This window comes from Cupressus sempervirens, chromosome 7, assembly GCF_028749045.1.
Source record: "Cupressus sempervirens isolate cs-2001-9-10 chromosome 7, ASM2874904v1, whole genome shotgun sequence".
Taxonomy (NCBI): domain Eukaryota; kingdom Viridiplantae; phylum Streptophyta; class Pinopsida; order Cupressales; family Cupressaceae; genus Cupressus; species Cupressus sempervirens.
The window spans coordinates 295,645,678-295,717,766 of NC_143124.1; the positions used below are offsets into that span (position 1 = coordinate 295,645,678).

Sequence of the window (72,089 nt, forward strand, 5' to 3'; positions counted from 1 at the left end):
TGGTTATGAGGTTAGTGGGCATGAAAAAAAGGTATATAAACCAAACAAGGCACTTTATGGTTTGAAACAAGCTACTAGGGCTTGGTATAAGAGGAAAAAACCCATCTCACCCTTCCTATTTATCATTGTGATGGAAACCTTATGGATAATGATAAATAATTTCAACACTGAAAGTAGAATTTTTGGATTCAAAGTCACAAGTAAGGTTTATAATATTACTCATCAACAATCTGCAGACAATATGATCCTTCCTACCAAAGTTTTTGAGGAAAAAACACTTAACCACAAATAAATTCTAAAATTATACATGAAAGTATTAGGAAATAGGTAAATAATTAAAGAAAACCTAAATATTTTTTATGAACACTAAACTTAATGACAAAAAGGATAAATGTAATATTTTGGGTTTCAAAAAAGGTTCATTCCCTTGCAAATATCTAGGTATCCCAATTGATAAAAATAATAGATCATACAAATTTTGGGATCTCTACGAGAGAAAATATTATAAAATTATGGATAACTAAAAATGTAAATGACTATCTGATGTCAATCATATCAATATAATTAAAGTAGCCCTTTCTACATTACCATCTTATCAAATATATTTTCTCCCCTTCTCTTCCAAAGCCAAACCTTATAGTAAGAAAGAGATGATAAACTCCTTTCTCCAAGGAGTCACCAACAATTAAAAAAAATGGTATTACTTAGTTGTCAAAATTTTAAAACAAATGTAAAAAGTAGATCTTGGCATCACGATAATAGATTTGCAAAATAAGTCCATGGGAGCCAAACTTAGTTGGTGAATACATTAAAATATCATCAGTAAATGAGCTAAAATTCTATTTTGCAAATACTTGGATCCAACTAAAATAATTAACTTATTTAGAACTACTAGCCTACTCAAAGGTTCTAAAGCATAGCATATTATGCTTGATTGTAGAGATATAATTTTTGATAGACTTTCTTATGACATCACATATTGAAATAAAGGATTTTTTTTTTCTAGATGACTCATAGTGTTTATATTCTCAAATTTTTGACAATAGTCATCCCAATATCTAGGACACAATGATAAATTTATGGGGTGACAAACATGATAAATATATCAAATTCCCAAAAAATGACCACAGTATATCCTAGAAATAGAAATCCTTTAATGGGAACCCTCTCTAACATGTTGAAAGGTTAGAAATTGCTTATATCCTTTCTTTTACAGATATCAACCCCAAAAACATAGATGATCCCCTCATATGGTTCTGATCTAAGTTAGGGACATATAAGGTCAAAGATGGTTACCAATCTTTAATAGATAAAGCCAGTATGTTTTATTGGGTCACTCGTTAAAAATGCATCTATACTATTGGTTGGTTTAAGAAAATTGGCTTTAAGGGGCCTTCCTATTGTGTTATTTACATGAATAATTTTTAGATTGCATCTATTTCATATACCTTGAATCTCTTGTAAGTTGCATATGCCAATAGAGTTCTATCTCCTTTCAATCTAGCTACAAGTATGAAGGTCTCTCCATAACAAATTTCTTCTTCTTTGGCACAACCTTTACAAACAAGTTTGTATTTGTTCCTTACTACATCTCCTTTCTCATTTGGTTTGTTCCTTAAAATCCACTTGGTTCCAATCACATTCTTTTCTTTAGGTCTTACTAGAAGTGTCCATTTATTGTTCTTCTTAATTTGATCTATTTCTTTATTTATTGCATTGATCCAATCATTATTATCAAGTGTAAATTTCCTAGTTCACCTTATTCAATCATTTGCAATTCTTTCTTCCAACTGAGTAACCTATGGATATACCTTCATCACCTTTGGAATCAAATTTCCCATTCATTGAACCTTAATGAATATAATACCTACTTCTAAATATTTTTAAATAACATACATATTTTGTAGGACCATAATTGGTTTCATATGGTGTCTTGTTTGTTCCCTTCTTTAACAAAACTCAGTTGAGAGTATATACAATAGTTCTTATGGCTTCTCTCTAAAGCATTTTGGCAACTTATTTTTCAATCAATAGTCTTCTAACATGATCAAAAATTGATTTGTTTCTTCTTTCTACAATCTCATTTTCTTGTGGTGTACATGCAGATAGTTGTCTCTTAATTATATTCTTAGTGTAAAAGTTAGTTATTTCATTAGACATATGCTCTTCACCTCTATCATATCTTAGGAATTTCAAAAATTTACCCATTTCCTTTTGAACTATATCTTTATACCATTTGAATATATCAAATAGATAACATTTGTTCTTTAGAAACATTGCATTCATCATTCTAGAATAATCATCAACAAATAAAATCAACTATTTTCCTCCATAATATCTCTTATCCTTCATAGGTCCAAACAAATTGATTTTTACCAATTATAGAATGTTAATAATCAAATGTGTCTTAAAAAACTAGACTTAGTCATCTTACCAAGTTGACATTGTTTGCACATAGCATTGTCAAGTTTATGAAAAAAATTTAAGCCTCTCACTCTCTTCTTTCTACTCAATTGGACCATATCGTCAAAGTTAACATGATAAATTCTCTTATACCATAACCATACCTCTTCAAATTTTGAAAATAGACATGTACTAATTGAAAGATCTAGGTAGAATATATTATCTCTCATTTTTTGTCCAATTCCTAACAAATTTTCATTATCATCATAGATATTTACCTTTATATTCTAAAACTCCAACTTTTTACCTATTTTATTCAACTGAGAAATACTCACCAAATTATATTTTATTTCTTTAGCCAAATATGCATCATCACATTTTATTCTATCATTAAGCATCAATGATCCTCCACCTTACACTAGAAATGGTACATCATTTCCAAGTTTAATAGTTCTACCATCATATTCTATAAGCTTATCAAACTTATTAATATCATGAGTCATGTGATGTGAACTTACACTATCAATAATCCATGTGTCATTATTACTAACATGAGAAATAAGGGCCTTTTCTTGTGCATACCTTTTGTTATTAAGATCTTCTTTAACAAAAACATATACAACTTCTAGCCCTTGATTTTCATCTTCTATATTTGACTCAATGTGCTTCTCTTTTGGGATGTAGCATAAATTATTTCCTTAGTCCTTTTAGTCCTTATGATCCTTGCTCTTTCTTTATTTTTTATCCTTAGGTTGTATTTCATGTCACTCCTATATTTTTTTTGGCATCTAGCATCAAAGAGACCAACTTCATTACATTTAAAACATATTAGAGGTAGTTTACCTTTGAATCTCCCTTTATCTCTTAGTAGCCTCATTATTTCTCTTCTCTTTCTTTTAAATTCCAATTATTAGTGAAGACGTAAAAGCTTCTCAATCTTGGGCATACTATTATCATAGTTAGTTAACTAAAATGCAGTCAATATACCAACTAAACTATCAAAAGTAAGTTCATTAATAGGCATAGCCTTGACTTCTTGAATGGAAGACACTCTTATAGAATAGATCAGAAATAATGTTTGAAGAACTTTAATTATAAATTTTGTATCACTAATGACTCCTCCAATAGCTTTGGTGGAACTCACAACTTCGTTGATTCAATTAACATATTGAACAATAGTTTCTATACCTTTGATCGTCATATCATCATATTTGTCTCTCAAACCTTCTTTCTTTATCTCTGAACACATTTTGATATTCACCATGTACTTGTATCAACTTTTTCAACATTGCTTTAGAAGTAGCATAGTTTTATACATCATCAAATTCAACATCATTAAGTCCAAAGGTAATATAAATCATCACATTGTTATGTTATTTCTTTTGGTTCATCTCATCAACTATCATAGGAAAGTTTAGTTGTGTATCATTTCTTTAAAAAGTGTAATGCATGGTCTCAAATTCCATACAGATGCAAGTTCATCCTTCTTAGCTATGATGAAAAGTTCTTGTTTACCTTTTCTACCTTTCTCTTATACATCTTCAAATATTTAGCTTAAGTCCCTTTAAACTTTTCCTTCAAACAATTAGCTTTGATATTAATTGTTAGATAACTTAGAGGTAGAGGTCATTCAAGTATCACCAATTATCCTACAAACCTTAAACTTTTGTTTTTTATGAACTTAAAAAATTCAATATTTTAAATCAATTACTTGATATTTAGATCAAACACCATGATTCCAACTAAGTTCGTCTTTGCTTCAAATTAGTAACTTAATATACCTTATTGTTCCTTAATATACTAAGTATATGAGTTAGTTTTCAGCTTATACTTAGTTGCAAGAATAATAATAAAAATACTTAAAATAAATATGCAACATTGTAAAAATTCACACAAGTTTTACGTAAGTATTTAATGTGGAAACTATATAAAGGGAAAAATACCTAGGACCAAAAACCCAAATATTTTTACTCTTGTGAAGTGAGATCAGATATGGGCCAACCTCGTAAAAGGATACATATATATTGCTAATGTAAACTTGTTATGAGATTTTAACCAGAGATCATCTAGACCTTATCACTCCTTGTAATTTCTAAAGAGTGACCCTCTCTAAAGGAATTACAACACACTACTATTGACTATTACCATATAGGATTTAACAAGAATGTTAGGTTTAAGATATTTTCTACTACAGTTTTTTGAAAGTAATAGAGAAATTTTTCTATTAGGTTTAAGCACTACCTTTCTTAATTAGATCTTTCCTCCACTCAATATCTTCCTTTTGATCACTTTTTGGATGATTTAAATGCTTCACACATCAATTTTGGACTTTCTTTTTGTTATGTTCACAATGGACCTGTACTCAATTTCTTCAAAATATCACTTTCTTCTTCCTTGATCAATAAAATAGAACTTCGTAGTCATTTCTTAAATTGTATTTTTTTTCTTTTACTCATATTGTGATCCATTTATTTTTTCACTTAGTTATAATCATCAGAGCTTCATCAAGTTTGCATTTATTGACTCTAAATGCTTGGTATACAACATATTTATCTTGAAACTTTTTCTCTATTTGAAAATATCCAACCTTGTTCGTTAGATCTTCATTGACTTTCTTGAGTCATTGATCTCATAGCTAACTCCATACTTATCTTCAAATCTTCTCGAATATTCTTTATTTACATTACATGTCAACCTCATATTAATTATATTCTAAACTTCCTCTTGTTTTTCATGCTTGGTCAAAATTACATCTTGCTTGATAAACAATATGCTCGGTTAACTCTAAACTTGCTTGGTTGGCACTAAACTTCATCACATTCTTGGCGACAACTATACTATCTTAGTTAATAGTTTGTTCCTTCATTTACCAACTAAACTATCTTTCTTATACATGATTCCAACACTTTGTGTATAATAATAATACCAACATTATACTATCATATTCTAACTCACTCTAGTGTCCACTAAATACCATACTCTTACCAACACTTACATTATCCTACTTTTTTCAAATCCTCTCCCATAATTAAAGGATATGGAACTCCACTGAATTAGCATAATATCTAACCAATTAAGGCTTTGAAATCAATGACATCATAACAACTAATATGGTTCTTTTGCATACATTAAGAATATTATCATTTGGTGCTAATAGGATGTTTCGATAGGAAAGTCTTCACAAAGGATGAGAAGGTGTTATTTAACAATGTACCTAAGGAAGGAATCATATCCATCCTTCCTTATTTTCTTATGAAGCACTTTGTAGAAGGAGATAACATCTGCAGCGATAATATGTATCATTATGGTCATCTACACATTTGTCAAGGGGATCTTTGTGAAATATATGACAAAAATTGCACAATTTTCCAACTCAGTTATTGCATGCAAAATAAATTAACTTTATTAGGATAAAGTGCAGGTTGGTTTGGGAGTAAGAGCTCTTGATTTTGTGTAGGCCGAGGGAGGAAAGAAGCCAAAAAATCTCAATGTGAAGACAATCTGAAGAAAATGAAGGGGAAGACAAAAACCAACACTATTTTACAACCTTCAAATAACACATCAAGAAATATGTTGTTAATGAATGAAAGGGGAATGTTGGGTAAATATAATATAGAAGAATAATAAGCAATAACAAACAAGGAATAACAAGCAAGGATAACTATAATGAGGGAATGATGGCTATAAATAAAATAGAAACTTAGCAACTAATTGATAAAATTTATACACATGCTTTAGAGTCTCTCTTATGTACACCTTGTTAATCCTTGTATAGTTGAATGTATGTTATGCCTTGAGGACCTGTAGTGTATAGAACCTAGAGAGTGTAGGGTTGCAATGGATCCTCATCTTAAGTTCCAATAATTAATGAAAGTAGATTTTATTGGGAACTCCTTTATTGGTAACCCTTGTAGTAAATAGAAAACTATAATTTTTAAAAAATTATTGTCACCCATTTATTATCTTCAAGTTGGCACATTTTGGTGAAATCAATTTTATACTAATATCTGAAGAAAAAAGGTGTAGTTCTTGACACGAAGAAGTTTAAATCCTCCTCAACAAAATCTGACATGAGTGTGAGTTTCAAATATTTATTACCAAATAATATGACATCTATAGAATTCCAACTCTAAAGTTTCATCAAAATTACAATTATTAATACTAAATTTGAACACTCTGAGAAAACTATCAAATGAGCTTCTATTCTACCTAATTTTATGAATTTAATAACATCTTATGAATTCATTGTATACAATTGTAGCTTCCTATTTTTATGTATAACATCCTATTAATCTCTAATAAGATTTTTTTAATGCTATTTTAGGTTTAAAGAGCATAATTTTAATTTTAATTAAATTGAATTAAATAATTTTAAGTCAAAAATATACAAATGAGATAGCATTAAGGTATTTATCTCTTTAAATTGACTAAATGCCTAAATGAGTTAGTGGTTTTTCGATGTAACTTAACTTTTATTATTAAAATTTGTAGATTAGTCTTAAATGTGGAAGGTATGCAGACTGTTTGATTAAATATCACAAAAAAATGTGATGTCCTGGAATGCTTTGATCACAGGATACTCGTTAAAAACACAAACTTAGCAACATTTGTCTGTATTATCCATTTATCTATTGAAGTGGGGCTTTTTTACATGGCATGGTAATTCATCAAATTATGAAGAAGATGAATTTTATCAAAAATTTTAGTTACCAATACTTTGGTAGACATGTATACCTAAAATTGATCATTATAGGTGTATGGTCAACTTTCTTGAGAATATGAAGATCAAACATGAATATAAGCCTAGGAGTATTTACAACTTATATTCTTCTCTCAAAAGTCAATGGGGATATTGGCCATAGTGGAATTAAAATTCCATTTTGATGTAGTTAGGGTGGAGACCATGATGGTTTAGAAGTCCAAATATGGTGCATGCTTATTTTGTAGGAGAGAAATCACATATAAAAAGTAGGAGATATATAGAAAGTTGGAGAACACAATGTCTAGAACAACACTTAGAGTTGTTGATAACCTTTAGGTGTGAGGTGCAAACCGTTTGCATTATTGTTCTTGTTGAGATTATTGTTGGTGCTAAATGAAGGAGTCTAGAAAAATAAGATTTTAGCAATATAATGACATTATTTAAATTATATAACACATCACCATAATCCTTTCACCCTTCAAAGGTACAAGTACTAGTTCATTATTACTTATTTGGATGATAATACATCATTTATATGTTATGTTGTAAAACTTAGTTTTCATTTTTTGTTTTGTTAAAACAAATGTCGCCTAGAGACCTTTCATTGAGTCGTGGGAGATGCATGAATTTAGGCATCTTCAACTTCTTCGGTGGCAGGAGATGCGCGTGATTCAGGATTCAACGTCATTGTTTGAACTTTTCTTAATCGATCATAATAAACAAATAATTTGTTAATTGTTACTATTTTCTCACTGCCGGCCAAAACAATGGTTACCAACCCCACCCGTCCTATTCGTTTGGGAAATAGCACTGGGCATTTCTCCTTTATTGTGTCAGTCATCAAATTGATTACTGGGTGTTATAACTTCCACCTAATATGATTCTAAACCAGTAAACACCGAAATAAATGCTTTCACGAGAGTAACAATCGTCTACAGTAGTTGCAGCGTTCATTTAAGAAAAAGCTTCAACCCTCAAGAATTGCGTTCCTAGATCCAATATCGTTACCATATTCAATGGATCAAGATGTTTCTAAATCCACCCTTTATTGAGCGTACGTAGTTGTTGAGATTTTGATCATCCGCATTAGTACTTTAATGTAATGTAATTTGAAAGCAGGAAACATTAACTAAATAAAACAATAAGTGGAGTCTGTCTTCTGCTAGGCACGTGAACGGTCCCACCTATATATAATTGCCTCTCAAAAGGCAGGTCCAATTTGCAGCACGTTAGGTAGCGAAAAGAAAAATGCATCGCTGAAAATCAGCAAATTATGTCACCATATTAGAAGGGTAAAATGGTTAGTGCTTTTATTTTATCGCTCCATGGCCCAGGCCCCAGATGATGCCCGAAGGATTTTAATTTCACGTCTTTTTCGTGTCGCTTTTGATAAATTGGAGTCTGGACTTCTTGTGGAATTTGAGGATTCATGATAATAAAAGCATGACGTAATGTGGTGTGAAAGATTGCACGAAACAAACGTGGTATAGCCTTATAGAATGGCCCTAGACGATGATCAACTATGTGCCGGAGTTGAGAGTTGAGGACATTGAATTGTGCTCGCGATGTCTGAAATGCCAGAATTCCGCAAGCGCAAAAGAAATGAAATATTATCATCCGATAGGTGGCTAGACTGGCGTTTGGCTTCTGTAGATGAAGTGAATCCAATTCTTACAAAGATTAGAAAAGAGGGCATCCTAAATTCGTCGGATACGGTACGCCTTTTGGATGGATATGTGAGAAGTAAATCTACTGCTGTCAAACAGTACAAGTCCAATATGGAGGACATGCTATTAATTAGAGATAAACGAAGGCCTGCAGGTATGTATGTTACGTTAGTTTACAGCGTTGTTTAAAATAATTATATTTTGCTGATCAGAAAGATTTTAAGACTTCAATTCTCAATTGAATCTGAGCAGATGGTTCCTTCAGCGAGGATATCTACTCTGGAGTTAAGTGGACCTCTCAAGGAGGAAAAGCCGCTGTCTTGTTATCCTGTGACGATAAAATCACTGAAGTTATATGCTTTGTCTTGCATGGTATCGTTCATGAGAAGATGGAGAAAGGAAAGCGTGTAGAAGAGCTCAACAAATTGATGAAAAGCATCCAAGAGAATTTCCATAACGGCAGAACCGTACTGCATTATGCAGTAGATCAGCCACACAATCCGAAACATGGAAAATACGTTGCTGAGTGTTTAAAGGATAAATTTTCTCAAGCTGGAAAAGATTTTATAGATGCCGCAGATATTTACGAAAGGACTGCTCTTCATTTTGCAGCTTTCCATGGTAATACTGAGCTAGTCGAGATGCTTATTCAAGATTGCGAGATGAAAGCTGATAAAACAGATATAAACAAAGAAAATGCGGTGCACTTTGCTATAAAGGGTGTAAAAAGAGATGTATTGGATTATTTGTATACATTGCCTAAAAAGAGTACAATTATTGTCTCACCGGACGCCCAGGGGAGGACAGCTCTGCATAAAGCAGCTCTTCAGGGTGACACAGATATCATCAAAACTTTACTCGGGCAGTCAGAAGGAGATCTTGATTTCATCCGGCAACCTGATTTGTTCGGTCAAACAGCTCTTCTGGAAGCGGCAAGAGGAGGTCATGTAGAAGCCGTGAGGCTCCTTTTGCAGAGTGGATCTCGGCCTCTTCAGGAACGCAACTCTGATGGCAGAACTGCTCTTCATTATGCTGTGCAACTCCCCGATGATGACAAGGCTAAAGAGATGGCTGAGTTAGTGCTGAGTCATCGCCGACCTGGCGATGGCAGATATTACGAACAAGAGAGATCCCTTCTGCTCTGGGCCTCGGCAATGGGTAGCGGTACAGCAGAAGAGGCAAGTCCAAAGTCGTCATTGGTTAGAAAGTATCTTGAAGGCGAGAGAGAACGCATCCGTGAAAGCTCGATGGACTTGCTATCTACCGCTATTGAGTTGCAGCATGAGAAGATGGCATGGGAACTTGTCACCAGATGCGCAGATACAGAGCGCATAGCCAAACTTGATAGTTGCCGTGAAGAAAAAAAGTACGCCGATAATGGTACGCTTTAAATCAAATTCCTTATTGCGTGCTCGCAGGCATTCTTTATTAACAGCCTATCATAGACATGCTTGCTTATTAAGATTAAAATTGAATTTGTAATTCATGATTCTACCGTGTGCCCTTGGATGATTGTGATTTATTATTTGCTTTCTAATATATAACCATGTAATTTTGTATTATGTAGAGGCTAGTCCATATATTGATGCTAATGGTTCTCTACTAATGTAATAGTGATTCACGAGATGGATAAGATAGAGAAGATGCCAGAACAAGGCCGAGATCAACCAGCCATCAACGATATGCTTGGTAATACTGAGCTTCTCACATATGTCGCATCAGTATCTTTGTATTAGTTTTTAAAATCAATTTGGTCTGTAATATTAAGTGTTTATTTCTTATGAAGAAAAAATAGTTTCTCGGGTGGTAGGGACATTTCTACTCTATATATATTAGATAACATGCAATTATAGGTATAGTGTGTTGTTTAAACGTGAGATGTAATATAACGGGACATGCAGGAAGAAAGGAATTCGCAGAAGGGCTCGCAGAATTGTTTTTAAACCCATACGTGAAATCCCCAATAACTGTCGGCATCTCAGGTGACTGGGGAATAGGAAAGTCCAGTTTAATGATTCAGGTACGATTAAATCATCTTCTCTTCTAAAACCATATTTTAACCGAACTTTTAAAGTTGGAAATGGCAAATCACTAACGAGGTAATGCAACAGACGGAAGCTATTCTACTGAAAAAGGCAGCTCAGCTAGCATTTCCAGGTTTATTAGCGACAGAGCAGTTTCCAGGGTGCAGACCGATCGAGGAGAGTAGCGAAGGTCAAAGGAAATGCGACGAGTTGAATGAAGCGATGAAGAAATCATCCCATTTCGTGAGTACACGTTTGATTTTATATTGTGTTCAATTTAACAACAATGGTATGAAATGATCAAGCTTCAGTCGTCTTTGTTAGCAGAAAAAGATTCGCAAGCATGAGAAAGATTATCTTCTGCTACAATTTCTCAATAGCAATTATCTAGAGGAGCACCGCGATGTATATAAATCATTAGCTGTCATGGACCGCAAAAGGATGGTGAGTTTTTCCCTAGTTGTCTACTTCGCGTATTTTATAAGGGCTTGAAAAGATTCCTTAGTTTTGTGATTGTGTTCTGTTAACTTAGATGAAATGTAAAGGTGAAGAAGGGGATTCACCCAGCAACGAATATCCCCTAAGGAAGATCCCCAGTATTCTGACAGTTCGTTACAATGCATGGCATTACCAAAATGAGTCAGAGGCGTGGGCAGGTCTCGCAGTTGAGACAACAAAGGCGATCGAAGAGTCAATGACCACTGCTCAGAGAGTGAGGTGTCACTGCACTTACGCGTGGAGGAATCACAGACAAGCAATCTGGATGGAATTGGTTCTGCCATGTCTCCTCGCATTATTTCTTTCCGGTTGGCTTGCGTGGGTGCTCTGGAAAATATTTAGTAAATCCAAGAACAACGACCTTGTGCAGCTAACATATGGCTCCATTCCTATAACCATACTGTTAGCTATATGGACTGTAATGAGACAATTCCTTTCTGTTATTAAGCCAGTAAGTGCTCAGATCATGGGATATTTCAGCAAACCAGACCATACAACAAAACTGGGTTATCAGCATCAAGTTATATCTGACATTAAGTTTTTAAAGGAAGAGATTGGCATAAAACCGTCGTGGATATGGAAATTTATTGGGCGGTTATGCAATTTAGTAAATCTCTATCCTGACTATTCCGACAACATCAAGGGCACCTCCGTATCGAGGTTACCCGCGCCAAGCGAAGACGGTATTCGCATGATCGTCTTTGTTGACGATTTGGATAGGTGTGTGGAGACTGTTATTTTGAAGGTATACGTACGTCTCTTAAATACTCCAATTCTGCCTTAAGGATTTCGCGATGACTAAATATGATGATGTGCTAACGAAAAGTTTCTGGTAATCAGGTACTGTCTGCAGTTAATTTGGTGTTGGCAGCTTGTGCTATCGACGTCGTTCTTGGAATGGACGAGAAAATGATCGCAAAAGCAATGAAACGCCAGTTTCCAGACAGTAGCGATGATCGGGAAGAATTGAAAGAATTGACAAAGAAATATTTAAGCAAAATAGTTCAGCTGCCGCTGGCGTTACCAGATACTAGCGAAGAAGAAACAAAGAGATTCCTGCGTGAGCAGCGAGGAGAGACATTTCGAAGCTGGTCTCAGAATGCTGAAGCTAAAGTTCCGCAACAAGCTTCATCGGACGAGACTGGCTGCGACAAAAAATCCAAACCAGGTAATGCAGAGTTGATTTTAACGCTTTGATAATTATACCACCTTATTTATGTGCCGAGCTTTTTAAAAAATTTAACACAGGTCAAACCCCAGGTGATGTGTGCCTGGAGATTTTCGGGATTGGTACAGAGAATGGTAAAAATTTCCTATCAAAACTTTCCGGAATATGTAAGCCATTCTCCATGTTCAAACTCTGGCCACAGCCGGGTAATGATTCTTATTCCTACTCGATCGTATGCTTGTTTATTACAATTTTTGTATCGTAAACATCTACGCATTATTCAAATTGCAAAGGTATTTTCGGCATTTATCAGATCGGAGAGACAAAAATGAGATAGTGAAGAAGAGACGGGTAACAGTATCATTAAATTTCCAGAGGCTGATGACGAATTACAGCGAGGAGGAAAGTCAAGCATTAGATGATTTGAGCGAAGCGGCAACGGGTGAGAGAAGGCTCCCGCGGGAATGGAAACGATTCCTCATCTACCATCGCGTGGCGTGGAACATCCTTTCCCAAAGCGAGACAGTGAAAAAGACTCCAGGCTGGCAGATGCAGCTGGTTGTATGGTTATTTTGTTGCTGGCAATGGGAAGACCACATTAACGACATAATTAAGGTACCTAGTTTAGCTACCCATATTTCTTTCTTGAGCTACTTTTTATGTCTTAAATCAATCGGTCCTTTTAATACGACATGGCTTGTGTGGTAATTTGTAGGATTGGAAGAACCTTGTGCCTGTAAATGGTTTCTCTAAGGACGGTAGCGATGGTCTCGAGTCAACCAAGCCATCACTGAATTATTTGATTGAATACTACCGGCCACCTCAGGAGGATGACGAAAATGGTTCGGCGCAGGAGACGGAGGTCCAGACGCCGCATACTCCACAAACCAGGAGTCAAGCAAAGCAGAAGCAAGAGCCAAGCAGCGAGACGCCGAATACTCAAAGCAGAAGGAAGAGCAAAACAAAGCAGAAGCAAGAGCCAGGCAGCGAGACGCCGAATACTCCACTAAAGAAGAAGCAAGAGCCAGACCACCAGACAAAGACCGGGAATCAGCTGGAGAAGAAGCGAGAGCCAGACCACCAGAATGAGATGGAGATGAAGAAGGAGAAGGAAAAAAGGAAGAACTGGTTCTCCTTAAAAGAGATGCTGGACAAAGAGAGGAAAGGGAAACATAGATATGACGTCTCCTTGGATTGTGTAGTATCTTTTCAGAAATTTAGACTACACTGCGACATTGGGCATCTCTCTTCGCCTAAAAACACTGACAGCAGGAAAGAATGAGCCTCCGTCTACGACATGCCACGTCCCCAAGATGAAACGCAACGTTAAACACTACTACCGTTTGTTATTTCGTATTTGTTATTCTTGTATTTTTATTCCAGGTTTGTTATTTTAGATCAGTTTGGTTCACCTCCAACTTGATGGGAATATGTTTGTCTTATATTTGGTTGTATAAAATTGAAATTGGAATAAGACATTGAACTCTTTGCATTTGTTATCTGTGGCGACATAGAAACTCATAATTGTATGAAGACCTCTTCTCAAGACAAAAAGCTTTGCTAGATTCGATTATAGTCTCATAATTTCACAAGATTCAGACATCACTATTGCATTGGAAGGTTGTTTCGATTAAAATAGACTATAAAGATGCCCATATTCGGTGTTTTGTTGTGGATGAATATCACTACAACTTAGTATTTAAGTCTCACCCATTGTTTTGGCCTTAAAGGCAATCTCCAACCGCTTTGCATTTTTAAAATCTTCTCATGTTTGCATATAAAACTTATTATGATAACTATATTTCCACATATGTGGAACTGAATCCCCTCGACAAGTACTCATGAATCTCATCCTTGTGCAGCCTTTGTCTAAGCAGATTCTTCCCTCGGCTCCAATATGGAACCACATCCACAACATGCCCTCCTACGGCTCACATGCATCTTCCACATGACCTTTGGTGTTCAGTTCACAAAGCTCGCTCTCTAGATCTATAACATTCCACAACAGACTAGCCACGTAGGGTACAAATATAAAGAGGGGCAATCATATTTTTTTATAATCACACACTGCAAGAAAACGTCAACATGGTTGAGAGAAAAAAAACCCATGAAAATTTCCTTGCCTGGATGCAAAAGAAAATGATAGACAAAAATAATGCATGAAAACATAAGCAGAAGTACAAATATTTCACAAACCCTAAAAATATTATGTTTTTTGAGAAAGTAAAATTGGAATAGGAATACATGTTCCAATTCCAACTATTTTAGTGGAATCGAAAATGCTTGTTTTTTGGCCAAAATTGGAATACTTATTCCTTTTCTCAATTTCAATTTGGCACACCCAAACAAAGGATTTGAGAATTTGATTAGACATTGCTTGAACAATAATTTAATCAATTGATTTTTGAATTCTATGATTTTTGGTTTTATATATGTATTTAAATATTTTTAAATAGTTGAATTAAAATTAAATAGCAAAATTAAAGTTAACGTTGATTAATGTAACTTGATAATGTAATTAAACAATGAACTTAAGACTATAATAAACTCATGAAATTAGGACAAATTTAGGCAAACATTATAAATGAAGTGTAACTTTATAAACTCGTTCAAAACTTTAAAGCTAAAATTAAAACAAAGTTTATAAGTAAAGTCAAACTTTAAATGTTATGATAGAGATTTGAAAAGAAGTTTGAGTTTACATATAAGACTGAGTGTAATAAAAAAATTAAAAACATATGCATGTATTTAAATTTCAAAAAGTAAGAAGGGGGGGAGATTAGGTAAAGATAAGATGGAGACTGTGTGTGTGTGTGTGTGTGTGTGTGTGTGTGTGTGTGTGAGAGAGAGAGAGAGAGAGAGAGAGAGAGAGAGAGAGAGAGTTACATTAGATAGTGAGATTAAGCTATAATAATAGGATGGTACATGGTAGAGAAAGAAAGTGAGACAAGAGAGAGAGGGTTAGAAACATGAGATACACATAGAGAGAGAATTTGATGGATAAAGAGACATGAGGAAGGGGACATGCATGACATATAGTGAGACAAAAATATATAGGATAAGAAATATGAGGCTAACATTAAGAGAGATTGTAAGAGATAAAGAGAAATGTGTGTGTGTGTGTGTGTTTGTGTGTGTGTGTGTGTGTGTGTGTGGGAGAGAGAGAGAGAGAGAGAGAGAGAGAGGGTAAATATGGGGATTGTATTATGAGAGGAGGAATGAGAGAGAGTGATATAAAATATAATGGGTTCAAGAGAAATTTAAAATAGATTGGGAGAAAGAAAGAGTAATAGAAGAGGGAGAGGATCGATGACATGATGTACAGATAAATAGAAGTATAGTGGGAGAGATAGGGAGAGTGGGCTAGTAGAGAGTGAAATATAATAATGTGGTTGAGAAAAATGTGTGTGTGAGAGAGAGAGGGAGAGAGAGAGAGTAATAGAAGATGGAGAGGGTGAGAGACAAGGTGTAGAGATAAATAATAATTAGGTCGAGGAAATGGTGATAGGGTCTTAAAGATAGGAGAAAGGGAGAAGGCAAGAAGATGTGAGGTAGAGATAGATAACATGGAGAGGTTTTAAATGAGTTGGGGAGAAAGAGAATGATTAGAGCATTGAATGGAAAGAGAAAGAGAGAAAGTAGAGAATTGAATGGATGGACACACACACACACACACAAGTGGGCGATGGAGGAAGAGCGAGAGAGAGAGAGAGAGAGAGAGAGAGAGAGAGAGAGAGAGAGAGAGAGAGAGAGAGAGAGAGATGTTGGAAGTTTAATATAACTATTCATCACATCCATAAGCTTAAAAATAAACACATAACACAAAAGATTCTGGTTACCTAGAAACCCTCCCAGGTGAAGGTAAAAGTGGGGTGGGGATGACACCTACAAATCTTAACTACTATAGTAATAGAGTTTGCCAGATAGGGCTTCAAATGTGATCACTTTTAATGATCTACCCTATGAGGGGTCTGTATGGTAAGAGCTTAATAAAACTATTAGATCTACCTTGATTAAAGGATTTAAAACTTACAATGAAGTACGCACTATGTTCAAAGATTTTCTTAGGCTTGTTAGTACCAATCTATTAAGAGATTTACCTTGATTCCCTTGCCAAAATATATCAATACTTGATCCTTTAGTTTGCACTTACAATGTTGTTTACAGATCTTCTCTTTCCACTCAATGATTTGATCTCCTATTTGATGTATATTTTCTCTACTCTTAATTGCTTCACTCAATCACTATACTCTTTCACTTTGAAACTTCACATATGTATTCACAAAATTTTTTTATCCTTATAGAATAGGGTTTGGATCTCTCGTAAAATAGACATCTACAAAGTTTTTTAGAATATAATCAACAATTTGGAAGCTTCCCTTTTAGCCTCTTAAACTAATTGGCTAACTTTCCTTCATAAGAATTGGTGAATCATGTCAAAATGCATAACAAACTTTGTAACAAACTCTATGTTCATTAAATTCCATGTACATGTCATCCCAAAATGGTTTACCTCAAAGTTTGTGCCATTTGAGACATTCTTGTTCAAATTTTGTTACATGGCACTATATCTAACACTCGGTCCTTACTATTCTACCTACTAATGCTTGGCCTTAACTAGCTTGGTTCCTCCTATATGACTCAGCACATATTCAGTCTGTTTTACTCAGCATTCCTTGAACTTGGCTTCCATAGGGATACTCGATGACCATAGACTTGCTCGGCTCTTATACAGCTTGACATAAACAAGATTATTTATTGGTCTAAAAAATACATAACTCGACCTATATAGAGTGACTTGATCATACTAATGATCGACCAACTCTTCCTTCTATATGACTAAGTGTTTGACACTAATAGATAATAAAATTAAATAGATCAGCAATCTCCCCCTTTGATATTAGTGGTAAAAATTTTCATGATTACATCATTACAATACTAAACAAAAATGATAGAACTCCCCCTATGGCTATGAATTAGTACATATAGGACTACAAATAACTTTTACAACATACTAGTATACACAATACATATGTTTCATGACTCAAATAGCCTAATGTAGCTTTGCCATACCTTTGATATGTCCTTAGTTGGTCATATATTCTCTAAATTATATCATTTTTTTGTTTCTTCTTTCATATCTTCTTCTATCCCTTCTAATTTTGTTAGACATGTCTATTATTGGGGTTGAGAGGATGAAACCAAACCATATTTATTTATAAATGGCTTGTGAGTTTGTATGGTCATGGCAAGAGCATGATCCCATGTGGTTCTAATTGATTCCAAGACTTGAATCTTGATCTCCAAATTTGCAACCAAGTCAATCAAGTTATCAGCAGTAGAAAGACTATGATTTTATTGTACTAGATCCTTTTTTGAATCTAACTCATGTTACATTAAGTCCAATTGAGATATCAACATAGATTGTATGGAGATGACTTTAGCCCTCATTCGGCTGTCTACTATGTGTAGCTTAGTAAGACTCCCTTTTACAAACAATACTCTATTGTAATGCATTGAACATGATCTAGCATATTGGTAAATATAGTTTCCTGAAGATTTTAAATCATCCTCAATCTTCTAAACATTGGTTTTAAATTCATTAGTAAATTTGTGAACATCACAAAGAATATTGCACAGATCTTGAAGTTTCTTCACGAGTTCTTCTAGATCTCAATAACATTAGACACCTTTTCAAGTATCTTCATTTCAAACTAGGCCAACAATTTTTCATTTGTATCTATATCCTCAATTTTAATTTTTCAACAATTTTCACTAACTGAGAGATAATAGGAGCTTGTTCAATAATATAATTAATTTTAAATGCATCAATAGATATATCTTTGATATGATGCAACACTTGTTTTTGTTGTTTCTCTCCTATCATTTCTTCTTTTCTTTTCTTTCTTGTGAAGATGACTATCTACTCAAATGAGAGATTCTTCAAATCTAAGTCTAGTAATTCAATCACTTCATCCAAGGTAACAAATTTAGGGGGAGAACTTATCTATGTCTTCTTCCTTTTTCTCTTTTTGGGTGTGTTGCAACACAACATGACTAAGGTTAGAGTGGGTGAAGGGATTTCACCACTTATTCTATCTTTTGCATCAATGCCAAATGCAGTAACAATAGAACTTGGTACATGTTTTGTACTATAGGGACTTGCACCTATTGTGCAAATGTAAAATCTGAAGTAGTTGGGGTTGGATTTTAAACTATCACTCTCATCTCTATCTATGATATATTAATTTTATTCTCTTCTATCTCCTTTTCTTTGGGCTCGGCCTCATTGTTTCTCTCTAACCTAGGTATTGATACTTGTGGTCCATGTTGACATGTAGTAAACCAATCCACCTTTGGTTCTTTTTCTTACTCTTTCTTTTCCTCTAATGCCTTAGTTGATTCATTTTCCTTCATTGGATCCTCAGCATCTATTATTAATGTTTCAGTCTATGATGATGGTTGAAGGTATTGCTGAATCTATTCAATTTGTATATTAAAACCAACGACTTGAATTAGTGTATCTCCTATCTTAAGATAGTCCTTTATTTGCTATAATACAGGAGTTTTAAATGTGCTTGAATAAGTATGGCATACATTACCCTATTCTAGTGTGAACATCCTCTATTGTTACAGTATTGTTTTCACTTTCCTTGACCTTTTTCTTGATACCTTCTTCAAGTGTATCCATGTCATTATATACATCATGTTCAGTGACTTGTTGAGCTTCCTAAGTACTCTTACCTTTATCATCCTTGTTAGCCTCTTTCTAGTGGTCAATCCAAAGTACTCTTCCATAATAATTCATTTTCTTTTATAATAGCGTCAATTTTGAGTTGCAAGACCAAAAATACTCTATAATTTGGAACACATCTATTTCTATACTTCTCTAAAAGAATTTTGATTTTCTTATTTCTTAACTCAGGCATTATATTTGGTAACGTTCATTCTCTAATCTGCCTCTCATTCTTTATTTTATGTTGCCACTTGGTATCAGTTCTATTGTGCAACTCATTAGGAGTGGTATTACCTATTTCTATAGGTGGTTGTGAAGAACCTCCTTATAGCAATATCGTGAGAATGCTCGAAATAACAGAATACAAAGTGATAGCAGAACTCAGAATGAATCTACTGATCGCAGGCCACTTCGAGGGGGTAACCTCCTTTGAGCAAGCTCAATACAATAAATTCGTCCGTGCCCATCAAGGGCCTCAACCTATTCTTATATACTGAGTACGATCTAGAAAAGTAATACTACCTATGCATGTGGGATAATAAAATATACTCACGGGACGACTTACAAAGCATATGCGTCCAACAACACTACTCTAACAAAATAAACAGAAGGAACACACAGGTTCCTAACATCCCCTCTCCCTTAGAAAAAAGCTTTGTCCTCAAAGCTTAAGGTGTGGAAATTGTTGTTGAATCTGAAGAAGGGGTTCCCAGGTAGCATCCTCTGGTACCAGATGTGAAGAACCTCCTTATAGCAATATCGTGAGAATGCTCGAAATAACAGAATACAAAGTGATAGCAGAACTCAGAATGAATCTACTGATCGCAGGCCACTTCGAGGGGGTAACCTCCTTTGAGCAAGCTCAATACAATAAATTCGTCCGTGCCCATCAAGGGCCTCAACCTATTCTTATATACTGAGTACGATCTAGAAAAGTAATACTACCTATGCATGTGGGATAATAAAATATACTCACGGGACGACTTACAAAGCATATGCGTCCAACAACACTACTCTAACAAAATAAACAGAAGGAACACACAGGTTCCTAATAGTGGTCTTAAACTTAGGCATCATATCTAACATTGTGTCTTCTACTTTAGTCCTATCTTCTGCACTCAATGTACCACCACACTTTCTAAACTTAACGTGAGATAATCCTATAGAGTTCCTAATATTGTCACATAACTCATCAAATGATTTAGGCTTTGTATGTACAACTACTTGATAGTGACTACGTGCATCAAATTCTATCTTCTCTACATCTTCCTTGTCATCATCCTTTTGTGTAATAAGTTTTCTTCATCTTTTTTTACCTTTAGTGACTAGAAATTTTCTCTTTGCTCCACTTGTGCTACTAGAACCTTCAATGGGTTTAGTAATTCTTGCAACACCCTTCTTCAATAGTGGCTCAACACTTACTATTGTAGCTTCCTTGGTTCTCAATCTAATTGCTGTAGGAGGAGAGAGGGGTTTAGGTATATGTCTTAATTGATTTATTCACCTTAGGCTCTATAATTGTGACTTTCTAAGCCTTCTTTCCTTGTGGTGAGACAAGTCCTAGGGCTTTACCCTTCTTCTCTATACTTTCTTCCTCTTCCTCTGCATCGTCATTGCTTTCTTTATCTTCTCTAAGACCTTGTGTAATAATTAATTGTCCTTCATCTTCATCCTATTTTCATAGTTTCTTTTCTAGGTATTTAATCATCTTCTTCCTTTCCTTGTTAGATAATGCAATCTTAACATTAATAGTCATCATTTCTTTTGCTTCCTTGTGTTTCCCAAAAGGCTCAACATTTGCATCAATCTCCTTGGCAAGCAATGTAGTGATTGTTGCACTCATATCATCAATGTCAATTTCATATGGAAATGGTTCAAGCTAGGGTGCACTCATCTTAACTACCTAAATATATATATTTTTAGTGTCTACTATAAAATGCACATCATTATAGTACTTCTCTACTAAGGATGTAGGAATCCTTTATCTTCATCTCATCTTTTGTTTAAACTCATCAAAATATCCATTTAGTACACTCTCAAAATTGTCTCCCAGATTTGCAATATTTTCACTTATCTATCTGATAATAGGTTTCCCTTGCTCTTAAACAATAGTTCAAGTAGTTGGAAAATAATTTTAAACAGAAAAGAAGATGCATATTATCAATGATCCAAACTTACACATTGAATTCTTTGCCTACCTAATTGATAGAAGATTATTTTCCAATTGCAACCATTGGACCTTGACAAGATCATACTCAAGATGTGTCAACATAATCTTCCAATCTTGATCTACTTCCATGTAGGATACATTGTTTAGTTGGTTTGATTGGTAAATATTTTGTGCAATCACACATTTAAAAAAGTCTATGAATGGATTGGTGATGCTTAAAATTGACATGCAACATCCATTTCACTTGACTTTTTTGTTTTCCTCAAAATTTTATTTTCTCTAGCATGTCATGGTGTTCTTCTTATCAAATGTGGGATACCTTGTGACTACATGTTTAGTCTTCTATGTGATTTTCGCTGGCTTGTTCTTTAGCCTTAACTCCATATCATGAATTTGACTCAACAGTGATTTAATCCATTCAATTTTGAAATTTCTTATAAAATTTAGGACAAATATGTTTTATGAAGTCTCAATGAGTCTCAATGGGTCGTTGGTCTACTCATGATCTATAGTGGTTCACAAAAATCCCATAATGGATCAAGTCTTGTTGAGTGAAAGACTCTGACATCATAAGGTTTGAGGTTAGGATTGTGTCTTGAGCAATTTTGATGATGTGGATGCCACTTAGTCCTTGGCTCTAGGTCAAAGAGGTTTCAGGCATGATTAGGCCCATATGATTTTCCTAAATCATTTCAATGGTGGCCTTCACTAGTTGGTGGCCCACAATTTTTATGCCTTCATTAGGTTTCTTCTTAAGTCTAAACCCTCCATAAACAAAAAAAAAGTTTCAATAAGAATTTCACATGTGATACTCTATCCTATGATTACATATATTCAATTTGTAAGGAAGTTTGAGTTGTCAAAAAATAATTGCTATCTAGATGAGTCAAAGTAGGAGTTCCACTGTACATGACTTACATGTACTCAAAATAAAAGTAGTTCATTAACTATTGAAACTATTGTTCCAAGAAGTTTAACTTCACAATCTCCACCATATGCTATGTAGAAGTAAGGAGAAGATTTGAGATAGGGTTTTATTAGCATAGTATTGTTATTTATTTTGCAAAGAATAATCAATGAAAAAAGGAATAATTTCTACTTATCTATTAAGAACAATTTGTCTATGTGCTAAAATTTGTGTTAAATTTTGTGTGCTTTTTATTTTCTATATTTTGCACCTCTTTCCTATTTCAAGTTCTTCACTTAGTAAATGCTAGATAATGGAAAATGCTCTATTCTTTAAAAACAAAATAACTATAATATAGAAATGTGGATGCTCCTACTATAAAAAACCATGCTCTTTGCACAAACAAAAGATGAAGCTCTAATTTTGTACATGCCTCTTGGTCCTATTTTCTTCTACAAAGTTTTTAATAAAACTATTTAATTTCCATTTACACTTGTGAGCTATTTTTCCTATAAGATCTGCATGATTCTCTAAAATTTGAGAAAATATTTTTTGACTCTAGAATTTCTTGAATTCAAAAATAGAAAACTTTGAATAAAATAAAATAAAATTTAACTAATGGTTTCCCTGACTAGATGAATTCTAATGGTGAATGATGTTTCTTGGAAATTGGGGGTTAACATCTGCTAATTGATATTGAGGAAATAAAATGTGAGCATCAAATGTGACACCCCTCAGATAATAATATGCCCTACCACTACTTGTATTCAAGGTTCAAACATAGAGATATGTTCCAAACATATTATTCAAGCTTCCAAAATGAAGCACTATGTAGGAAACGGAAGCTTCGATCAAATGTTTCATTAAAAAGCTATTAAACTTATTTGATTGTTAAAATGTTAAAAAATTTATATATGTTTTTCCAAAAAAATTGATTTTTAGCCGATAGACTATTTTTGGGAGCTTTGCTCTTTGAAAAAAATGGTTGGTATTTTGTAAGACTTTACCTTGTAATTTATTTTCCAATAATTTTATTTTGCAAATAGAAAATTTCTTTTGAGAAAGAAAAATAAAATAACACTTCATATTCCAATGCTAGCTAAAAATCAAAATGGAAATTAACTTTAGATTTTAAAATGGAAGTCAAAAGTTTCTTTTAATAAGGAAAAAGAACACTTCGTTTTCAAATGCTAGCTAGAAATTTAAATGGATTTTCTTTTTAAATAAAGAAAAAATTAACAATTCATATTTCCAAAAGTTACAAATATATAGTTTTAGGTTACTAGAATTTTCGTGTTTCAAAGTTGTAATTCTATTTGACTTCAAATGTTAAAATTTGTACACTGGCTCTGATCTATAAAAATAAAATTTTAAAAAAATTAATTTCATTTTATTTGGAATATTTCTTTCATTTGCATTATTGGAAGATTCTACTATCTTCATAGAATTTCACTCTTTGATTTCTTTAGAAAATCAATATATCTAATGGCTAAATTTAATTATTACAAGCAATTTGTCTCTTGATTATAAGGACATTTGAGGTTTTAATGCACTTTTGGCATGTATATTTTACATATGGACAACTAATTATTAGGATTGAGATCAATGACACAATATAGAACAACACGCATCAGAGAAATTTGATCATGCAACTTGAAAGAAGGACTCAAATGACAAGGAAAGAGGTTTGCAACCTCAAAAATTTAGGTTAAATCCTCTTGATTTTTTTTTTTCTCTATTACAAGGAAGAAGTAAATATTTTTAAATTAGAGTTGTAAAATATAGAATCTCCATTTCAATAGAAAAAATTATAGAAACTATATGTGACAAGTCGATTTGGTTGCACTTCAATCTTACCCTTATTTATCACATCCTTTCTAATCCATGTTAACTTAATAGATTGTTACTACAAGAAATATATGTAAGGCCTACTAACTATTACCTATATTAGTAGATATTTACTAAATAATAAAAAGAGAACCTACTTGAAATATTGGTATAAACTCGTCGATCATCTTGAAGAATTTGTTATATTGAGAGTTATTAATGAGGAAAGAATTTAGTTAATATTGACACTTATTTAATGAATACATTTTAAATAGATCTTTGTGAATCTACACTTCAATTTCATAAATTTTGTTAAAGTTTCTATATTTTGATTGCTAGATTTTTAATTTTTTAAAAAGTTTTTCTACAAATCTACATTTTAGTTTCATAAATTTTGGTAAGGTTTCTATATTTTGATTGCTACTTTAATTGAGGCAACATAATTTAATAATTTCTTAGAAATATCTCTTTCCTTCATGCGATGGCACAAGGTATAATTTTAGGGGGAATTAATCTGTCAGTTAGACATAAAAGTTTTAATGTTTGTATCTTACTTTTTACAACATAAAAAAATACTAAATATCAGCTAATGAAAAGACATAATTTTAATCACTACCATCACATTCTAATAATTGAGATTATTTGGAAGTGCATGAGATGGAAGTAAGCATTACATAGACGAAAAAATTAGTTAGCTTAGCAAGAAATATGTTATTTATAATTTTAGTTCTAGCACTCAAAACTTTCTATCTGACTTTTCAGTAAATGGACCAACTTTTTACACATAAGTAGAATTTTTGAGAATTTACAAAAATAAATTAGTTAGTTTAATTAAATTCAATAATATATTTTTATTGGGTAGAATTTATATTAAATTTATCATTTTTTGTTTCATATTTCTTATGCATAACAAGTTGTACTATATGCATTGTACACACATATTTTACTTCATGAAATATCTAATCTCCTATCAACTCATTCTTGCATGCACATAAGCATAGGACAACTAATAGATAACTCATTATTTTATATTATCCAAATAAATATTAATAATCAATTTTTTTTTTTTTATTGGTAAAAAACTAATTCTCTATTCTCATTGTTTAATGAAATAGTGAAAAAAAATTACAATAAAGAATTACATAAATATTGTGCCTATCACAAGACGTAATAAATATATTATTTTTCTTATAAATGTTGACACACAAGTTAAAAACATTAAGGCCCATTAAATACACCACCATTCCGAATATCATTGATTATTCTTTTATATTGGCATTGATCATTTGAAAATATAGAATATTTCTTTGTTTGGTAAATATTGTCTTCTACAACATTGAGGTGGCAAGATCTCACATCTCATAGTGTAGTCAAATTTTTGGAAAATGTTCTACACATTTCATAGAATCATCACAAAGAGTGAAATATCCATTAAAGAGATGTTCCTCTTTTAGTAACTTTACCTTCTCATTGCTATCCTTATTCTACCTATATTTCTCTACTAATTCTTTTAAATTATCCCTGTGTGGAAATTAACCATTGATTACCCTTTCAAGCATGTTCATATCCATTCTGAGAATGACATTTATATTACAGGTGGCCAACACCAAATTGACCACAACCAATGCCTGATAATGGATTAACCAGAAGTAGATCATTTGGGTTATGTTTTAATAGTGCCACACATTATAGCAAACTGTCAAAAGACTAGGAATTTTTCTTAGGGAGTGCTAATGGTTGCTTGAATCCGTCGCTTCATCACTATCTCTTCGTGGAAACTAGAAGTAAATAGCGACATAGTTGTGCATCACAACCAAGCCGTCAATGAGCACAAATGTACACCAATTTGAATAGAAATATAAAATTAAATAACTCTTATATTTATCTAATATAAAAGAAATATCGCATGTTAAAGAGAGTGGAATCTTTTTAAAAAAACAAACCTCTAGGATTTGTTCTCTTATTTTTGTGGCTACAATTTTGTTGTTGTCATATATTTGGTTTATTTATGGTAGCTTTTTTCAAGAGTGTTATGTTGTGAAAGGATTTGAAGCCCCTTCAAAATATATATATATTATAGACAAACATTTTCGAAACTATACATTCAATTCAAGAACATTTGGAGGCAATACCAAAATCTCAAAACTTTCCAATCTACTTATATGCAGCTTGAGAACATCTCAAGAAGTACTAAAATATTAAAATATTCTAATTTATTTAGTGAGAACATCTTGAAAAAATATATTAAATCCAAAGATATTACTAAAATTCTCTAAAATGTTGATCTCAAATAAACGTATGTATAGATTCTAATTAATATCATTATTCAAATTTATGTTAAATCTATATAAAGAATAATAGTAAAGTATAGTTTTTCAATATAAATGTTGTGTTATCAAATAAATGTCACATTTAACAATGATGATGCTCACTAAAAAATGTTGTTAAAGCTTACATAAAAGATCTGTAAATTTTATTTTTTATTATAAAAGCATCTGCAATGTAGATAAATAATTTCAACATATGTTAATTGATATTATTTTAAATTTTCAAATATTTGAATTATTATAAGTAATAGACACTAAGAATAATAATTAAAAAACAAACTATATATTATAAACTGAACCTTTCAAATATAGAACATCAAATATTAGGCCCTGGATACTTAATTACAGCATCAAATATCAAGCCTTGGGTGCTTTTGCAAGGTTTTTTCAAGTCCTTATATTTCATTTCCAGTCCAAAATACATAAAGATCTGCCTACATTTAATTTATATAATTTAAGCTAAGATAACGCAATGAACTATAATCTATATAAATGTAAACAACTAATTGAAATGTTCATCAAAAGTGTGCCCAACTATAATTTTGTAGCTTTGAGACACAAATTGGGACCCATCTACGTTTACGATCCATCTGAACGTAAAGGCTTACATTTATTTCATGTTCTCTGTCTACAATTTGTCGGCACGCGTGATCAGTACATACCTAAAATTTATCGTCTTCTTTTTATATTGGGCATAAATGACCAATAGATACCTATAAAATTAACCTCTAAAGAGATACGATAAATTATAATCAGAGATTAACCTTCATTGTTCAGCTTAGCTGCAAATCATTTAGTTTTTTTTTTTTTTGAATAAATAGTACCTATATTAAGAAGCAGAAATTCACCGCATTTCAAGAGAGAGTGAACAATTCTTAGGATTCTCCAGATTCTTCTTTCGGCAATGGGCATGGAAGATAGCCAGGTACGCAGTGAAACCTAAACCTCTGAAAAGCTTGTATACCCTCCATTGAAACATCATACCTTTTCAATGCTTTTTTCATTCTCTGCCATTTATTTTGCCTCATTTGCTCTTTCTCATTACTCTTGTTATTCATCTCAGTCTTTTGTTTCGTCTCTTTTAGGTCTCTGATTTCCTTTCTCAACTCTCCATGCTCTATTAATGCCCTTTCTATTTCATTTCTTAATGTTTTTACAACATCGTCCAGCTTTTCAAAAACGCCCTTGTGGTCATGTGTTGCTGAGATCATCTAGTCTTTGGCAACTTCATTCAGTTTATCTATTTCTGTTTTATTGTCCTGATCATCACTAGAAACATCCTTCTTCTCAGTTGCAACATCTCCATGATAATCTGGCATTGTTTCCAGTCCATTTTCTTCAGTTGCTTCCAATTGAACCGGTTCCTTGTTCCTACTTTCATGATTCTCCATATTCTCTGGGACGCCTTTACCTTTTGAGTCTTTCTGCGATTTGTCTACCTTGATATCCTCTGAGCACTTCTTATAAACATTTATCCCTTTCAAGTCTTCAGTTTTATGCTTATCATCGCCAGTATATGACACATTTTAATGCTCGTCCCCACCTTGCATATAACTCTTTACTATTGCTCTTAATGAAGGTACAGTTTTAGATTGAGAACTACGGGTCTTAAGAATGTCAATTCTGTCCCAGTTCTGCAGCACGAAAACATATGGTTATGATGTAACTTTCGCGAAAATAAAGATAGATGTAATTTGGTATCAAACTAACAAACCTGTATGAGAATGTTCATGTTTTCTTCCCATTCCCAACAAAGAAAAATCCAGGTGATCAATTGAAGCTGCCATCCATCTAAATATTTGGCATCGTTGCTCATGGAGAAGATATACCAGATCAATCGATGACAGTAAAGCAGGCATTTCCACTGTCAGGGCAGTTTTCGCCAATCCGTATCCATTGTCTCAAAGTACCGAAAGGCGTCTTGTTCTCCTTCGCTGTACCTCACAAACAACATCTTCCTTATCTCAATTGAGGGACTACAACTTTGGTCACTTGGGTAAAGATAAGTTTTGAGAAAGATTTTAAAAGCAGACCAAATATAAAATATTTACTTTGAAAGACGAAACTAGCTATTGGTATAAAATCAACTCTGTCAATTTTCTTTTAAAGTATTGGCATCATATGACGGTATATGTATTAATTCTACTTGACTCTCTTCCGCCGGGAGCTTTTTCTTCACTTTGAATAAGACGTCCATCTCCAGAGATATTAGCAACTTTAAATAAGGAGTCCAATGTCAGCGCTAAATATGAACGAGAATTTGTTGATATTTTATTACATTCTGTTAGCGATTAATATGGAACATTATTATATCTTTCTGATACTTGCATCATTTGGATTAGTCATATCTATGGCAACTTGGACGTTGCTCGCATCTGTTTGAGGATGATCTACTACTCCCATTTGAATGACTGCTTCTGTTTCTCTTGGTTCGCTAGCATCTACGAATAACATTTTCTATCCAGTTTATTAGTAAAATGGATATGAAATTTGTTGGCAGTAGTTGGCAGTATTAATTTTTGCCATTACTAGCAGACAGCCAGCCTCCGTCCAGCCCAACTCTGCTGTCCAGCACCGTCCACATTAAATTACATAGCAGACACTCTGCCGTTCCAGCCACCCACGTTTTTTAATATATGTAATATTATATTTAATGTAGTTTAACATGTGTAAAATATGTTGTGTGTAGAGAGTTCTCATACCCTCTATAAATAGAGGCCTTATGTAATGCATTTGGGCAAGGCAGTAAGGCAATAAAATCAGTTATTATCTCTGTGTATTTGTCTCTCTTTGCCTTCAAATTGGTATCAGAGCATGAAGAGCTGGGCCTAGGAGCAAAAGAATTATGTGTTGATATATATAACTGCTATAGCAGTGAATGAAGCTTCTAATGTTTTCTTGATTGCAGATAATTATCAGCTTCTAAAGTTGGAGGCTAGTGGCTGCCAAGATTGAGAGAAGAAAAGATCCCAGTTTAATGTTTGAAGAAGGTATGAGCTGATTTCTTGGAGTGAAGTCTAATGTTAAAAAAAATTGTTAAAAGAGGAAAATAAGCATTATAATGTTGTTTGTTTAAGCTATATGTCATTGGCTTAGACTTGTTTGGTGGATTTGCTTTGTAAAGCAAAGTTTAAAATTGTAAGGTGCAGTTGTAACTATGTATTAATATGGCTTCAGGAAGTAGTATAGCTCAACCACAAATTCCAATATTTTCTGGTAAAAATTATGAATTTTGGGCTATAAAAATGAAGACGCTATTTTGTTCTCAAGGCATATGGGATCTTATTGAAAAGGGTTTTATTGAACCACAAGATGAGTCTACATTAACACAAGATGAAAAGGATAAATTACAAGATAACAGGAAAAAAGATGCTAAAGCGTTGTTTCTAATTCAACAATCTTTAGATGAATCAATTTTTCCTAAAGTTTGTGCTGCTAAAAAGTCTAAAATTGCATGGGATATTTTAGAAACAGCATATCAAGGGACATCAAAAGTTAAGATTGCTAAATTGCAAACTTTAAGGCGTGATTTTGAAAATTTGTGTATGAAAGATTCAGACTCAGTAGATCAATTTTTAAATCAAGTAATGAATGTGGTTAATCAAATTAGATCATATGGTGATGATTTGACAGATCAAAAAGTTGTTGAAAAGATACTTTGTTGTTTGCCTAGAAAATTTGATGCCATTGAAGAATCTAAAGATTTGACAATACTATCTATTGATGAATTGATGGGCTCACTTTTATCTCATGAATCAAGAATGAACAGAAATAACAATTCTTCCTTGGAGAATGCATTTAGATCGCAGGTATCTTTTGGCAGAGGAAGAGGAAGATCAAACTACAGAGGAAGAGGAAGAGGTAGAAGCATAGATGGATGTGGAAGTCCAAATCAAGAAGAGAGAACAAATCAATCCATTCAGAGTTCTAATAGAGGATGTGGCAGAAGTTCATTCCAACACCCATCATCAAGGTTTGATAAATCTCGAATTCAATGTCATTATTGTAAGAGATTTGGTCATATTGCAAGTGAATATAGAAAGAAACAAGAGGATATTGAAAAGAATGGTGCTAATTACTCAGATGTATCTGATAACAATTCTGGAAGTTTATTTATAACTTGTAATGTTGCTCAAGAAAGCTCTAGTGATATATGGTTCCTAGATAGTGGATGTAGTAACCATATGACTGGAAATAAAGATTTGTTTGCTAGCTTGGATGATTCTGTAAAATTTGAAGTAAAGTTAGGAAATGATAGTAAAGTCTTTGTAATGGGAAAAGGTGTTATAAATGTCTTGACAAAAAATGGAGGAAAAAGATATATTCCTGATGTGTATTTTGTGCCTGGATTAAAACACAATCTCATGAGTGTTGGTCAACTAGTACAAAAAGGTTAGAAAGTTTCTTTTGATAATGATGTTTGCACAATCTTGGATAGAAATCCTAGTGGTAGGTTAATTGCAAGGGTCAACATGACACAAAATCGAATGTTCCCCCTTCAGATTCATTGCATTCAAGGAGGAAAAGAAGTTAGTTTCAAGACAGTATACTCAGATCAGTCGTGGCTATGGCATTTGAGGTATGGTCATCTTCATTTTGATGCTTTAAGCTTATTACAAAAGAAGAATATGGTGAAAGGATTGCCTCAAATATTGAAACCACCAAGTTCATGTGAAAGTTGTATTTTGGCAAAACAACATAGAGAAAGCTTCCCAGTAGGAGGTTCATATAGAGCAAGAGCACCATTGGAATTAGTTCACACTGATATATGTGGACCTATGCAAACCCCATCTTTAGGAGGAAGTATATATTTCCTAACATTTATTGATGATTTTAGTAGGAAGATTTGGATATACTTTCTCAAACAAAAAAGTGAAGCTTTTGAAAAGTTCAAGGAGTTCAAAAATTTTGTTGAAAAGCAAAGTGGTCACTACATCAAGGTATTGCGATCTGATAGAGGTGGTGAATTCAGTTCTAATGATTTTTTAGAATTTTGCAGATTTCATGGAATTAAGAAGCAGTTTACCACAAGGTACACACCACAACAAAATGGTGTAGCAGAAAGGAAGAATAGAACCATAATGGAAATGGCAAGGAGTATGTTGAAGGCCAAAAATCTATCCAATGAGTTTTGGGCAGAAGCAGTAGCATGTGCTGTATACATTTTGAACAGGAGTCCTACAAAGAGTGTTAAGAACACAATTCCACAAGAAGCATGGAATGGTAAGAAACATACAGTATCCCATTTTAGAGTTTTTGGCTGTGTTGCTTATTCATTAGTTCCATCTGAATTGAGAAAGAAATTGGATGATAAAAGTGAAAAATGCATGTTTATTGGCTATAGTGAAGAATCAAAGGCTTATAGATTGTATAATCCCGTTTCAAAGAAATTGATCATTAGCAGGGATGTTAAATTTGAAGAAGAAGATTCATGGCATGAAAATGATAACAAACAAGTCACAAGAGGAGCACCAATATTACAAAGTGATGATGAATTAAAGGAGCAAGGGACTCAATCAACACCCAATACTCCACCAAAGAACTTTGTGCAAGGTGCCTCACCTCCAAGTTCAAATGTAAGTGATAAATCTGATTCAACATTCTCAACGCCAGGTTACAAAGGTAAGAAGACAAGAAGCTTAAAAGAAATATATGATCAAGAAGAAGAGAATGTAGATATTTACTCAAATTTTGCTTTATTTTCTTGTGATCCATTGTATTTTGATGAAGCAATTAAAGAAGATAAATGGATCAAGGCAATGGATGAAGAAATTGACTCTATTGAAAGAAATAACACATGGGAATTAATGGATTTACCTAAAGGAAAAGAATGTATAGGAGTCAAATGGGTTTACAAAACTAAATTTGATGAAAAAGGTGAAATTGTTAAGCACAAGGCAAGACTAGTTGCTAAAGGTTTTTCACAACAATATGGAGTTGATTATAATGAAACATTTGCTCCAGTTGCTAGACTTGACACAGTTCGAACTATTTTAGCAATAGCAGCACAAAATGATTGGAAAGTGTATCAAATGGATGTAAAATCAGCTTTTTTGAATGGTTTTCTTGATGAAGAGGTATATATTAAACAACCACCTGGTTATGAGGTTAGTGGGCATGAAAAAAAGGTATATAAACCAAACAAGGCACTTTATGGTTTGAAACAAGCTACTAGGGCTTGGTATAAGAGGAAAAAACCCATCTCACCCTTCCTATTTATCATTGTGATGGAAACCTTATGGATAATGATAAATAATTTCAACACTGAAAGTAGAATTTTTGGATTCAAAGTCACAAGTAAGGTTTATAATATTACTCATCAACAATCTGCAGACAATATGATCCTTCCTACCAAAGTTTTTGAGGAAAAAACACTTAACCACAAATAAATTCTAAAATTATACATGAAAGTATTAGGAAATAGGTAAATAATTAAAGAAAACCTAAATATTTTTTATGAACACTAAACTTAATGACAAAAAGGATAAATGTAATATTTTGGGTTTCAAAAAAGGTTCATTCCCTTGCAAATATCTAGGTATCCCAATTGATAAAAATAATAGATCATACAAATTTTGGGATCTCTACGAGAGAAAATATTATAAAATTATGGATAACTAAAAATGTAAATGACTATCTGATGTCAATCATATCAATATAATTAAAGTAGCCCTTTCTACATTACCATCTTATCAAATATATTTTCTCCCCTTCTCTTCCAAAGCCAAACCTTATAGTAAGAAAGAGATGATAAACTCCTTTCTCCAAGGAGTCACCAACAATTAAAAAAAATGGTATTACTTAGTTGTCAAAATTTTAAAACAAATGTAAAAAGTAGATCTTGGCATCACGATAATAGATTTGCAAAATAAGTCCATGGGAGCCAAACTTAGTTGGTGAATACATTAAAATATCATCAGTAAATGAGCTAAAATTCTATTTTGCAAATACTTGGATCCAACTAAAATAATTAACTTATTTAGAACTACTAGCCTACTCAAAGGTTCTAAAGCATAGCATATTATGCTTGATTGTAGAGATATAATTTTTGATAGACTTTCTTATGACATCACATATTGAAATAAAGGATTTTTTTTTTCTAGATGACTCATAGTGTTTATATTCTCAAATTTTTGACAATAGTCATCCCAATATCTAGGACACAATGATAAATTTATGGGGTGACAAACATGATAAATATATCAAATTCCCAAAAAATGACCACAGTATATCCTAGAAATAGAAATCCTTTAATGGGAACCCTCTCTAACATGTTGAAAGGTTAGAAATTGCTTATATCCTTTCTTTTACAGATATCAACCCCAAAAACATAGATGATCCCCTCATATGGTTCTGATCTAAGTTAGGGACATATAAGGTCAAAGATGGTTACCAATCTTTAATAGATAAAGCCAGTATGTTTTATTGGGTCACTCGTTAAAAATGCATCTATACTATTGGTTGGTTTAAGAAAATTGGCTTTAAGGGGCCTTCCTATTGTGTTATTTACATGAATAATTTTTAGATTGCATCTATTTCATATACCTTGAATCTCTTGTAAGTTGCATATGCCAATAGAGTTCTATCTCCTTTCAATCTAGCTACAAGTATGAAGGTCTCTCCATAACAAATTTCTTCTTCTTTGGCACAACCTTTACAAACAAGTTTGTATTTGTTCCTTACTACATCTCCTTTCTCATTTGGTTTGTTCCTTAAAATCCACTTGGTTCCAATCACATTCTTTTCTTTAGGTCTTACTAGAAGTGTCCATTTATTGTTCTTCTTAATTTGATCTATTTCTTTATTTATTGCATTGATCCAATCATTATTATCAAGTGTAAATTTCCTAGTTCACCTTATTCAATCATTTGCAATTCTTTCTTCCAACTGAGTAACCTATGGATATACCTTCATCACCTTTGGAATCAAATTTCCCATTCATTGAACCTTAATGAATATAATACCTACTTCTAAATATTTTTAAATAACATACATATTTTGTAGGACCATAATTGGTTTCATATGGTGTCTTGTTTGTTCCCTTCTTTAACAAAACTCAGTTGAGAGTATATACAATAGTTCTTATGGCTTCTCTCTAAAGCATTTTGGCAACTTATTTTTCAATCAATAGTCTTCTAACATGATCAAAAATTGATTTGTTTCTTCTTTCTACAATCTCATTTTCTTGTGGTGTACATGCAGATAGTTGTCTCTTAATTATATTCTTAGTGTAAAAGTTAGTTATTTCATTAGACATATGCTCTTCACCTCTATCATATCTTAGGAATTTCAAAAATTTACCCATTTCCTTTTGAACTATATCTTTATACCATTTGAATATATCAAATAGATAACATTTGTTCTTTAGAAACATTGCATTCATCATTCTAGAATAATCATCAACAAATAAAATCAACTATTTTCCTCCATAATATCTCTTATCCTTCATAGGTCCAAACAAATTGATTTTTACCAATTATAGAATGTTAATAATCAAATGTGTCTTAAAAAACTAGACTTAGTCATCTTACCAAGTTGACATTGTTTGCACATAGCATTGTCAAGTTTATGAAAAAAATTTAAGCCTCTCACTCTCTTCTTTCTACTCAATTGGACCATATCGTCAAAGTTAACATGATAAATTCTCTTATACCATAACCATACCTCTTCAAATTTTGAAAATAGACATGTACTAATTGAAAGATCTAGGTAGAATATATTATCTCTCATTTTTTGTCCAATTCCTAACAAATTTTCATTATCATCATAGATATTTACCTTTATATTCTAAAACTCCAACTTTTTACCTATTTTATTCAACTGAGAAATACTCACCAAATTATATTTTATTTCTTTAGCCAAATATGCATCATCACATTTTATTCTATCATTAAGCATCAATGATCCTCCACCTTACACTAGAAATGGTACATCATTTCCAAGTTTAATAGTTCTACCATCATATTCTATAAGCTTATCAAACTTATTAATATCATGAGTCATGTGATGTGAACTTACACTATCAATAATCCATGTGTCATTATTACTAACATGAGAAATAAGGGCCTTTTCTTGTGCATACCTTTTGTTATTAAGATCTTCTTTAACAAAAACATATACAACTTCTAGCCCTTGATTTTCATCTTCTATATTTGACTCAATGTGCTTCTCTTTTGGGATGTAGCATAAATTATTTCCTTAGTCCTTTTAGTCCTTATGATCCTTGCTCTTTCTTTATTTTTTATCCTTAGGTTGTATTTCATGTCACTCCTATATTTTTTTTGGCATCTAGCATCAAAGAGACCAACTTCATTACATTTAAAACATATTAGAGGTAGTTTACCTTTGAATCTCCCTTTATCTCTTAGTAGCCTCATTATTTCTCTTCTCTTTCTTTTAAATTCCAATTATTAGTGAAGACGTAAAAGCTTCTCAATCTTGGGCATACTATTATCATAGTTAGTTAACTAAAATGCAGTCAATATACCAACTAAACTATCAAAAGTAAGTTCATTAATAGGCATAGCCTTGACTTCTTGAATGGAAGACACTCTTATAGAATAGATCAGAAATAATGTTTGAAGAACTTTAATTATAAATTTTGTATCACTAATGACTCCTCCAATAGCTTTGGTGGAACTCACAACTTCGTTGATTCAATTAACATATTGAACAATAGTTTCTATACCTTTGATCGTCATATCATCATATTTGTCTCTCAAACCTTCTTTCTTTATCTCTGAACACATTTTGATATTCACCATGTACTTGTATCAACTTTTTCAACATTGCTTTAGAAGTAGCATAGTTTTATACATCATCAAATTCAACATCATTAAGTCCAAAGGTAATATAAATCATCACATTGTTATGTTATTTCTTTTGGTTCATCTCATCAACTATCATAGGAAAGTTTAGTTGTGTATCATTTCTTTAAAAAGTGTAATGCATGGTCTCAAATTCCATACAGATGCAAGTTCATCCTTCTTAGCTATGATGAAAAGTTCTTGTTTACCTTTTCTACCTTTCTCTTATACATCTTCAAATATTTAGCTTAAGTCCCTTTAAACTTTTCCTTCAAACAATTAGCTTTGATATTAATTGTTAGATAACTTAGAGGTAGAGGTCATTCAAGTATCACCAATTATCCTACAAACCTTAAACTTTTGTTTTTTATGAACTTAAAAAATTCAATATTTTAAATCAATTACTTGATATTTAGATCAAACACCATGATTCCAACTAAGTTCGTCTTTGCTTCAAATTAGTAACTTAATATACCTTATTGTTCCTTAATATACTAAGTATATGAGTTAGTTTTCAGCTTATACTTAGTTGCAAGAATAATAATAAAAATACTTAAAATAAATATGCAACATTGTAAAAATTCACACAAGTTTTACGTAAGTATTTAATGTGGAAACTATATAAAGGGAAAAATACCTAGGACCAAAAACCCAAATATTTTTACTCTTGTGAAGTGAGATCAGATATGGGCCAACCTCGTAAAAGGATACATATATATTGCTAATGTAAACTTGTTATGAGATTTTAACCAGAGATCATCTAGACCTTATCACTCCTTGTAATTTCTAAAGAGTGACCCTCTCTAAAGGAATTACAACACACTACTATTGACTATTACCATATAGGATTTAACAAGAATGTTAGGTTTAAGATATTTTCTACTACAGTTTTTTGAAAGTAATAGAGAAATTTTTCTATTAGGTTTAAGCACTACCTTTCTTAATTAGATCTTTCCTCCACTCAATATCTTCCTTTTGATCACTTTTTGGATGATTTAAATGCTTCACACATCAATTTTGGACTTTCTTTTTGTTATGTTCACAATGGACCTGTACTCAATTTCTTCAAAATATCACTTTCTTCTTCCTTGATCAATAAAATAGAACTTCGTAGTCATTTCTTAAATTGTATTTTTTTTCTTTTACTCATATTGTGATCCATTTATTTTTTCACTTAGTTATAATCATCAGAGCTTCATCAAGTTTGCATTTATTGACTCTAAATGCTTGGTATACAACATATTTATCTTGAAACTTTTTCTCTATTTGAAAATATCCAACCTTGTTCGTTAGATCTTCATTGACTTTCTTGAGTCATTGATCTCATAGCTAACTCCATACTTATCTTCAAATCTTCTCGAATATTCTTTATTTACATTACATGTCAACCTCATATTAATTATATTCTAAACTTCCTCTTGTTTTTCATGCTTGGTCAAAATTACATCTTGCTTGATAAACAATATGCTCGGTTAACTCTAAACTTGCTTGGTTGGCACTAAACTTCATCACATTCTTGGCGACAACTATACTATCTTAGTTAATAGTTTGTTCCTTCATTTACCAACTAAACTATCTTTCTTATACATGATTCCAACACTTTGTGTATAATAATAATACCAACATTATACTATCATATTCTAACTCACTCTAGTGTCCACTAAATACCATACTCTTACCAACACTTACATTATCCTACTTTTTTCAAATCCTCTCCCATAATTAAAGGATATGGAACTCCACTGAATTAGCATAATATCTAACCAATTAAGGCTTTGAAATCAATGACATCATAACAACTAATATGGTTCTTTTGCATACATTAAGAATATTATCATTTGGTGCTAATAGGATGTTTCGATAGGAAAGTCTTCACAAAGGATGAGAAGGTGTTATTTAACAATGTACCTAAGGAAGGAATCATATCCATCCTTCCTTATTTTCTTATGAAGCACTTTGTAGAAGGAGATAACATCTGCAGCGATAATATGTATCATTATGGTCATCTACACATTTGTCAAGGGGATCTTTGTGAAATATATGACAAAAATTGCACAATTTTCCAACTCAGTTATTGCATGCAAAATAAATTAACTTTATTAGGATAAAGTGCAGGTTGGTTTGGGAGTAAGAGCTCTTGATTTTGTGTAGGCCGAGGGAGGAAAGAAGCCAAAAAATCTCAATGTGAAGACAATCTGAAGAAAATGAAGGGGAAGACAAAAACCAACACTATTTTACAACCTTCAAATAACACATCAAGAAATATGTTGTTAATGAATGAAAGGGGAATGTTGGGTAAATATAATATAGAAGAATAATAAGCAATAACAAACAAGGAATAACAAGCAAGGATAACTATAATGAGGGAATGATGGCTATAAATAAAATAGAAACTTAGCAACTAATTGATAAAATTTATACACATGCTTTAGAGTCTCTCTTATGTACACCTTGTTAATCCTTGTATAGTTGAATGTATGTTATGCCTTGAGGACCTGTAGTGTATAGAACCTAGAGAGTGTAGGGTTGCAATGGATCCTCATCTTAAGTTCCAATAATTAATGAAAGTAGATTTTATTGGGAACTCCTTTATTGGTAACCCTTGTAGTAAATAGAAAACTATAATTTTTAAAAAATTATTGTCACCCATTTGAGATCTTCAAGTTGGCACATTTTGGTGAAATCAATTTTATACTAATATCTGAAGAAAAAAGGTGTAGTTCTTGACACGAAGAAGTTTAAATCCTCCTCAACAAAATCTGACATGAGTGTGAGTTTCAAATATTTATTACCAAATAATATGACATCTATAGAATTCCAACTCTAAAGTTTCATCAAAATTACAATTATTAATACTAAATTTGAACACTCTGAGAAAACTATCAAATGAGCTTCTATTCTACCTAATTTTATGAATTTAATAACATCTTATGAATTCATTGTATACAATTGTAGCTTCCTATTTTTATGTATAACATCCTATTAATCTCTAATAAGATTTTTTTAATGCTATTTTAGGTTTAAAGAGCATAATTTTAATTTTAATTAAATTGAATTAAATAATTTTAAGTCAAAAATATACAAATGAGATAGCATTAAGGTATTTATCTCTTTAAATTGACTAAATGCCTAAATGAGTTAGTGGTTTTTCGATGTAACTTAACTTTTATTATTAAAATTTGTAGATTAGTCTTAAATGTGGAAGGTATGCAGACTGTTTGATTAAATATCACAAAAAAATGTGATGTCCTGGAATGCTTTGATCACAGGATACTCGTTAAAAACACAAACTTAGCAACATTTGTCTGTATTATCCATTTATCTATTGAAGTGGGGCTTTTTTACATGGCATGGTAATTCATCAAATTATGAAGAAGATGAATTTTATCAAAAATTTTAGTTACCAATACTTTGGTAGACATGTATACCTAAAATTGATCATTATAGGTGTATGGTCAACTTTCTTGAGAATATGAAGATCAAACATGAATATAAGCCTAGGAGTATTTACAACTTATATTCTTCTCTCAAAAGTCAATGGGGATATTGGCCATAGTGGAATTAAAATTCCATTTTGATGTAGTTAGGGTGGAGACCATGATGGTTTAGAAGTCCAAATATGGTGCATGCTTATTTTGTAGGAGAGAAATCACATATAAAAAGTAGGAGATATATAGAAAGTTGGAGAACACAATGTCTAGAACAACACTTAGAGTTGTTGATAACCTTTAGGTGTGAGGTGCAAACCGTTTGCATTATTGTTCTTGTTGAGATTATTGTTGGTGCTAAATGAAGGAGTCTAGAAAAATAAGATTTTAGCAATATAATGACATTATTTAAATTATATAACACATCACCATAATCCTTTCACCCTTCAAAGGTACAAGTACTAGTTCATTATTACTTATTTGGATGATAATACATCATTTATATGTTATGTTGTAAAACTTAGTTTTCATTTTTTGTTTTGTTAAAACAAATGTCGCCTAGAGACCTTTCATTGAGTCGTGGGAGATGCATGAATTTAGGCATCTTCAACTTCTTCGGTGGCAGGAGATGCGCGTGATTCAGGATTCAACGTCATTGTTTGAACTTTTCTTAATCGATCATAATAAACAAATAATTTGTTAATTGTTACTATTTTCTCACTGCCGGCCAAAACAATGGTTACCAACCCCACCCGTCCTATTCGTTTGGGAAATAGCACTGGGCATTTCCCCTTTATTGTGTCAGTCATCAAATTGATTACTGGGTGTTATAACTTCCACCTAATATGATTCTAAACCAGTAAACACCGAAATAAATGCTTTCACGAGAGTAACAATCGTCTACAGTAGTTGCAGCGTTCATTTAAGAAAAAGCTTCAACCCTCAAGAATTGCGTTCCTAGATCCAATATCGTTACCATATTCAATGGATCAAGATGTTTCTAAATCCACCCTTTATTGAGCGTACGTAGTTGTTGAGATTTTGATCATCCGCATTAGTACTTTAATGTAATGTAATTTGAAAGCAGGAAACATTAACTAAATAAAACAATAAGTGGAGTCTGTCTTCTGCTAGGCACGTGAACGGTCCCACCTATATATAATTGCCTCTCAAAAGGCAGGTCCAATTTGCAGCACGTTAGGTAGCGAAAAGAAAAATGCATCGCTGAAAATCAGCAAATTATGTCACCATATTAGAAGGGTAAAATGGTTAGTGCTTTTATTTTATCGCTCCATGGCCCAGGCCCCAGATGATGCCCGAAGGATTTTAATTTCACGTCTTTTTCGTGTCGCTTTTGATAAATTGGAGTCTGGACTTCTTGTGGAATTTGAGGATTCATGATAATAAAAGCATGACGTAATGTGGTGTGAAAGATTGCACGAAACAAACGTGGTATAGCCTTATAGAATGGCCCTAGACGATGATCAACTATGTGCCGGAGTTGAGAGTTGAGGACATTGAATTGTGCTCGCGATGTCTGAAATGCCAGAATTCCGCAAGCGCAAAAGAAATGAAATATTATCATCCGATAGGTGGCTAGACTGGCGTTTGGCTTCTGTAGATGAAGTGAATCCAATTCTTACAAAGATTAGAAAAGAGGGCATCCTAAATTCGTCGGATACGGTACGCCTTTTGGATGGATATGTGAGAAGTAAATCTACTGCTGTCAAACAGTACAAGTCCAATATGGAGGACATGCTATTAATTAGAGATAAACGAAGGCCTGCAGGTATGTATGTTACGTTAGTTTACAGCGTTGTTTAAAATAATTATATTTTGCTGATCAGAAAGATTTTAAGACTTCAATTCTCAATTGAATCTGAGCAGATGGTTCCTTCAGCGAGGATATCTACTCTGGAGTTAAGTGGACCTCTCAAGGAGGAAAAGCCGCTGTCTTGTTATCCTGTGACGATAAAATCACTGAAGTTATATGCTTTGTCTTGCATGGTATCGTTCATGAGAAGATGGAGAAAGGAAAGCGTGTAGAAGAGCTCAACAAATTGATGAAAAGCATCCAAGAGAATTTCCATAACGGCAGAACCGTACTGCATTATGCAGTAGATCAGCCACACAATCCGAAACATGGAAAATACGTTGCTGAGTGTTTAAAGGATAAATTTTCTCAAGCTGGAAAAGATTTTATAGATGCCGCAGATATTTACGAAAGGACTGCTCTTCATTTTGCAGCTTTCCATGGTAATACTGAGCTAGTCGAGATGCTTATTCAAGATTGCGAGATGAAAGCTGATAAAACAGATATAAACAAAGAAAATGCGGTGCACTTTGCTATAAAGGGTGTAAAAAGAGATGTATTGGATTATTTGTATACATTGCCTAAAAAGAGTACAATTATTGTCTCACCGGACGCCCAGGGGAGGACAGCTCTGCATAAAGCAGCTCTTCAGGGTGACACAGATATCATCAAAACTTTACTCGGGCAGTCAGAAGGAGATCTTGATTTCATCCGGCAACCTGATTTGTTCGGTCAAACAGCTCTTCTGGAAGCGGCAAGAGGAGGTCATGTAGAAGCCGTGAGGCTCCTTTTGCAGAGTGGATCTCGGCCTCTTCAGGAACGCAACTCTGATGGCAGAACTGCTCTTCATTATGCTGTGCAACTCCCCGATGATGACAAGGCTAAAGAGATGGCTGAGTTAGTGCTGAGTCATCGCCGACCTGGCGATGGCAGATATTACGAACAAGAGAGATCCCTTCTGCTCTGGGCCTCGGCAATGGGTAGCGGTACAGCAGAAGAGGCAAGTCCAAAGTCGTCATTGGTTAGAAAGTATCTTGAAGGCGAGAGAGAACGCATCCGTGAAAGCTCGATGGACTTGCTATCTACCGCTATTGAGTTGCAGCATGAGAAGATGGCATGGGAACTTGTCACCAGATGCGCAGATACAGAGCGCATAGCCAAACTTGATAGTTGCCGTGAAGAAAAAAAGTACGCCGATAATGGTACGCTTTAAATCAAATTCCTTATTGCGTGCTCGCAGGCATTCTTTATTAACAGCCTATCATAGACATGCTTGCTTATTAAGATTAAAATTGAATTTGTAATTCATGATTCTACCGTGTGCCCTTGGATGATTGTGATTTATTATTTGCTTTCTAATATATAACCATGTAATTTTGTATTATGTAGAGGCTAGTCCATATATTGATGCTAATGGTTCTCTACTAATGTAATAGTGATTCACGAGATGGATAAGATAGAGAAGATGCCAGAACAAGGCCGAGATCAACCAGCCATCAACGATATGCTTGGTAATACTGAGCTTCTCACATATGTCGCATCAGTATCTTTGTATTAGTTTTTAAAATCAATTTGGTCTGTAATATTAAGTGTTTATTTCTTATGAAGAAAAAATAGTTTCTCGGGTGGTAGGGACATTTCTACTCTATATATATTAGATAACATGCAATTATAGGTATAGTGTGTTGTTTAAACGTGAGATGTAATATAACGGGACATGCAGGAAGAAAGGAATTCGCAGAAGGGCTCGCAGAATTGTTTTTAAACCCATACGTGAAATCCCCAATAACTGTCGGCATCTCAGGTGACTGGGGAATAGGAAAGTCCAGTTTAATGATTCAGGTACGATTAAATCATCTTCTCTTCTAAAACCATATTTTAACCGAACTTTTAAAGTTGGAAATGGCAAATCACTAACGAGGTAATGCAACAGACGGAAGCTATTCTACTGAAAAAGGCAGCTCAGCTAGCATTTCCAGGTTTATTAGCGACAGAGCAGTTTCCAGGGTGCAGACCGATCGAGGAGAGTAGCGAAGGTCAAAGGAAATGCGACGAGTTGAATGAAGCGATGAAGAAATCATCCCATTTCGTGAGTACACGTTTGATTTTATATTGTGTTCAATTTAACAACAATGGTATGAAATGATCAAGCTTCAGTCGTCTTTGTTAGCAGAAAAAGATTCGCAAGCATGAGAAAGATTATCTTCTGCTACAATTTCTCAATAGCAATTATCTAGAGGAGCACCGCGATGTATATAAATCATTAGCTGTCATGGACCGCAAAAGGATGGTGAGTTTTTCCCTAGTTGTCTACTTCGCGTATTTTATAAGGGCTTGAAAAGATTCCTTAGTTTTGTGATTGTGTTCTGTTAACTTAGATGAAATGTAAAGGTGAAGAAGGGGATTCACCCAGCAACGAATATCCCCTAAGGAAGATCCCCAGTATTCTGACAGTTCGTTACAATGCATGGCATTACCAAAATGAGTCAGAGGCGTGGGCAGGTCTCGCAGTTGAGACAACAAAGGCGATCGAAGAGTCAATGACCACTGCTCAGAGAGTGAGGTGTCACTGCACTTACGCGTGGAGGAATCACAGACAAGCAATCTGGATGGAATTGGTTCTGCCATGTCTCCTCGCATTATTTCTTTCCGGTTGGCTTGCGTGGGTGCTCTGGAAAATATTTAGTAAATCCAAGAACAACGACCTTGTGCAGCTAACATATGGCTCCATTCCTATAACCATACTGTTAGCTATATGGACTGTAATGAGACAATTCCTTTCTGTTATTAAGCCAGTAAGTGCTCAGATCATGGGATATTTCAGCAAACCAGACCATACAACAAAACTGGGTTATCAGCATCAAGTTATATCTGACATTAAGTTTTTAAAGGAAGAGATTGGCATAAAACCGTCGTGGATATGGAAATTTATTGGGCGGTTATGCAATTTAGTAAATCTCTATCCTGACTATTCCGACAACATCAAGGGCACCTCCGTATCGAGGTTACCCGCGCCAAGCGAAGACGGTATTCGCATGATCGTCTTTGTTGACGATTTGGATAGGTGTGTGGAGACTGTTATTTTGAAGGTATACGTACGTCTCTTAAATACTCCAATTCTGCCTTAAGGATTTCGCGATGACTAAATATGATGATGTGCTAACGAAAAGTTTCTGGTAATCAGGTACTGTCTGCAGTTAATTTGGTGTTGGCAGCTTGTGCTATCGACGTCGTTCTTGGAATGGACGAGAAAATGATCGCAAAAGCAATGAAACGCCAGTTTCCAGACAGTAGCGATGATCGGGAAGAATTGAAAGAATTGACAAAGAAATATTTAAGCAAAATAGTTCAGCTGCCGCTGGCGTTACCAGATACTAGCGAAGAAGAAACAAAGAGATTCCTGCGTGAGCAGCGAGGAGAGACATTTCGAAGCTGGTCTCAGAATGCTGAAGCTAAAGTTCCGCAACAAGCTTCATCGGACGAGACTGGCTGCGACAAAAAATCCAAACCAGGTAATGCAGAGTTGATTTTAACGCTTTGATAATTATACCACCTTATTTATGTGCCGAGCTTTTTAAAAAATTTAACACAGGTCAAACCCCAGGTGATGTGTGCCTGGAGATTTTCGGGATTGGTACAGAGAATGGTAAAAATTTCCTATCAAAACTTTCCGGAATATGTAAGCCATTCTCCATGTTCAAACTCTGGCCACAGCCGGGTAATGATTCTTATTCCTACTCGATCGTATGCTTGTTTATTACAATTTTTGTATCGTAAACATCTACGCATTATTCAAATTGCAAAGGTATTTTCGGCATTTATCAGATCGGAGAGACAAAAATGAGATAGTGAAGAAGAGACGGGTAACAGTATCATTAAATTTCCGGAGGCTGATGACGAATTACAGCGAGGAGGAAAGTCAAGCATTAGATGATTTGAGCGAAGCGGCAACGGGTGAGAGAAGGCTCCCGCGGGAATGGAAACGATTCCTCATCTACCATCGCGTGGCGTGGAACATCCTTTCCCAAAGCGAGACAGTGAAAAAGACTCCAGGCTGGCAGATGCAGCTGGTTGTATGGTTATTTTGTTGCTGGCAATGGGAAGACCACATTAACGACATAATTAAGGTACCTAGTTTAGCTACCCATATTTCTTTCTTGAGCTACTTTTTATGTCTTAAATCAATCGGTCCTTTTAATACGACATGGCTTGTGTGGTAATTTGTAGGATTGGAAGAACCTTGTGCCTGTAAATGGTTTCTCTAAGGACGGTAGCGATGGTCTCGAGTCAACCAAGCCATCACTGAATTATTTGATTGAATACTACCGGCCACCTCAGGAGGATGACGAAAATGGTTCGGCGCAGGAGACGGAGGTCCAGACGCCGCATACTCCACAAACCAGGAGTCAAGCAAAGCAGAAGCAAGAGCCAAGCAGCGAGACGCCGAATACTCAAAGCAGAAGGAAGAGCAAAACAAAGCAGAAGCAAGAGCCAGGCAGCGAGACGCCGAATACTCCACTAAAGAAGAAGCAAGAGCCAGACCACCAGACAAAGACCGGGAATCAGCTGGAGAAGAAGCGAGAGCCAGACCACCAGAATGAGATGGAGATGAAGAAGGAGAAGGAAAAAAGGAAGAACTGGTTCTCCTTAAAAGAGATGCTGGACAAAGAGAGGAAAGGGAAACATAGATATGACGTCTCCTTGGATTGTGTAGTATCTTTTCAGAAATTTAGACTACACTGCGACATTGGGCATCTCTCTTCGCCTAAAAACACTGACAGCAGGAAAGAATGAGCCTCCGTCTACGACATGCCACGTCCCCAAGATGAAACGCAACGTTAAACACTACTACCGTTTGTTATTTCGTATTTGTTATTCTTGTATTTTTATTCCAGGTTTGTTATTTTAGATCAGTTTGGTTCACCTCCAACTTGATGGGAATATGTTTGTCTTATATTTGGTTGTATAAAATTGAAATTGGAATAAGACATTGAACTCTTTGCATTTGTTATCTGTGGCGACATAGAAACTCATAATTGTATGAAGACCTCTTCTCAAGACAAAAAGCTTTGCTAGATTCGATTATAGTCTCATAATTTCACAAGATTCAGACATCACTATTGCATTGGAAGGTTGTTTCGATTAAAATAGACTATAAAGATGCCCATATTCGGTGTTTTGTTGTGGATGAATATCACTACAACTTAGTATTTAAGTCTCACCCATTGTTTTGGCCTTAAAGGCAATCTCCAACCGCTTTGCATTTTTAAAATCTTCTCATGTTTGCATATAAAACTTATTATGATAACTATATTTCCACATATGTGGAACTGAATCCCCTCGACAAGTACTCATGAATCTCATCCTTGTGCAGCCTTTGTCTAAGCAGATTCTTCCCTCGGCTCCAATATGGAACCACATCCACAACATGCCCTCCTACGGCTCACATGCATCTTCCACATGACCTTTGGTGTTCAGTTCACAAAGCTCGCTCTCTAGATCTATAACATTCCACAACAGACTAGCCACGTAGGGTACAAATATAAAGAGGGGCAATCATATTTTTTTATAATCACACACTGCAAGAAAACGTCAACATGGTTGAGAGAAAAAAAACCCATGAAAATTTCCTTGCCTGGATGCAAAAGAAAATGATAGACAAAAATAATGCATGAAAACATAAGCAGAAGTACAAATATTTCACAAACCCTAAAAATATTATGTTTTTTGAGAAAGTAAAATTGGAATAGGAATACATGTTCCAATTCCAACTATTTTAGTGGAATCGAAAATGCTTGTTTTTTGGCCAAAATTGGAATACTTATTCCTTTTCTCAATTTCAATTTGGCACACCCAAACAAAGGATTTGAGAATTTGATTAGACATTGCTTGAACAATAATTTAATCAATTGATTTTTGAATTCTATGATTTTTGGTTTTATATATGTATTTAAATATTTTTAAATAGTTGAATTAAAATTAAATAGCAAAATTAAAGTTAACGTTGATTAATGTAACTTGATAATGTAATTAAACAATGAACTTAAGACTATAATAAACTCATGAAATTAGGACAAATTTAGGCAAACATTATAAATGAAGTGTAACTTTATAAACTCGTTCAAAACTTTAAAGCTAAAATTAAAACAAAGTTTATAAGTAAAGTCAAACTTTAAATGTTATGATAGAGATTTGAAAAGAAGTTTGAGTTTACATATAAGACTGAGTGTAATAAAAAAATTAAAAACATATGCATGTATTTAAATTTCAAAAAGTAAGAAGGGGGGGAGATTAGGTAAAGATAAGATGGAGACTGTGTGTGTGTGTGTGTGTGTGTGTGTGTGTGTGTGTGTGAGAGAGAGAGAGAGAGAGAGAGAGAGAGAGAGAGTTACATTAGATAGTGAGATTAAGCTATAATAATAGGATGGTACATGGTAGAGAAAGAAAGTGAGACAAGAGAGAGAGGGTTAGAAACATGAGATACACATAGAGAGAGAATTTGATGGATAAAGAGACATGAGGAAGGGGACATGCATGACATATAGTGAGACAAAAATATATAGGATAAGAAATATGAGGCTAACATTAAGAGAGATTGTAAGAGATAAAGAGAAATGTGTGTGTGTGTGTGTGTTTGTGTGTGTGTGTGTGTGTGTGTGTGGGAGAGAGAGAGAGAGAGAGAGAGAGAGAGGGTAAATATGGGGATTGTATTATGAGAGGAGGAATGAGAGAGAGTGATATAAAATATAATGGGTTCAAGAGAAATTTAAAATAGATTGGGAGAAAGAAAGAGTAATAGAAGAGGGAGAGGATCGATGACATGATGTACAGATAAATAGAAGTATAGTGGGAGAGATAGGGAGAGTGGGCTAGTAGAGAGTGAAATATAATAATGTGGTTGAGAAAAATGTGTGTGTGAGAGAGAGAGGGAGAGAGAGAGAGTAATAGAAGATGGAGAGGGTGAGAGACAAGGTGTAGAGATAAATAATAATTAGGTCGAGGAAATGGTGATAGGGTCTTAAAGATAGGAGAAAGGGAGAAGGCAAGAAGATGTGAGGTAGAGATAGATAACATGGAGAGGTTTTAAATGAGTTGGGGAGAAAGAGAATGATTAGAGCATTGAATGGAAAGAGAAAGAGAGAAAGTAGAGAATTGAATGGATGGACACACACACACACACACAAGTGGGCGATGGAGGAAGAGCGAGAGAGAGAGAGAGAGAGAGAGAGAGAGAGAGAGAGAGAGAGAGAGAGAGAGAGAGAGAGAGATGTTGGAAGTTTAATATAACTATTCATCACATCCATAAGCTTAAAAATAAACACATAACACAAAAGATTCTGGTTACCTAGAAACCCTCCCAGGTGAAGGTAAAAGTGGGGTGGGGATGACACCTACAAATCTTAACTACTATAGTAATAGAGTTTGCCAGATAGGGCTTCAAATGTGATCACTTTTAATGATCTACCCTATGAGGGGTCTGTATGGTAAGAGCTTAATAAAACTATTAGATCTACCTTGATTAAAGGATTTAAAACTTACAATGAAGTACGCACTATGTTCAAAGATTTTCTTAGGCTTGTTAGTACCAATCTATTAAGAGATTTACCTTGATTCCCTTGCCAAAATATATCAATACTTGATCCTTTAGTTTGCACTTACAATGTTGTTTACAGATCTTCTCTTTCCACTCAATGATTTGATCTCCTATTTGATGTATATTTTCTCTACTCTTAATTGCTTCACTCAATCACTATACTCTTTCACTTTGAAACTTCACATATGTATTCACAAAATTTTTTTATCCTTATAGAATAGGGTTTGGATCTCTCGTAAAATAGACATCTACAAAGTTTTTTAGAATATAATCAACAATTTGGAAGCTTCCCTTTTAGCCTCTTAAACTAATTGGCTAACTTTCCTTCATAAGAATTGGTGAATCATGTCAAAATGCATAACAAACTTTGTAACAAACTCTATGTTCATTAAATTCCATGTACATGTCATCCCAAAATGGTTTACCTCAAAGTTTGTGCCATTTGAGACATTCTTGTTCAAATTTTGTTACATGGCACTATATCTAACACTCGGTCCTTACTATTCTACCTACTAATGCTTGGCCTTAACTAGCTTGGTTCCTCCTATATGACTCAGCACATATTCAGTCTGTTTTACTCAGCATTCCTTGAACTTGGCTTCCATAGGGATACTCGATGACCATAGACTTGCTCGGCTCTTATACAGCTTGACATAAACAAGATTATTTATTGGTCTAAAAAATACATAACTCGACCTATATAGAGTGACTTGATCATACTAATGATCGACCAACTCTTCCTTCTATATGACTAAGTGTTTGACACTAATAGATAATAAAATTAAATAGATCAGCAATCTCCCCCTTTGATATTAGTGGTAAAAATTTTCATGATTACATCATTACAATACTAAACAAAAATGATAGAACTCCCCCTATGGCTATGAATTAGTACATATAGGACTACAAATAACTTTTACAACATACTAGTATACACAATACATATGTTTCATGACTCAAATAGCCTAATGTAGCTTTGCCATACCTTTGATATGTCCTTAGTTGGTCATATATTCTCTAAATTATATCATTTTTTTGTTTCTTCTTTCATATCTTCTTCTATCCCTTCTAATTTTGTTAGACATGTCTATTATTGGGGTTGAGAGGATGAAACCAAACCATATTTATTTATAAATGGCTTGTGAGTTTGTATGGTCATGGCAAGAGCATGATCCCATGTGGTTCTAATTGATTCCAAGACTTGAATCTTGATCTCCAAATTTGCAACCAAGTCAATCAAGTTATCAGCAGTAGAAAGACTATGATTTTATTGTACTAGATCCTTTTTTGAATCTAACTCATGTTACATTAAGTCCAATTGAGATATCAACATAGATTGTATGGAGATGACTTTAGCCCTCATTCGGCTGTCTACTATGTGTAGCTTAGTAAGACTCCCTTTTACAAACAATACTCTATTGTAATGCATTGAACATGATCTAGCATATTGGTAAATATAGTTTCCTGAAGATTTTAAATCATCCTCAATCTTCTAAACATTGGTTTTAAATTCATTAGTAAATTTGTGAACATCACAAAGAATATTGCACAGATCTTGAAGTTTCTTCACGAGTTCTTCTAGATCTCAATAACATTAGACACCTTTTCAAGTATCTTCATTTCAAACTAGGCCAACAATTTTTCATTTGTATCTATATCCTCAATTTTAATTTTTCAACAATTTTCACTAACTGAGAGATAATAGGAGCTTGTTCAATAATATAATTAATTTTAAATGCATCAATAGATATATCTTTGATATGATGCAACACTTGTTTTTGTTGTTTCTCTCCTATAATTTCTTCTTTTCTTTTCTTTCTTGTGAAGATGACTATCTACTCAAATGAGAGATTCTTCAAATCTAAGTCTAGTAATTCAATCACTTCATCCAAGGTAACAAATTTAGGGGGAGAACTTATCTATGTCTTCTTCCTTTTTCTCTTTTTGGGTGTGTTGCAACACAACATGACTAAGGTTAGAGTGGGTGAAGGGATTTCACCACTTATTCTATCTTTTGCATCAATGCCAAATGCAGTAACAATAGAACTTGGTACATGTTTTGTACTATAGGGACTTGCACCTATTGTGCAAATGTAAAATCTGAAGTAGTTGGGGTTGGATTTTAAACTATCACTCTCATCTCTATCTATGATATATTAATTTTATTCTCTTCTATCTCCTTTTCTTTGGGCTCGGCCTCATTGTTTCTCTCTAACCTAGGTATTGATACTTGTGGTCCATGTTGACATGTAGTAAACCAATCCACCTTTGGTTCTTTTTCTTACTCTTTCTTTTCCTCTAATGCCTTAGTTGATTCATTTTCCTTCATTGGATCCTCAGCATCTATTATTAATGTTTCAGTCTATGATGATGGTTGAAGGTATTGCTGAATCTATTCAATTTGTATATTAAAACCAACGACTTGAATTAGTGTATCTCCTATCTTAAGATAGTCCTTTATTTGCTATAATACAGGAGTTTTAAATGTGCTTGAATAAGTATGGCATACATTACCCTATTCTAGTGTGAACATCCTCTATTGTTACAGTATTGTTTTCACTTTCCTTGACCTTTTTCTTGATACCTTCTTCAAGTGTATCCATGTCATTATATACATCATGTTCAGTGACTTGTTGAGCTTCCTAAGTACTCTTACCTTTATCATCCTTGTTAGCCTCTTTCTAGTGGTCAATCCAAAGTACTCTTCCATAATAATTCATTTTCTTTTATAATAGCGTCAATTTTGAGTTGCAAGACCAAAAATACTCTATAATTTGGAACACATCTATTTCTATACTTCTCTAAAAGAATTTTGATTTTCTTATTTCTTAACTCAGGCATTATATTTGGTAACGTTCATTCTCTAATCTGCCTCTCATTCTTTATTTTATGTTGCCACTTGGTATCAGTTCTATTGTGCAACTCATTAGGAGTGGTATTACCTATTTCTATAGGTGGTTGTGAAGAACCTCCTTATAGCAATATCGTGAGAATGCTCGAAATAACAGAATACAAAGTGATAGCAGAACTCAGAATGAATCTACTGATCGCAGGCCACTTCGAGGGGGTAACCTCCTTTGAGCAAGCTCAATACAATAAATTCGTCCGTGCCCATCAAGGGCCTCAACCTATTCTTATATACTGAGTACGATCTAGAAAAGTAATACTACCTATGCATGTGGGATAATAAAATATACTCACGGGACGACTTACAAAGCATATGCGTCCAACAACACTACTCTAACAAAATAAACAGAAGGAACACACAGGTTCCTAACATCCCCTCTCCCTTAGAAAAAAGCTTTGTCCTCAAAGCTTAAGGTGTGGAAATTGTTGTTGAATCTGAAGAAGGGGTTCCCAGGTAGCATCCTCTGGTACCAGATGTGAAGAACCTCCTTATAGCAATATCGTGAGAATGCTCGAAATAACAGAATACAAAGTGATAGCAGAACTCAGAATGAATCTACTGATCGCAGGCCACTTCGAGGGGGTAACCTCCTTTGAGCAAGCTCAATACAATAAATTCGTCCGTGCCCATCAAGGGCCTCAACCTATTCTTATATACTGAGTACGATCTAGAAAAGTAATACTACCTATGCATGTGGGATAATAAAATATACTCACGGGACGACTTACAAAGCATATGCGTCCAACAACACTACTCTAACAAAATAAACAGAAGGAACACACAGGTTCCTAATAGTGGTCTTAAACTTAGGCATCATATCTAACATTGTGTCTTCTACTTTAGTCCTATCTTCTGCACTCAATGTACCACCACACTTTCTAAACTTAACGTGAGATAATCCTATAGAGTTCCTAATATTGTCACATAACTCATCAAATGATTTAGGCTTTGTATGTACAACTACTTGATAGTGACTACGTGCATCAAATTCTATCTTCTCTACATCTTCCTTGTCATCATCCTTTTGTGTAATAAGTTTTCTTCATCTTTTTTTACCTTTAGTGACTAGAAATTTTCTCTTTGCTCCACTTGTGCTACTAGAACCTTCAATGGGTTTAGTAATTCTTGCAACACCCTTCTTCAATAGTGGCTCAACACTTACTATTGTAGCTTCCTTGGTTCTCAATCTAATTGCTGTAGGAGGAGAGAGGGGTTTAGGTATATGTCTTAATTGATTTATTCACCTTAGGCTCTATAATTGTGACTTTCTAAGCCTTCTTTCCTTGTGGTGAGACAAGTCCTAGGGCTTTACCCTTCTTCTCTATACTTTCTTCCTCTTCCTCTGCATCGTCATTGCTTTCTTTATCTTCTCTAAGACCTTGTGTAATAATTAATTGTCCTTCATCTTCATCCTATTTTCATAGTTTCTTTTCTAGGTATTTAATCATCTTCTTCCTTTCCTTGTTAGATAATGCAATCTTAACATTAATAGTCATCATTTCTTTTGCTTCCTTGTGTTTCCCAAAAGGCTCAACATTTGCATCAATCTCCTTGGCAAGCAATGTAGTGATTGTTGCACTCATATCATCAATGTCAATTTCATATGGAAATGGTTCAAGCTAGGGTGCACTCATCTTAACTACCTAAATATATATATTTTTAGTGTCTACTATAAAATGCACATCATTATAGTACTTCTCTACTAAGGATGTAGGAATCCTTTATCTTCATCTCATCTTTTGTTTAAACTCATCAAAATATCCATTTAGTACACTCTCAAAATTGTCTCCCAGATTTGCAATATTTTCACTTATCTATCTGATAATAGGTTTCCCTTGCTCTTAAACAATAGTTCAAGTAGTTGGAAAATAATTTTAAACAGAAAAGAAGATGCATATTATCAATGATCCAAACTTACACATTGAATTCTTTGCCTACCTAATTGATAGAAGATTATTTTCCAATTGCAACCATTGGACCTTGACAAGATCATACTCAAGATGTGTCAACATAATCTTCCAATCTTGATCTACTTCCATGTAGGATACATTGTTTAGTTGGTTTGATTGGTAAATATTTTGTGCAATCACACATTTAAAAAAGTCTATGAATGGATTGGTGATGCTTAAAATTGACATGCAACATCCATTTCACTTGACTTTTTTGTTTTCCTCAAAATTTTATTTTCTCTAGCATGTCATGGTGTTCTTCTTATCAAATGTGGGATACCTTGTGACTACATGTTTAGTCTTCTATGTGATTTTCGCTGGCTTGTTCTTTAGCCTTAACTCCATATCATGAATTTGACTCAACAGTGATTTAATCCATTCAATTTTGAAATTTCTTATAAAATTTAGGACAAATATGTTTTATGAAGTCTCAATGAGTCTCAATGGGTCGTTGGTCTACTCATGATCTATAGTGGTTCACAAAAATCCCATAATGGATCAAGTCTTGTTGAGTGAAAGACTCTGACATCATAAGGTTTGAGGTTAGGATTGTGTCTTGAGCAATTTTGATGATGTGGATGCCACTTAGTCCTTGGCTCTAGGTCAAAGAGGTTTCAGGCATGATTAGGCCCATATGATTTTCCTAAATCATTTCAATGGTGGCCTTCACTAGTTGGTGGCCCACAATTTTTATGCCTTCATTAGGTTTCTTCTTAAGTCTAAACCCTCCATAAACAAAAAAAAAGTTTCAATAAGAATTTCACATGTGATACTCTATCCTATGATTACATATATTCAATTTGTAAGGAAGTTTGAGTTGTCAAAAAATAATTGCTATCTAGATGAGTCAAAGTAGGAGTTCCACTGTACATGACTTACATGTACTCAAAATAAAAGTAGTTCATTAACTATTGAAACTATTGTTCCAAGAAGTTTAACTTCACAATCTCCACCATATGCTATGTAGAAGTAAGGAGAAGATTTGAGATAGGGTTTTATTAGCATAGTATTGTTATTTATTTTGCAAAGAATAATCAATGAAAAAAGGAATAATTTCTACTTATCTATTAAGAACAATTTGTCTATGTGCTAAAATTTGTGTTAAATTTTGTGTGCTTTTTATTTTCTATATTTTGCACCTCTTTCCTATTTCAAGTTCTTCACTTAGTAAATGCTAGATAATGGAAAATGCTCTATTCTTTAAAAACAAAATAACTATAATATAGAAATGTGGATGCTCCTACTATAAAAAACCATGCTCTTTGCACAAACAAAAGATGAAGCTCTAATTTTGTACATGCCTCTTGGTCCTATTTTCTTCTACAAAGTTTTTAATAAAACTATTTAATTTCCATTTACACTTGTGAGCTATTTTTCCTATAAGATCTGCATGATTCTCTAAAATTTGAGAAAATATTTTTTGACTCTAGAATTTCTTGAATTCAAAAATAGAAAACTTTGAATAAAATAAAATAAAATTTAACTAATGGTTTCCCTGACTAGATGAATTCTAATGGTGAATGATGTTTCTTGGAAATTGGGGGTTAACATCTGCTAATTGATATTGAGGAAATAAAATGTGAGCATCAAATGTGACACCCCTCAGATAATAATATGCCCTACCACTACTTGTATTCAAGGTTCAAACATAGAGATATGTTCCAAACATATTATTCAAGCTTCCAAAATGAAGCACTATGTAGGAAACGGAAGCTTCGATCAAATGTTTCATTAAAAAGCTATTAAACTTATTTGATTGTTAAAATGTTAAAAAATTTATATATGTTTTTCCAAAAAAATTGATTTTTAGCCGATAGACTATTTTTGGGAGCTTTGCTCTTTGAAAAAAATGGTTGGTATTTTGTAAGACTTTACCTTGTAATTTATTTTCCAATAATTTTATTTTGCAAATAGAAAATTTCTTTTGAGAAAGAAAAATAAAATAACACTTCATATTCCAATGCTAGCTAAAAATCAAAATGGAAATTAACTTTAGATTTTAAAATGGAAGTCAAAAGTTTCTTTTAATAAGGAAAAAGAACACTTCGTTTTCAAATGCTAGCTAGAAATTTAAATGGATTTTCTTTTTAAATAAAGAAAAAATTAACAATTCATATTTCCAAAAGTTACAAATATATAGTTTTAGGTTACTAGAATTTTCGTGTTTCAAAGTTGTAATTCTATTTGACTTCAAATGTTAAAATTTGTACACTGGCTCTGATCTATAAAAATAAAATTTAAAAAAAATTAATTTCATTTTATTTGGAATATTTCTTTCATTTGCATTATTGGAAGATTCTACTATCTTCATAGAATTTCACTCTTTGATTTCTTTAGAAAATCAATATATCTAATGGCTAAATTTAATTATTACAAGCAATTTGTCTCTTGATTATAAGGACATTTGAGGTTTTAATGCACTTTTGGCATGTATATTTTACATATGGACAACTAATTATTAGGATTGAGATCAATGACACAATATAGAACAACACGCATCAGAGAAATTTGATCATGCAACTTGAAAGAAGGACTCAAATGACAAGGAAAGAGGTTTGCAACCTCAAAAATTTAGGTTAAATCCTCTTGATTTTTTTTTTTCTCTATTACAAGGAAGAAGTAAATATTTTTAAATTAGAGTTGTAAAATATAGAATCTCCATTTCAATAGAAAAAATTATAGAAACTATATGTGACAAGTCGATTTGGTTGCACTTCAATCTTACCCTTATTTATCACATCCTTTCTAATCCATGTTAACTTAATAGATTGTTACTACAAGAAATATATGTAAGGCCTACTAACTATTACCTATATTAGTAGATATTTACTAAATAATAAAAAGAGAACCTACTTGAAATATTGGTATAAACTCGTCGATCATCTTGAAGAATTTGTTATATTGAGAGTTATTAATGAGGAAAGAATTTAGTTAATATTGACACTTATTTAATGAATACATTTTAAATAGATCTTTGTGAATCTACACTTCAATTTCATAAATTTTGTTAAAGTTTCTATATTTTGATTGCTAGATTTTTAATTTTTTAAAAAGTTTTTCTACAAATCTACATTTTAGTTTCATAAATTTTGGTAAGGTTTCTATATTTTGATTGCTACTTTAATTGAGGCAACATAATTTAATAATTTCTTAGAAATATCTCTTTCCTTCATGCGATGGCACAAGGTATAATTTTAGGGGGAATTAATCTGTCAGTTAGACATAAAAGTTTTAATGTTTGTATCTTACTTTTTACAACATAAAAAAATACTAAATATCAGCTAATGAAAAGACATAATTTTAATCACTACCATCACATTCTAATAATTGAGATTATTTGGAAGTGCATGAGATGGAAGTAAGCATTACATAGACGAAAAAATTAGTTAGCTTAGCAAGAAATATGTTATTTATAATTTTAGTTCTAGCACTCAAAACTTTCTATCTGACTTTTCAGTAAATGGACCAACTTTTTACACATAAGTAGAATTTTTGAGAATTTACAAAAATAAATTAGTTAGTTTAATTAAATTCAATAATATATTTTTATTGGGTAGAATTTATATTAAATTTATCATTTTTTGTTTCATATTTCTTATGCATAACAAGTTGTACTATATGCATTGTACACACATATTTTACTTCATGAAATATCTAATCTCCTATCAACTCATTCTTGCATGCACATAAGCATAGGACAACTAATAGATAACTCATTATTTTATATTATCCAAATAAATATTAATAATCAATTTTTTTTTTTTTATTGGTAAAAAACTAATTCTCTATTCTCATTGTTTAATGAAATAGTGAAAAAAAATTACAATAAAGAATTACATAAATATTGTGCCTATCACAAGACGTAATAAATATATTATTTTTCTTATAAATGTTGACACACAAGTTAAAAACATTAAGGCCCATTAAATACACCACCATTCCGAATATCATTGATTATTCTTTTATATTGGCATTGATCATTTGAAAATATAGAATATTTCTTTGTTTGGTAAATATTGTCTTCTACAACATTGAGGTGGCAAGATCTCACATCTCATAGTGTAGTCAAATTTTTGGAAAATGTTCTACACATTTCATAGAATCATCACAAAGAGTGAAATATCCATTAAAGAGATGTTCCTCTTTTAGTAACTTTACCTTCTCATTGCTATCCTTATTCTACCTATATTTCTCTACTAATTCTTTTAAATTATCCCTGTGTGGAAATTAACCATTGATTACCCTTTCAAGCATGTTCATATCCATTCTGAGAATGACATTTATATTACAGGTGGCCAACACCAAATTGACCACAACCAATGCCTGATAATGGATTAACCAGAAGTAGATCATTTGGGTTATGTTTTAATAGTGCCACACATTATAGCAAACTGTCAAAAGACTAGGAATTTTTCTTAGGGAGTGCTAATGGTTGCTTGAATCCGTCGCTTCATCACTATCTCTTCGTGGAAACTAGAAGTAAATAGCGACATAGTTGTGCATCACAACCAAGCCGTCAATGAGCACAAATGTACACCAATTTGAATAGAAATATAAAATTAAATAACTCTTATATTTATCTAATATAAAAGAAATATCGCATGTTAAAGAGAGTGGAATCTTTTTAAAAAAACAAACCTCTAGGATTTGTTCTCTTATTTTTGTGGCTACAATTTTGTTGTTGTCATATATTTGGTTTATTTATGGTAGCTTTTTTCAAGAGTGTTATGTTGTGAAAGGATTTGAAGCCCCTTCAAAATATATATATATTATAGACAAACATTTTCGAAACTATACATTCAATTCAAGAACATTTGGAGGCAATACCAAAATCTCAAAACTTTCCAATCTACTTATATGCAGCTTGAGAACATCTCAAGAAGTACTAAAATATTAAAATATTCTAATTTATTTAGTGAGAACATCTTGAAAAAATATATTAAATCCAAAGATATTACTAAAATTCTCTAAAATGTTGATCTCAAATAAACGTATGTATAGATTCTAATTAATATCATTATTCAAATTTATGTTAAATCTATATAAAGAATAATAGTAAAGTATAGTTTTTCAATATAAATGTTGTGTTATCAAATAAATGTCACATTTAACAATGATGATGCTCACTAAAAAATGTTGTTAAAGCTTACATAAAAGATCTGTAAATTTTATTTTTTATTATAAAAGCATCTGCAATGTAGATAAATAATTTCAACATATGTTAATTGATATTATTTTAAATTTTCAAATATTTGAATTATTATAAGTAATAGACACTAAGAATAATAATTAAAAAACAAACTATATATTATAAACTGAACCTTTCAAATATAGAACATCAAATATTAGGCCCTGGATACTTAATTACAGCATCAAATATCAAGCCTTGGGTGCTTTTGCAAGGTTTTTTCAAGTCCTTATATTTCATTTCCAGTCCAAAATACATAAAGATCTGCCTACATTTAATTTATATAATTTAAGCTAAGATAACGCAATGAACTATAATCTATATAAATGTAAACAACTAATTGAAATGTTCATCAAAAGTGTGCCCAACTATAATTTTGTAGCTTTGAGACACAAATTGGGACCCATCTACGTTTACGATCCATCTGAACGTAAAGGCTTACATTTATTTCATGTTCTCTGTCTACAATTTGTCGGCACGCGTGATCAGTACATACCTAAAATTTATCGTCTTCTTTTTATATTGGGCATAAATGACCAATAGATACCTATAAAATTAACCTCTAAAGAGATACGATAAATTATAATCAGAGATTAACCTTCATTGTTCAGCTTAGCTGCAAATCATTTAGTTTTTTTTTTTTTTGAATAAATAGTACCTATATTAAGAAGCAGAAATTCACCGCATTTCAAGAGAGAGTGAACAATTCTTAGGATTCTCCAGATTCTTCTTTCGGCAATGGGCATGGAAGATAGCCAGGTACGCAGTGAAACCTAAACCTCTGAAAAGCTTGTATACCCTCCATTGAAACATCATACCTTTTCAATGCTTTTTTCATTCTCTGCCATTTATTTTGCCTCATTTGCTCTTTCTCATTACTCTTGTTATTCATCTCAGTCTTTTGTTTCGTCTCTTTTAGGTCTCTGATTTCCTTTCTCAACTCTCCATGCTCTATTAATGCCCTTTCTATTTCATTTCTTAATGTTTTTACAACATCGTCCAGCTTTTCAAAAACGCCCTTGTGGTCATGTGTTGCTGAGATCATCTAGTCTTTGGCAACTTCATTCAGTTTATCTATTTCTGTTTTATTGTCCTGATCATCACTAGAAACATCCTTCTTCTCAGTTGCAACATCTCCATGATAATCTGGCATTGTTTCCAGTCCATTTTCTTCAGTTGCTTCCAATTGAACCGGTTCCTTGTTCCTACTTTCATGATTCTCCATATTCTCTGGGACGCCTTTACCTTTTGAGTCTTTCTGCGATTTGTCTACCTTGATATCCTCTGAGCACTTCTTATAAACATTTATCCCTTTCAAGTCTTCAGTTTTATGCTTATCATCGCCAGTATATGACACATTTTAATGCTCGTCCCCACCTTGCATATAACTCTTTACTATTGCTCTTAATGAAGGTACAGTTTTAGATTGAGAACTACGGGTCTTAAGAATGTCAATTCTGTCCCAGTTCTGCAGCACGAAAACATATGGTTATGATGTAACTTTCGCGAAAATAAAGATAGATGTAATTTGGTATCAAACTAACAAACCTGTATGAGAATGTTCATGTTTTCTTCCCATTCCCAACAAAGAAAAATCCAGGTGATCAATTGAAGCTGCCATCCATCTAAATATTTGGCATCGTTGCTCATGGAGAAGATATACCAGATCAATCGATGACAGTAAAGCAGGCATTTCCACTGTCAGGGCAGTTTTCGCCAATCCGTATCCATTGTCTCAAAGTACCGAAAGGCGTCTTGTTCTCCTTCGCTGTACCTCACAAACAACATCTTCCTTATCTCAATTGAGGGACTACAACTTTGGTCACTTGGGTAAAGATAAGTTTTGAGAAAGATTTTAAAAGCAGACCAAATATAAAATATTTACTTTGAAAGACGAAACTAGCTATTGGTATAAAATCAACTCTGTCAATTTTCTTTTAAAGTATTGGCATCATATGACGGTATATGTATTAATTCTACTTGACTCTCTTCCGCCGGGAGCTTTTTCTTCACTTTGAATAAGACGTCCATCTCCAGAGATATTAGCAACTTTAAATAAGGAGTCCAATGTCAGCGCTAAATATGAACGAGAATTTGTTGATATTTTATTACATTCTGTTAGCGATTAATATGGAACATTATTATATCTTTCTGATACTTGCATCATTTGGATTAGTCATATCTATGGCAACTTGGACGTTGCTCGCATCTGTTTGAGGATGATCTACTACTCCCATTTGAATGACTGCTTCTGTTTCTCTTGGTTCGCTAGCATCTACGAATAACATTTTCTATCCAGTTTATTAGTAAAATGGATATGAAATTTGTTGGCAGTAGTTGGCAGTATTAATTTTTGCCATTACTAGCAGACAGCCAGCCTCCGTCCAGCCCAACTCTGCTGTCCAGCACCGTCCACATTAAATTACATAGCAGACACTCTGCCGTTCCAGCCACCCACGTTTTTTAATATATGTAATATTATATTTAATGTAGTTTAACATGTGTAAAATATGTTGTGTGTAGAGAGTTCTCATACCCTCTATAAATAGAGGCCTTATGTAATGCATTTGGGCAAGGCAGTAAGGCAATAAAATCAGTTATTATCTCTGTGTATTTGTCTCTCTTTGCCTTCAAATTGGTATCAGAGCATGAAGAGCTGGGCCTAGGAGCAAAAGAATTATGTGTTGATATATATAACTGCTATAGCAGTGAATGAAGCTTCTAATGTTTTCTTGATTGCAGATAATTATCAGCTTCTAAAGTTGGAGGCTAGTGGCTGCCAAGATTGAGAGAAGAAAAGATCCCAGTTTAATGTTTGAAGAAGGTATGAGCTGATTTCTTGGAGTGAAGTCTAATGTTAAAAAAAATTGTTAAAAGAGGAAAATAAGCATTATAATGTTGTTTGTTTAAGCTATATGTCATTGGCTTAGACTTGTTTGGTGGATTTGCTTTGTAAAGCAAAGTTTAAAATTGTAAGGTGCAGTTGTAACTATGTATTAATATGGCTTCAGGAAGTAGTATAGCTCAACCACAAATTCCAATATTTTCTGGTAAAAATTATGAATTTTGGGCTATAAAAATGAAGACGCTATTTTGTTCTCAAGGCATATGGGATCTTATTGAAAAGGGTTTTATTGAACCACAAGATGAGTCTACATTAACACAAGATGAAAAGGATAAATTACAAGATAACAGGAAAAAAGATGCTAAAGCGTTGTTTCTAATTCAACAATCTTTAGATGAATCAATTTTTCCTAAAGTTTGTGCTGCTAAAAAGTCTAAAATTGCATGGGATATTTTAGAAACAGCATATCAAGGGACATCAAAAGTTAAGATTGCTAAATTGCAAACTTTAAGGCGTGATTTTGAAAATTTGTGTATGAAAGATTCAGACTCAGTAGATCAATTTTTAAATCAAGTAATGAATGTGGTTAATCAAATTAGATCATATGGTGATGATTTGACAGATCAAAAAGTTGTTGAAAAGATACTTTGTTGTTTGCCTAGAAAATTTGATGCCATTGAAGAATCTAAAGATTTGACAATACTATCTATTGATGAATTGATGGGCTCACTTTTATCTCATGAATCAAGAATGAACAGAAATAACAATTCTTCCTTGGAGAATGCATTTAGATCGCAGGTATCTTTTGGCAGAGGAAGAGGAAGATCAAACTACAGAGGAAGAGGAAGAGGTAGAAGCATAGATGGATGTGGAAGTCCAAATCAAGAAGAGAGAACAAATCAATCCATTCAGAGTTCTAATAGAGGATGTGGCAGAAGTTCATTCCAACACCCATCATCAAGGTTTGATAAATCTCGAATTCAATGTCATTATTGTAAGAGATTTGGTCATATTGCAAGTGAATATAGAAAGAAACAAGAGGATATTGAAAAGAATGGTGCTAATTACTCAGATGTATCTGATAACAATTCTGGAAGTTTATTTATAACTTGTAATGTTGCTCAAGAAAGCTCTAGTGATATATGGTTCCTAGATAGTGGATGTAGTAACCATATGACTGGAAATAAAGATTTGTTTGCTAGCTTGGATGATTCTGTAAAATTTGAAGTAAAGTTAGGAAATGATAGTAAAGTCTTTGTAATGGGAAAAGGTGTTATAAATGTCTTGACAAAAAATGGAGGAAAAAGATATATTCCTGATGTGTATTTTGTGCCTGGATTAAAACACAATCTCATGAGTGTTGGTCAACTAGTACAAAAAGGTTAGAAAGTTTCTTTTGATAATGATGTTTGCACAATCTTGGATAGAAATCCTAGTGGTAGGTTAATTGCAAGGGTCAACATGACACAAAATCGAATGTTCCCCCTTCAGATTCATTGCATTCAAGGAGGAAAAGAAGTTAGTTTCAAGACAGTATACTCAGATCAGTCGTGGCTATGGCATTTGAGGTATGGTCATCTTCATTTTGATGCTTTAAGCTTATTACAAAAGAAGAATATGGTGAAAGGATTGCCTCAAATATTGAAACCACCAAGTTCATGTGAAAGTTGTATTTTGGCAAAACAACATAGAGAAAGCTTCCCAGTAGGAGGTTCATATAGAGCAAGAGCACCATTGGAATTAGTTCACACTGATATATGTGGACCTATGCAAACCCCATCTTTAGGAGGAAGTATATATTTCCTAACATTTATTGATGATTTTAGTAGGAAGATTTGGATATACTTTCTCAAACAAAAAAGTGAAGCTTTTGAAAAGTTCAAGGAGTTCAAAAATTTTGTTGAAAAGCAAAGTGGTCACTACATCAAGGTATTGCGATCTGATAGAGGTGGTGAATTCAGTTCTAATGATTTTTTAGAATTTTGCAGATTTCATGGAATTAAGAAGCAGTTTACCACAAGGTACACACCACAACAAAATGGTGTAGCAGAAAGGAAGAATAGAACCATAATGGAAATGGCAAGGAGTATGTTGAAGGCCAAAAATCTATCCAATGAGTTTTGGGCAGAAGCAGTAGCATGTGCTGTATACATTTTGAACAGGAGTCCTACAAAGAGTGTTAAGAACACAATTCCACAAGAAGCATGGAATGGTAAGAAACATACAGTATCCCATTTTAGAGTTTTTGGCTGTGTTGCTTATTCATTAGTTCCATCTGAATTGAGAAAGAAATTGGATGATAAAAGTGAAAAATGCATGTTTATTGGCTATAGTGAAGAATCAAAGGCTTATAGATTGTATAATCCCGTTTCAAAGAAATTGATCATTAGCAGGGATGTTAAATTTGAAGAAGAAGATTCATGGCATGAAAATGATAACAAACAAGTCACAAGAGGAGCACCAATATTACAAAGTGATGATGAATTAAAGGAGCAAGGGACTCAATCAACACCCAATACTCCACCAAAGAACTTTGTGCAAGGTGCCTCACCTCCAAGTTCAAATGTAAGTGATAAATCTGATTCAACATTCTCAACGCCAGGTTACAAAGGTAAGAAGACAAGAAGCTTAAAAGAAATATATGATCAAGAAGAAGAGAATGTAGATATTTACTCAAATTTTGCTTTATTTTCTTGTGATCCATTGTATTTTGATGAAGCAATTAAAGAAGATAAATGGATCAAGGCAATGGATGAAGAAATTGACTCTATTGAAAGAAATAACACATGGGAATTAATGGATTTACCTAAAGGAAAAGAATGTATAGGAGTCAAATGGGTTTACAAAACTAAATTTGATGAAAAAGGTGAAATTGTTAAGCACAAGGCAAGACTAGTTGCTAAAGGTTTTTCACAACAATATGGAGTTGATTATAATGAAACATTTGCTCCAGTTGCTAGACTTGACACAGTTCGAACTATTTTAGCAATAGCAGCACAAAATGATTGGAAAGTGTATCAAATGGATGTAAAATCAGCTTTTTTGAATGGTTTTCTTGATGAAGAGGTATATATTAAACAACCACCTGGTTATGAGGTTAGTGGGCATGAAAAAAAGGTATATAAACCAAACAAGGCACTTTATGGTTTGAAACAAGCTACTAGGGCTTGGTATAAGAGGAAAAAACCCATCTCACCCTTCCTATTTATCATTGTGATGGAAACCTTATGGATAATGATAAATAATTTCAACACTGAAAGTAGAATTTTTGGATTCAAAGTCACAAGTAAGGTTTATAATATTACTCATCAACAATCTGCAGACAATATGATCCTTCCTACCAAAGTTTTTGAGGAAAAAACACTTAACCACAAATAAATTCTAAAATTATACATGAAAGTATTAGGAAATAGGTAAATAATTAAAGAAAACCTAAATATTTTTTATGAACACTAAACTTAATGACAAAAAGGATAAATGTAATATTTTGGGTTTCAAAAAAGGTTCATTCCCTTGCAAATATCTAGGTATCCCAATTGATAAAAATAATAGATCATACAAATTTTGGGATCTCTACGAGAGAAAATATTATAAAATTATGGATAACTAAAAATGTAAATGACTATCTGATGTCAATCATATCAATATAATTAAAGTAGCCCTTTCTACATTACCATCTTATCAAATATATTTTCTCCCCTTCTCTTCCAAAGCCAAACCTTATAGTAAGAAAGAGATGATAAACTCCTTTCTCCAAGGAGTCACCAACAATTAAAAAAAATGGTATTACTTAGTTGTCAAAATTTTAAAACAAATGTAAAAAGTAGATCTTGGCATCACGATAATAGATTTGCAAAATAAGTCCATGGGAGCCAAACTTAGTTGGTGAATACATTAAAATATCATCAGTAAATGAGCTAAAATTCTATTTTGCAAATACTTGGATCCAACTAAAATAATTAACTTATTTAGAACTACTAGCCTACTCAAAGGTTCTAAAGCATAGCATATTATGCTTGATTGTAGAGATATAATTTTTGATAGACTTTCTTATGACATCACATATTGAAATAAAGGATTTTTTTTTTCTAGATGACTCATAGTGTTTATATTCTCAAATTTTTGACAATAGTCATCCCAATATCTAGGACACAATGATAAATTTATGGGGTGACAAACATGATAAATATATCAAATTCCCAAAAAATGACCACAGTATATCCTAGAAATAGAAATCCTTTAATGGGAACCCTCTCTAACATGTTGAAAGGTTAGAAATTGCTTATATCCTTTCTTTTACAGATATCAACCCCAAAAACATAGATGATCCCCTCATATGGTTCTGATCTAAGTTAGGGACATATAAGGTCAAAGATGGTTACCAATCTTTAATAGATAAAGCCAGTATGTTTTATTGGGTCACTCGTTAAAAATGCATCTATACTATTGGTTGGTTTAAGAAAATTGGCTTTAAGGGGCCTTCCTATTGTGTTATTTACATGAATAATTTTTAGATTGCATCTATTTCATATACCTTGAATCTCTTGTAAGTTGCATATGCCAATAGAGTTCTATCTCCTTTCAATCTAGCTACAAGTATGAAGGTCTCTCCATAACAAATTTCTTCTTCTTTGGCACAACCTTTACAAACAAGTTTGTATTTGTTCCTTACTACATCTCCTTTCTCATTTGGTTTGTTCCTTAAAATCCACTTGGTTCCAATCACATTCTTTTCTTTAGGTCTTACTAGAAGTGTCCATTTATTGTTCTTCTTAATTTGATCTATTTCTTTATTTATTGCATTGATCCAATCATTATTATCAAGTGTAAATTTCCTAGTTCACCTTATTCAATCATTTGCAATTCTTTCTTCCAACTGAGTAACCTATGGATATACCTTCATCACCTTTGGAATCAAATTTCCCATTCATTGAACCTTAATGAATATAATACCTACTTCTAAATATTTTTAAATAACATACATATTTTGTAGGACCATAATTGGTTTCATATGGTGTCTTGTTTGTTCCCTTCTTTAACAAAACTCAGTTGAGAGTATATACAATAGTTCTTATGGCTTCTCTCTAAAGCATTTTGGCAACTTATTTTTCAATCAATAGTCTTCTAACATGATCAAAAATTGATTTGTTTCTTCTTTCTACAATCTCATTTTCTTGTGGTGTACATGCAGATAGTTGTCTCTTAATTATATTCTTAGTGTAAAAGTTAGTTATTTCATTAGACATATGCTCTTCACCTCTATCATATCTTAGGAATTTCAAAAATTTACCCATTTCCTTTTGAACTATATCTTTATACCATTTGAATATATCAAATAGATAACATTTGTTCTTTAGAAACATTGCATTCATCATTCTAGAATAATCATCAACAAATAAAATCAACTATTTTCCTCCATAATATCTCTTATCCTTCATAGGTCCAAACAAATTGATTTTTACCAATTATAGAATGTTAATAATCAAATGTGTCTTAAAAAACTAGACTTAGTCATCTTACCAAGTTGACATTGTTTGCACATAGCATTGTCAAGTTTATGAAAAAAATTTAAGCCTCTCACTCTCTTCTTTCTACTCAATTGGACCATATCGTCAAAGTTAACATGATAAATTCTCTTATACCATAACCATACCTCTTCAAATTTTGAAAATAGACATGTACTAATTGAAAGATCTAGGTAGAATATATTATCTCTCATTTTTTGTCCAATTCCTAACAAATTTTCATTATCATCATAGATATTTACCTTTATATTCTAAAACTCCAACTTTTTACCTATTTTATTCAACTGAGAAATACTCACCAAATTATATTTTATTTCTTTAGCCAAATATGCATCATCACATTTTATTCTATCATTAAGCATCAATGATCCTCCACCTTACACTAGAAATGGTACATCATTTCCAAGTTTAATAGTTCTACCATCATATTCTATAAGCTTATCAAACTTATTAATATCATGAGTCATGTGATGTGAACTTACACTATCAATAATCCATGTGTCATTATTACTAACATGAGAAATAAGGGCCTTTTCTTGTGCATACCTTTTGTTATTAAGATCTTCTTTAACAAAAACATATACAACTTCTAGCCCTTGATTTTCATCTTCTATATTTGACTCAATGTGCTTCTCTTTTGGGATGTAGCATAAATTATTTCCTTAGTCCTTTTAGTCCTTATGATCCTTGCTCTTTCTTTATTTTTTATCCTTAGGTTGTATTTCATGTCACTCCTATATTTTTTTTGGCATCTAGCATCAAAGAGACCAACTTCATTACATTTAAAACATATTAGAGGTAGTTTACCTTTGAATCTCCCTTTATCTCTTAGTAGCCTCATTATTTCTCTTCTCTTTCTTTTAAATTCCAATTATTAGTGAAGACGTAAAAGCTTCTCAATCTTGGGCATACTATTATCATAGTTAGTTAACTAAAATGCAGTCAATATACCAACTAAACTATCAAAAGTAAGTTCATTAATAGGCATAGCCTTGACTTCTTGAATGGAAGACACTCTTATAGAATAGATCAGAAATAATGTTTGAAGAACTTTAATTATAAATTTTGTATCACTAATGACTCCTCCAATAGCTTTGGTGGAACTCACAACTTCGTTGATTCAATTAACATATTGAACAATAGTTTCTATACCTTTGATCGTCATATCATCATATTTGTCTCTCAAACCTTCTTTCTTTATCTCTGAACACATTTTGATATTCACCATGTACTTGTATCAACTTTTTCAACATTGCTTTAGAAGTAGCATAGTTTTATACATCATCAAATTCAACATCATTAAGTCCAAAGGTAATATAAATCATCACATTGTTATGTTATTTCTTTTGGTTCATCTCATCAACTATCATAGGAAAGTTTAGTTGTGTATCATTTCTTTAAAAAGTGTAATGCATGGTCTCAAATTCCATACAGATGCAAGTTCATCCTTCTTAGCTATGATGAAAAGTTCTTGTTTACCTTTTCTACCTTTCTCTTATACATCTTCAAATATTTAGCTTAAGTCCCTTTAAACTTTTCCTTCAAACAATTAGCTTTGATATTAATTGTTAGATAACTTAGAGGTAGAGGTCATTCAAGTATCACCAATTATCCTACAAACCTTAAACTTTTGTTTTTTATGAACTTAAAAAATTCAATATTTTAAATCAATTACTTGATATTTAGATCAAACACCATGATTCCAACTAAGTTCGTCTTTGCTTCAAATTAGTAACTTAATATACCTTATTGTTCCTTAATATACTAAGTATATGAGTTAGTTTTCAGCTTATACTTAGTTGCAAGAATAATAATAAAAATACTTAAAATAAATATGCAACATTGTAAAAATTCACACAAGTTTTACGTAAGTATTTAATGTGGAAACTATATAAAGGGAAAAATACCTAGGACCAAAAACCCAAATATTTTTACTCTTGTGAAGTGAGATCAGATATGGGCCAACCTCGTAAAAGGATACATATATATTGCTAATGTAAACTTGTTATGAGATTTTAACCAGAGATCATCTAGACCTTATCACTCCTTGTAATTTCTAAAGAGTGACCCTCTCTAAAGGAATTACAACACACTACTATTGACTATTACCATATAGGATTTAACAAGAATGTTAGGTTTAAGATATTTTCTACTACAGTTTTTTGAAAGTAATAGAGAAATTTTTCTATTAGGTTTAAGCACTACCTTTCTTAATTAGATCTTTCCTCCACTCAATATCTTCCTTTTGATCACTTTTTGGATGATTTAAATGCTTCACACATCAATTTTGGACTTTCTTTTTGTTATGTTCACAATGGACCTGTACTCAATTTCTTCAAAATATCACTTTCTTCTTCCTTGATCAATAAAATAGAACTTCGTAGTCATTTCTTAAATTGTATTTTTTTTCTTTTACTCATATTGTGATCCATTTATTTTTTCACTTAGTTATAATCATCAGAGCTTCATCAAGTTTGCATTTATTGACTCTAAATGCTTGGTATACAACATATTTATCTTGAAACTTTTTCTCTATTTGAAAATATCCAACCTTGTTCGTTAGATCTTCATTGACTTTCTTGAGTCATTGATCTCATAGCTAACTCCATACTTATCTTCAAATCTTCTCGAATATTCTTTATTTACATTACATGTCAACCTCATATTAATTATATTCTAAACTTCCTCTTGTTTTTCATGCTTGGTCAAAATTACATCTTGCTTGATAAACAATATGCTCGGTTAACTCTAAACTTGCTTGGTTGGCACTAAACTTCATCACATTCTTGGCGACAACTATACTATCTTAGTTAATAGTTTGTTCCTTCATTTACCAACTAAACTATCTTTCTTATACATGATTCCAACACTTTGTGTATAATAATAATACCAACATTATACTATCATATTCTAACTCACTCTAGTGTCCACTAAATACCATACTCTTACCAACACTTACATTATCCTACTTTTTTCAAATCCTCTCCCATAATTAAAGGATATGGAACTCCACTGAATTAGCATAATATCTAACCAATTAAGGCTTTGAAATCAATGACATCATAACAACTAATATGGTTCTTTTGCATACATTAAGAATATTATCATTTGGTGCTAATAGGATGTTTCGATAGGAAAGTCTTCACAAAGGATGAGAAGGTGTTATTTAACAATGTACCTAAGGAAGGAATCATATCCATCCTTCCTTATTTTCTTATGAAGCACTTTGTAGAAGGAGATAACATCTGCAGCGATAATATGTATCATTATGGTCATCTACACATTTGTCAAGGGGATCTTTGTGAAATATATGACAAAAATTGCACAATTTTCCAACTCAGTTATTGCATGCAAAATAAATTAACTTTATTAGGATAAAGTGCAGGTTGGTTTGGGAGTAAGAGCTCTTGATTTTGTGTAGGCCGAGGGAGGAAAGAAGCCAAAAAATCTCAATGTGAAGACAATCTGAAGAAAATGAAGGGGAAGACAAAAACCAACACTATTTTACAACCTTCAAATAACACATCAAGAAATATGTTGTTAATGAATGAAAGGGGAATGTTGGGTAAATATAATATAGAAGAATAATAAGCAATAACAAACAAGGAATAACAAGCAAGGATAACTATAATGAGGGAATGATGGCTATAAATAAAATAGAAACTTAGCAACTAATTGATAAAATTTATACACATGCTTTAGAGTCTCTCTTATGTACACCTTGTTAATCCTTGTATAGTTGAATGTATGTTATGCCTTGAGGACCTGTAGTGTATAGAACCTAGAGAGTGTAGGGTTGCAATGGATCCTCATCTTAAGTTCCAATAATTAATGAAAGTAGATTTTATTGGGAACTCCTTTATTGGTAACCCTTGTAGTAAATAGAAAACTATAATTTTTAAAAAATTATTGTCACCCATTTATTATCTTCAAGTTGGCACATTTTGGTGAAATCAATTTTATACTAATATCTGAAGAAAAAAGGTGTAGTTCTTGACACGAAGAAGTTTAAATCCTCCTCAACAAAATCTGACATGAGTGTGAGTTTCAAATATTTATTACCAAATAATATGACATCTATAGAATTCCAACTCTAAAGTTTCATCAAAATTACAATTATTAATACTAAATTTGAACACTCTGAGAAAACTATCAAATGAGCTTCTATTCTACCTAATTTTATGAATTTAATAACATCTTATGAATTCATTGTATACAATTGTAGCTTCCTATTTTTATGTATAACATCCTATTAATCTCTAATAAGATTTTTTTAATGCTATTTTAGGTTTAAAGAGCATAATTTTAATTTTAATTAAATTGAATTAAATAATTTTAAGTCAAAAATATACAAATGAGATAGCATTAAGGTATTTATCTCTTTAAATTGACTAAATGCCTAAATGAGTTAGTGGTTTTTCGATGTAACTTAACTTTTATTATTAAAATTTGTAGATTAGTCTTAAATGTGGAAGGTATGCAGACTGTTTGATTAAATATCACAAAAAAATGTGATGTCCTGGAATGCTTTGATCACAGGATACTCGTTAAAAACACAAACTTAGCAACATTTGTCTGTATTATCCATTTATCTATTGAAGTGG

At 32.9% G+C, this 72,089-nt stretch overlaps 2 protein-coding genes across 7 annotated transcripts; both read left to right on the plus strand.

Annotated features, from left to right (window-relative positions):
* The first annotated feature begins 8,627 nt into the window (after positions 1-8,627).
* Positions 8,628-14,158, plus strand: LOC149546581 (uncharacterized). Of its 4 annotated transcripts, none has more exons than XM_089791278.1 (11): positions 8,628-8,926; positions 9,025-10,152; positions 10,387-10,461; positions 10,674-10,792; positions 10,884-11,039; positions 11,124-11,240; positions 11,329-12,039; positions 12,135-12,462; positions 12,555-12,668; positions 12,776-13,077; positions 13,178-14,158. In XM_089791278.1, exons 1-11 carry the CDS (start codon positions 8,671-8,673, stop codon positions 13,742-13,744), a joined length of 3,873 nt encoding a protein of 1,290 aa, XP_089647404.1. In that variant the 5' UTR covers positions 8,628-8,670; the 3' UTR covers positions 13,745-14,158. The 4 variants fall into 4 exon arrangements, with proteins under 4 accessions (XP_089647404.1, XP_089647401.1, XP_089647403.1 ...); XM_089791275.1 differs by having other exon boundaries at positions 11,121-11,240; positions 12,543-12,668; positions 13,178-14,138; XM_089791277.1 differs by having other exon boundaries at positions 11,121-11,240; positions 13,178-14,138.
* A 26,790-nt stretch (positions 14,159-40,948) lies between these two features.
* On the plus strand, positions 40,949-46,685 carry LOC149546582 (uncharacterized). Of its 3 annotated transcripts, none has more exons than XM_089791281.1 (11): positions 40,949-41,452; positions 41,551-42,678; positions 42,913-42,987; positions 43,200-43,318; positions 43,410-43,565; positions 43,650-43,766; positions 43,855-44,565; positions 44,661-44,988; positions 45,081-45,194; positions 45,302-45,603; positions 45,704-46,685. In XM_089791281.1, the coding sequence occupies exons 1-11, from the start codon at positions 41,197-41,199 to the stop codon at positions 46,268-46,270; spliced, it is 3,873 nt and encodes a 1,290-aa protein (XP_089647407.1). In that variant the 5' UTR covers positions 40,949-41,196; the 3' UTR covers positions 46,271-46,685. The 3 variants fall into 3 exon arrangements, with proteins under 3 accessions (XP_089647407.1, XP_089647406.1, XP_089647405.1); XM_089791280.1 differs by having other exon boundaries at positions 43,647-43,766; positions 45,704-46,664; XM_089791279.1 differs by having other exon boundaries at positions 45,069-45,194; positions 45,704-46,664.
* The last annotated feature ends 25,404 nt before the right edge of the window (positions 46,686-72,089 follow it).

Bases quoted from the DNA above. Each gene is read 5' to 3' on its own strand.
- LOC149546581 (XM_089791275.1), top strand. From the start codon at position 8,671: ATGTCTGAAATGCCAGAATTCCGCAAGCGCAAAAGAAATGAAATATTA. The intron at 11,040-11,120 runs GTGAGTACACGT...CGTCTTTGTTAG, and splicing joins TGAAGAAATCATCCCATTTC to CAGAAAAAGATTCGCAAGCA. The intron at 12,669-12,775 runs GTAATGATTCTT...GGCATTTATCAG, and splicing joins CAAACTCTGGCCACAGCCGG to ATCGGAGAGACAAAAATGAG.
- LOC149546582 (XM_089791279.1), top strand. From the start codon at position 41,197: ATGTCTGAAATGCCAGAATTCCGCAAGCGCAAAAGAAATGAAATATTA. The intron at 43,319-43,409 runs GTACGATTAAAT...GTAATGCAACAG, and splicing joins AGTCCAGTTTAATGATTCAG to ACGGAAGCTATTCTACTGAA. The intron at 43,767-43,854 runs GTGAGTTTTTCC...CTGTTAACTTAG, and splicing joins TCATGGACCGCAAAAGGATG to ATGAAATGTAAAGGTGAAGA.